The following is a 69,640-nucleotide window of genomic DNA, read 5'->3' on the forward strand; positions in this document are numbered from 1 at the left end:
TTAACCTCAGAACTCGGGTGACCGTCGCCAACACCGGAAACTGGGAATTTCTTTAAACCTTGATATCTCACTCGTTTTTCAACCAAAATTCATGAAACCAGTACCAAATTGAAGCTCTTAACTTGTAGAACATTTCCTTACTTGTTTAAAGCCCCAAAGATCACGGAATCTCGCCGGAGAAATTTGAGGAAAACCGGCCAAACTTGAAACTGACGATCCCGACGTCCAAGTCGCTTGGTTTTTCTTCTTCGAGCTTCGTGAGGGCCTTCTAAAGCTCTATGTGAGCTTAAAATCCACTGAAACCTTCACATTTACGTGTGCATGAACAGTGCACCAAATCGGAGGTTAAAGTTCTCGGGGTTTTTGAGGTTTTCAGGTCTTAAAAATGGTACAAATGGACTCAGGAGCTTGTAGGGAACAAGAACCTTACCTTTTTAACATTGATCCGTGCGTGAATGGTGAACTTGACGTTCGTTCGTACAAGGTTGACGGAAACAGGAGAAAATCGAGAGGGAGGAGAGAGAGAGTGCACGGGAAGGAGAGAGAGAGAGGGAGTGAAAGTGTGTATGTGTGTTCTACGTGGGTCACCAACCAACCAAAGAAAATAACATCTAAGTCCCAAAGCATAACACACACACTACAATTTCAACGTCCAAGGATACAACCGTCATTTTCCATCGTCGATAGTAATAATTCGGGACGGGCTGTGACAAATCTCATTTTTGGAATTTGGCTCTTTATTATTAGAAAGGTTTCACTACTCCCTGTGGAGAAGTTTCTCCTTAATTTAGGACTCATTTGGATGTGCTTTTAAAATGACTAAAAAAGTTTTTAGAGAAAATGTTTTTTGGTTCCAAAAGCACTTAAAGTGCTTTTTGCAAGAAGTACTAGTTATGTGCTACTTCTAGGAAGCATTTTAAGTGATTTTCCAGACTTTACTTGCATTTTTACTAAAGATTGGTTCCAAAAACATTTTCACCAATAATGTTTTTAGTCATTTTAAAAGCATATCCAAACGAGCACTTAGTTAGCAACCAATTCACATAAGTTCATGCTTATGATTTAAATCGTTCATATTATAACTACTATGCAAATATTACATCTACAAACAATTAATTAAAACTAAGGTTGTTTAGTCAATCAATTGTAATAAATACATAAATGGTTCACTGTTCATTTATCGAATCCGTTCATATGTTTTTGTACAATTTAATGACCAAACGATCTCATATTTAATCGATTTTTTGTTTTGCACAAATTATCTTTACATATTGAGTTATATTATAAACTGTTTTAATTATAAGCATAAAATTCTTTAAATCGGTTAATTTTTTTTCCTAGAAGTTGGCACTGGCCGATCACCATGATTATGAGAGAGGATCCTCGCTAAATATTCTTTGTGAAATCACATGGGTTCACGTACATCGGACGTAATATGTCTCCCACGTCAACTTCAAGCGTGGCACAACAAAACAAAATTCCGGAAGACAAAAACATTTTAATCTTCTTCTTCTTCTTGTTTAAATGGCATGTCGTCATTTCCAAGCCCCATGACAAAGGAGCAGGATTAATTAAACATCCTTAACTCCGTTTCCCGCTGTTTGATTCCATCTCCATCTCCTGAATCCCGGCCTGGTCTGATCGGAATCGAATTTCCAGGACTGGAGTTAAAGCTTCAGCCTTTACTTTAGCCATGAATGTCTCCTTGTTCCTCTTCAGCTTTCTCTGCTTCTTACTCGGTCTCTTCAGCCAGAGGTAAAAAAACCACTCTTACTTTTTACCATTTCATCATCTTCAATTCTTCACTTGCTCTGTGTTTTGCTGTTGATCACTAACTCGACAACCCAGAATTTGTTTCAGTGTTTCTGTGAGATTCCACTTCTGAATTGTTAATTGCAACTTGCCCATTTGTTTGTTCATATTTTGCATTTGTTCACCCCAAAAGATTGTTCTTTTGGGTTTTTGAGCTCAAATAATTGCTCCCAATTAAAAGAACATCAATCTGTAAACTTCAAGTAACCAATTGGATGCATACATGTTATCACTATTTTGTTTTAGTTATTTATTAGGATTTGTTTTGGGTACAAATCGGTGATTTTCTGTTACTGATTTGTTTTAGTTTGATCATCTCAATGTTTCTGGTTTTGTGATGCAAATCGTGTTTCCAAATGTGTACTGATTTCAGGGTATCATCACAATATCGCGCTAGGACCCCGCCCAGAGGTTGGAACTCGTATGACTCGTTTATCTGGACTATTTCAGAGGAAGAGTTCTCCACAAATGCCGAAATCATGGCAAAGCAGCTCCTTCCTCATGGATATGAGGTGTTTGCTGGAATACAATAAGAATTCGATTTCCTTTTTTCTTTTTTCGCATTCATTTGTATGTGTGTGTGTTTTTATGTATCTTTGTTTTTTCACTTCAATGCAGTATGCTGTGGTGGATTACCTGTGGTATAGGAGAAAAGTTCCAGGCGCTTATGTTGACTCTCTTGGGTTTGATGTGATCGATGAGTGGGGGAGGCCTATACCTGATCCAGTTAGGTGGCCCTCGTCGAGAGGTGGGAAGGGGTTCACTAAAGTGGCAGCAAAAGTACATAGCCTCGGTTTGAAATTCGGGATTCATGTCATGAGAGGAATAAGTACACAGGCAGTAAATGCGAATACCTTTATCTTGGACCCCAACACGGTAATACTACTTAATCCCACCAACAAAGATTCAGAAAATGTACAGAGACTCTCATTTTTGTAGTGATCATACATAAGTTTGGAGGATGAATCGAATATTGTAGTAGTTTATCATTAACAAAGATTCAGAAAGCACACACTTACGTAATTCATTTTTAACTTCAAAAACATAAGTGGTGTACTGGGGGAAAATTAAAGACTTGGTAATGGCAATTGATCTCAGTGCTTGAGTTTTTATTCTCGTTCCTTATCAGGGGACTGCTTACAAAGAGGCTGGAAGAAAATGGACTGCAAAAGATATAGGGATTAAGGAGAGGACATGCGCATGGATGCACAACGGTTTCATGAGTGTGAATACCGAGTTGGGTGCTGGAAAGGCCTTCTTGAGGTCACTCTATAAACAGTATGCTGAATGGGGTGTTGATTTTGGTAATTAACAAAAATTACCATGTTTGGTTCAATGTTAAGATTGCATCAGTCGTGTCATCAGGATACTTCCCCTGATATTATTAGCCAAGTCCATGCTTTATCTCTTGCTAACTCTATCATTGGTTGCTTCTCTTACCCACCCCCTTGCAGTGAAAAATGACTGCGTGTTTGGTGAAGACTTAGATGTACCCGAAATAACCTATATTTCAGAGGTAAGACTGGCTTCCCATCCCTCTCCCCCCCCCCCCCCCCCTCTCTCTCTCTCTCTCTCTCTCTCACACACACACACACACACACACGTACACACATGTATCCTTCAGCGATATTGTGGTGTAGAGTGGGTGCTTAACAAATAATGCATACTTTACCAGATTCTGAAGCAACTTGAGCGTCCTATATTGTATTCTCTATCTCCTGGAACCAGAGTAACACCTGCTATGGCCAAGGCTATAAGTGGGATGGTCAACATGTACCGTATAACTGGGGATGATTGGGATTCATGGGGAGATGTTCTAGCCCATTTTGATATAACCAGGTGATGACTTGTTTTTCAGTTCAAGGTTTCGTTCAGATTGAATTCACATATTCTTTGTTTTTTGTGTGTGCTGAACACAATACATTTCGTATCAGGGATTTTTCTGCTGCCAATATGATAGGAGCCAAAGGCTTGCTGGGGAAGTCATGGCCTGACTTAGATATGCTCCCGTTGGGATGGCTTAGCGATCCAGGTCATCTTTATTTCCTTTATATGGCAATGAATATTTTCCTATTAATATTCTTAGATAGATGAATGAGCTCTATTGATGCTTGCCTGATGTGCTTGCTTTCATGCTGATGGGTTGTCATCGCGATGCATTTGAGTGCCAAAACAATCAAGTTCAATATCTAGGACCAACTTTATCCATGCCAATTCGGCTGAGCAACTTCAACCAGATAGTTCTAGAATTAATCATCATTATAAGGCATTGCAGGGTTATTTATCTCCTGGAAATCTAGAAAATCTGAAATGCACCTTATTAGTTTGAAATGTTTAAATTTGAGTTCTATATTTGATGCGTGGTTCTCATAGTTTCTGTTTTATGTTTTGAAAATTTTAGGTTCAAATCACGGTCCTCACAGATGGACTAATCTCGGTTTAGGGGAGCAAAGAACACAGGTACTTGCATGAGGACAAGTGGGTCTTTTAAGTCCTTTCCGATTAGCTGAGCAATCAATTTGACCTTGTGCATTTATTTTCACAGATGACTTTGTGGTCTATTGCCAGGTCTCCTCTCATGTTTGGAGGAGATTTGAGAAAACTTCCAGATGAATTAATGAGAATCATCACAAATGACGTCGTGCTGGAGATAGATTCTTTTAGCTCAAATAATAGGGAGGTATGTTGAATAAATAACTCATATAATCCTAAGAATAAAAATTGTTCGTGGTAGCAACGTAAAATCTTGTTTTGTTGCATTTACAGTTTTCATACATTACCAGTAATGTGAATGCAAGGGCCGTTAAGAATGATGATCAGTTTCACACCTGGCAATCGAGAAGACATCTGACAAATGCAAAAACTTCAAATACACATGCTTTTGGTCTCACTACCTGTGCAGATGCGAAAGCAATTGGTTGGTCCACTCAATTTCTTGACCGAGATCTTGAACACATCTGCTGGACGGAAAACTCAAGGAGCAAACATCAGGCACCTTTTTGCTTAAACAAGAGAGATTCGCTCTTGGCAATGTAATAGTTCTTTAGCTTTGCTGATCATTTTTCTCAGTTTTATTATGTTTACTTGCGCTGTTAGGAATTTGATAAATTTGGCTCCACTGCTGATGTAGAGATGATGACATAACGGACAAACATCAATATCAGGGGAAGGTCAATTTATTAGCAAGTGATGGAACAGATCGCTGCTTGCATGCTTCTCCTAAACGAAAGGTTACTTCGAAGGACGTTAAGAGAGGTTTCTTTTCACCTTGTAGATGGGATGCGAACCAGGTATCCTCAGTCCCAATTCATATATTTAATGTATACAGAATTGATATCTTGCACACACCATTGAGTGTCCAATCTAAACAAGGTCTACGAAATGCATTGTCCCGTGGTTGAGTGACTTTTTGAAATGACATATTTGATCTTAACAGATGTGGGAGTTAAACCCCAACGGAACCTTGGTGAATAGTTATTCTGGCCTCTGTGCAAGAATTGATCCTTTTGAAGGCAATAAGATAAAACGTGAGTGCCTTTTCGTGCATTGATTCTGCCAGTGAGTTTTGAAATTATGTATGAATCATGATTTTAGCTTACAAGTTGATCACCTGTTCAGCTAAGGCCATTAACGATGTTGCCCGCTCTTGGATTGCAACTGGAAGAAAAGGTTTTGCATATTTCTCAACTGTCGATGCAAGACTATTGCATATTTCTCAATTGTCAAATTGTAATTCTGTCTGCATTTCTGCAATTGCAGGAGAAATATACATAGCGTTTTTCAATTTGCTCGGCAAATGGGCTACTATAACTGCAGAAAGAGCAGACTTAGCCAGAGAACTTCCAATGACAAAACTGGTCAGAGGTTCCTGCGAAGGATCGGAAGTATGGACGGGACGGTACTTAGGGGTAGTAGGCGACGCAATTTCATTTTCGGTTGTACCACACGGGGTTGCACTGATTGTCCTGCACTGTAGTTAGGTGCATTTTTGGGGCGTAGTTTTGCTTCTTGTCCTTCCTTTTCTTTCTTTTTCTACAAGCAATTGAAGCAAAAGGGGAAGAAACAAGCAAAAGAGGAAAGGGAGTGGCACATGCTGTAATATCTGTGGTATGCAGGCCCCATCATGGAAGGCAAAAGCCGGGCAATAATATAAGTCCGATTTTGCGAGTCATTATTGGGTTTAGTCCACTTAGTTGGATTAGGTCCCTTTCGATTATTCACATCAAGTTTTTTTATTATCTTTTTATTAAATTGTGATTAATATCATCCATTATTTGTATGCTTATCTTTACACCAATTTTAACAGTAAATATAAGAATTATATATTGTTTGCCCTTTTTTCTGCTCCTAATTCGTATCTCAATTTTTTCTTCAACCTCCATCAAAGGTAACTTGTTAACTAATCTATGTTGTAGGTGCTATGTATATCAACATATGTACCAGTATGGATTTATACATGTATGAAGATAAATTTCTTTGAACTATTTTCATGGATATAGGTGGATTAAATTTTAATTTTTATGGTCTAGGTCTCATATATGATTGCATATAAAAAAAATTTAACAATTTTTCATGAAAGTGAAAATTTTTCATATATAAATATTTCAATCAAGAAATTTAATTAAAGTTAAAAATAGGAAAACTGGAGTAAATTCAACAACTCCTCAAAATTTTTTTACCTGGATCAAGGTACCCCAACTAAATATATAAACAAGGGTTCTAGCCAAAATTATCTGTGAGATTGACATAATTGGTCTATGACAATAAAAATTGATAGAAGTGTATGTCCCGTAAATCATTTTAGTCATTCTGTAAAAAATTTGTCAATATCTTAATTAAATTGTCACGCGAACGACAACATAACCACCTCTGTAAGATTAATTTTGTCAAACCAACTCTTCCATTTAACGAGAATACTGATAGATTATTCAAGAAATGACTAAAATGATATACTAAAATTATAGTAATCTCTATGATCATTTTGTCTAAAAAGCTTAGTTATACAAGAAGAATTTGAAAATAAACGGGCGCGTGAAATATTTGTCTGTTGGCACTTGACGCCACTGACCAAGAACAACGTAAGCAAAACATTCTTTATTTACTTATGAAATCTCCTAAAACAATAAAAGATGGAATCGAATGATCGTCTTTGCACGAAAGATTAATTTAGAAATAAGAAATCTTAATATTCTTCTTTAAATCACCAGATTTTTTTCTAAATGACATTACGTGATTTCCATATGTGACCAAATCAAAAGAATGTATTTTTACTTATCATCATTTAGTGTGATGTATGCTCACCACGTGATGGCGAGCAAAAATGCACTCAAACCAAAAAGTGGTTATAAAATGTCAGCGTCAAGACAAAGGTTAACATGTCACTGCCATCCTTAACTCCATTTCCGGCTGTCTGATTCCGTCGTCTGAATTCTGGTCCGGTCGGAGTCGGATTTCCAGGACTTCAGCTGCAACCTCAGCATTTAGCAATGAACACCTCCTTGTTTCTTTTCAGCTCTCTCTGTTTCTTCCTCGGTCTTCTCGGCCAGAGGTGAAAAAAAACCACTTGTACTTTTTACCATTTCATCTCCAGTTCTTCACTTTTTACTGTTGATTATAAGCATGATCATTTACTCGACAACCCAGAATTTTTTTCACTGTTTCCGTGAGATTCCACTTCTGAATTGTTAATTGCAACTTGCCCATTTGTTTATTCATATATATTATCAAATTCCCTCGTACTGACGAGGTTCGTTGTAAAAAAAAAAAATCATGTATATGCATTTGTGAAATTCTTCAACTCAAAAGATTGTGTCTTTTGGTTTTTTCAGCTCAAGTAATTGTCTTTTGGGTTTCTGCAAATTTCATGTAACTGGGAACATCTGCATTGGATAAATGCTATCAGTCTGTTCTTTTTTTTTTTTGGTAGTAATTATTTTGTGATTTGCAGTTACTTCTTGGTTTTTGACATTTCTAGATAAACTCTGTGTGCAAATGTTTACTGATTTCAGGGTTTCATCACAAGAACTTGCTAGCACCCCGCCGAGGGGTTGGAACTCGTATGACTCGTTTATCTGGGTTATTACGGAGGATGAGTTCCTGGAAAGTGCCCAAATTATGAAAGAGAAGCTCCTTCCTAAGGGATATGAGGTGTTTGGTGGAATTTGATTTTTTTTTCTTTTTTTTTTTTTCGCAATCATTCGTAGGATTCATGCAGCCGACGCCACAAGGCTTGGTTGTTGGTTGTTGGTTGTTGGACTTGTATGTGTGAGAGTGTTTTAATGTAGTTCTTTGTTTTTTTCTCTCCAATGCAGTATGCTGTGGTGGATTACCTGTGGTACAGGAAGAAAGTTCCTGGCGCTGATGTCAAATCTTATGGATTTGATGTAATCGATGAATGGGGGAGGCCGGTGCCTGATCCAGATAGGTGGCCTTCGTCGAAAGATGGGACAGGGTTCACTGAAGTGGCAGCATTTGTACATAGCTTCGGTCTGAAATTCGGGATCCATGTCATGAGAGGAATAAGTACACAGGCATTTGATGCGAATACCAAGATCTTGGACGTCAGAACGGTACTGCTACTTAATCCCCCGATGACTCTCATTTTCCTTGTCATTATATTTTACATAAGTTTGGAGGATGAATCGTATAACGTAGTTATATCTTTAACAAAGAATCAGAAAGCACACACCTGCATGATTTTGTTTTATCTTCAAAAGCATAAGTGGCTTAATGGGCGAAATGAAAGATTCGTTGTTGGCATTGATCTTAGTACTTGAGCTTTTTATATCAGGGGTCTCCTTATGAAGAGGGTGGAAGACAATGGACTGCAAAAGATATAGGGATCCCGGACAGGAGGTGCGCATGGATGGACAAGGGATTCATGAGTGTGAATGCCGAGTTGGATGCCGGAAAGGCCTTCTTGCGGTCACTCTACTACCAGTATGCTGACTGGGGTGTTGATTTTGGTAAGCCGACTGTTATTTATAGAAATTACCGTGCTTGGTTCGGTATTAAGATTGCATCAGTTTTGGATGACGGCCTACGTATGATTGGAATGCTTTAACCCTTTCTAACTCTGTTTCGTTGCTTCTCTACTTACCCCCTTGCAGTAAAAAATGACTGCGTGTTTGGTGATGACTTAGATGTACCTGAAATAACCTATATTTCAGAGGTACAATTCTTCTCCCTCCCCATTGTCCCCAAACTCTCTCTCTCTCTCTCTCTCTCTCTCTCTCTCTCTCTCTCTCGCACACATACACACGCATCTTCATTAATATTGTGGTGGAGAGTTGGTGCTTGTAGCCTTATACTTAAGAAACGATGTATATTTTCCAGTATCTGCAGCAACTGCATGCACTTGGGCAACATCCTATATTGTATTCTCTATCTCCCGGAACCAGTGCAACGCCTGATATGGCCAAGCCTATAAATGGGATGGTCAACATGTACCGTATAACCGGGGATGATTGGGATTCATGGGGAGATATTCTAGCCCATTTTGATGTAGCCAGGTGAATAACTTGTCTTTCGGTAAAAGGTTTTCGTTCAGATTGAATTCACATACTCGTTGTTTCTCGTGTGCGCTGAACACAATACATTCCGTATCAGGGATTTTGCTGCTGCTAATATGATAGGAGCCAAAGGCATGCTGGGGAAGTCATGGCCTGACTTAGATATGCTACCGTTGGGATGGCTTAGTGCACCAGGTTATTGGACTCAGGATTCCCCTTTCATTCATATGGCAAATTGGCAATGAATATTTTCCTTTCGATATTCTTAGATATACAACGTTTTCAAGTGCCAAAACAATTGGTTTAATATCTAGGACCAACATTGTCCATGCTAATAACGCTGAGCAACTTCAACCGGATGGTTCTAGATTTAATCTTTTTAACGCGGTTCAGGGTTATCTTCTGGCAATTTCAGATTTCTTAAATGCACCTTATTAGCTCCAACTGTTGAAATTTGAGTTCTATATTTGATGAATGGTTCTCGTTGAAACATTAGAAACAAATGACGGTCCACACAGATGGTCGAATCTCAATTTAGATGAGCAAAGAACACAGGTGTGTACATAGACAAGTTCGTTTTTAAGTCCTTGATTTTCCCTGAGCAATCCTTTTGACCTTGTGCTTTTGTTTTCACAGATGACTTTGTGGTCTATGGCCAAGTCTCCTATCATGTTTGGAGGAGATTTGAGAAAACTTACAGATGAATTAATGAGAATGCTCACAGATGATGCCTTGCTGGACATAAATTCTTTTAGCTCAAATAATAGGGAGGTATGATGAAAAACGTAATTTCGTAAAATCCTGAGACTTGCTCATGATATCAACATAAAATCTTGATTTCTTGCATTTGCAGTTTACACTCTTTACAAGTAATGTGAGCACAGCCGTTAAGCAAGATGATCGAGTTCGCACCAAGCAATCAAGAAGACATCTGACAAACTCAAAAACTTCAAATACACATTCTCTCGGCCTCACTACCTGTGCAGATGCGAAAGCAATTGGTTGGTCTGCTCAAGCTCTTGACCGAGATCTTGAACACATCTGCTGGAGAGATAACTCAAGGAGCAAACACCGGGCACCTTTTTGCTTAAACAAAAGAGATTCTCTCTTGGCAATGTAATATTTCTTTATCTTTTGCAGATCCATTATTCTCAATTTTATTATGTTTACTTGCACAGTTACGATTTTTGATTAATCTGGTTTCAATGCTGATATAGAGATGAAGACATAACGGACAAACAGCGATATCAGGGGAAGGTCAATTTATTAGCAAGTGATAGAAAGGACCTTTGCTTGCATGCTTCTCCTACACAAAAGGTTACTTCAAAGGACGTTAAGAGAGGTTTCTTTTCACCTTGTAGATGGGATGCGAACCAGGTATCTTAAGTCCCGATTCATAGATCTTTTGAATTCTATACAGAAGTGATATCATACATAGATACACCACTGAGAGTTCAATCTGAACTAGCTGCACGCAATGCATGATCCCGCGGATGAGCGACTTTTTGAAGTGACGTATCTGATCTTAACAGATGTGGGAGTTGAACCCCAATGGAACCTTGGTGAATAGTTATTCCGGCCTCTGCGCAAGAATTGATTCTTTTGAAGGTAATAAACTAAAACGCGAGTGCCTCTTCATACATTGATGCTGTCAGCGAGTCTTGAAATTATGTTTGCATCACGGTCTTAAGTCTCAACTTACAAGTTGATCACATGTTCAGATAACAAAGCCGTCACTGATGTTGCTCGCTCTTGGATTGCAACTGGAACACCAGGTCATGCCGCGATTTCCTCAACTCTTTTTTCTCTATCGATGTCAATACAATGCAACTAATTCTGTTTGCGATTCTGCAATTACAGATGAAGTATACGTAGCGTTTTTCAATCTGGTTGGCGACTGGGCTACTATAACCGCGCAAAAAGCAGACATAGCCAAAGAACTTCCAATGACGAAATTGGCCAGCGGTTCGTGCAGGGGAATAGAAGAATGGACCGGACAAGACTTGGGGATTGTAGGCGACACAATTTCAGTTTCGGTTCCGTCGCACGGGGCTGCTCTGATTATCCTGACCTGCAGTTAGTGCAGTATAATCCAGAGCCTTTTTGGGTCTAGTTTTGCTTGTTTCTCCTTCCCCTTCTTTCTTTATCTGCAAGTAAAAGGGAAAAGGGGAGTGGCACATGCTGTAATATATGTGATATGCAGGCCCCATCATGGAAGGAAAAATATTCACCTTTGAGAATGAAGGAATAAGATTGTCTTCACTTTATATACGACATGTGTTCTTATTTTGGTTGGTGGAGGCTAAAATCTATCTTTTTCGTTATTTTTATGTTATGAGGTCATGCCTAGTGTCATCTGATTGTCACTGTCACAGCATCCTCTTCGGATTCTTTTGATAAGAATCTTAGTGATATGTGAATCGTGTATGTTTATCATATATTGTACGGTTAGTTTTTATTAAGTACAGTTAGTGTTTAATTTTAAATAAAAATATTTAAAATAATTTCTGATCGCACGATATTCGATAAACGGAATGAATTAACAGATCCTTGAAATTCTCACAAAGAGTGTCCAGCGAGGATCGAGATTTGTCAAACATAATTCAATGATTTTGTAAATCACCGCATGATATGTACAAATTTAAAGAAAAGAAACACAAATGCTTCCAAGAATGTTACATCACTAGCTGCACATTATGTACATTTTTGGATAATTTTGCGATTACAAAGGTGAATACGACATATCAAACGCGATCTAAAATAAGGACAAAAATAAGATTTTGAACGAGAATAAAGTGTAACACTAATTGTAGGGTTGCTTATAATCATGAGTTGCAAGAAATAATTAGTGGATTTGGCTACGTAAGCACACAAGTCATAACATTGTAAAAAGAATTTATAAATAATTAGTCATTTAAGTATGGGAGCATGATTATGTTATATTATTATTGTCCTAGTTAGACTAAGTTTACTTAATTATATGAGTATATTCTCTGAATCTATGTTTTGGTTATTGGTTTGGTGTGTAGAACAGTATTCAGGGGAGGAGACCATCGTCTATAGAGATCACATGTCATCCAGTAGCAGATTTAAAATTTAAATTTTGGGGTTTTAGTGTTAAATATAAAAAAATTTAAATGGAAACAAAGCATAAAGCGCGCAAAAGAATTCATTTTATTCACTGTGGTATTTCGTTTAACACTTGGTGGATTTGTTGTTGTCAGTTAAACCATATTACACACATGTCAACCGTTATCAATGTATGACAAAGTAATATGATGAATAATATAGAGAGAATTTGTTAAGTGATGTTGACACAAAGTGCTGAGATATTAGTGGATTTGGCTGCGTAAGCACACAAGTCATAACATTGTGAAAAGAATTTATAAATAATTAGTCATTGAAGTATGGGAGTATGATTATGTTATATTATTATTGTCCTAGTTAGATTAAGTTTACTTAATTGTATGAGTATATTCTCTGAATCTATGTTTTGGTTATTGGTTTGGTGTGTAGAACAGTATTCAGGGGAGGAGACCATCTTCTATAGAGATCACATGGCATCCAGTAGTGGATTTAAAATTTGAATTTTGGGGTTTTAGTGTTAAATATAAAAAATTATAAATAGAAACAAAGTATAAAGCGCGCAAAAGAATTCAGTTTATTAATTGCGGTATTTCGTTTAACACTTGGTAAACTTATTATTGTCAGTCAAACCATATTGCGCACAAGTCAACAGTTTTCAACATATGGCAAAGCAATATGATGAATAATATAGAGAATTTGTTAAGTGATGTTGACACTAAATGTTGGGATATGCCCTAACATGTATTACATCAAACATTTAGTAGGCATAAAAGAAAACCATACCAAACATTCAGAGGTCTTCGAAAGATCATCACATTTATACATTCCACTTGGATCTCTATTTCCATCGCCCCTGATGGCATCTACAAGATATTTTGTTTCCTGTCTTAGGGTGAGTGAGACTGAACTCTAACTACACAAACTTACTAAAAAAATAATTGGACAATTTCGATCATCAAATCACATTGCAACATTGAGATGAAATAAAGTATCACGTAATTAGTATTAATTGTTTTCTATATACCCATAAAAAATATAAATATATTTCTCGCAAATGACATTCGATTATGTGTATGCATTCTAGCACATGTTTAATTTTCACTGATTCTCTTCTCTTAACAACTAACTATTTAAATCAATAACACCGTTACTCTATCAAAAGTCAATTTAATCCCAAAAAAATGAAGTCCAAAATACGTACGACTTCAATTTTGTAATGCTTGGCGGCTCGTATCGACTCTTCCTCGTGGCGACCTATTGAACCAATCCCTCCTGTATAAATATCGTCATTTTTCACTCTGCTCTATCCTCTCATTGAAACTTTCGCGGCAAACAACGAGGGAAGACGGTGCGCATCTCCAATTTTCTTGCTCTCCATAACTTCCAGTTTCCCACTTTCCATCACTTTCTCTCCATCCAAACATGAACGCCACCGCATTTACAACAACAACACTCCCTCATTTCTCCTCCGCCCGCTCCGCCGCCGCCGAGTCATCGTCAAACCGCCAATTCCACAACCCTGTACCCGCCAAATTGAAACTCGACACCCAAGACAACAACATAAATTTCTTGTCCATCAAATGCATCCCCAGTCGAGGAATTCGAATCCCGAACGCGTTGGCTCTGACGGCGACGCAGGCTCGGCCGTCGAAGCCCACGGAGCAGGTGGCCGACAAGCTGAAACGCCTCGTTTTGGAATTCAAGTCTCTGTCGGAGCCAATTGACCGCGTGAAGCGGCTACTACACTACGCGGCGAGGCTCCCGCCGCACAGTGAGTGTGCGCGGAAGCCGGAGAGCCGGGTCCAGGGGTGCTCGACGCAGGTGTGGGTGGAGGCAGAGATGGACGAGGTGGGGAGGATGAGGTTCCGGGCGGACAGCGACTCGGAGATCGCAAAGGGGTTCTGCTCGTGCCTGATGTGGTTGCTGGACGGCGCGGAGGCGCGTGAGGTTCTGGCGGTGGAGGCGCGGGATTTGGACGACGTGAATGTGGGGGTGTACGGGAAGGTCAATTCGAGAGTGAACACGTGGCACAGCGTGCTGCTGGCGATGCAGAGGAAGACTCAGGCTTTGGTGGCGGAGCGAGAGCAGGGGATGCGGGGTGCTAATTCTTTCCTTGACGAGGTCAATGGTTAAGCCATCACTATTTTGTTTTTGGTAAGCGATATTGGCGCGAAAGGGTAAATCGACTTGGTGAGACGATAGTTGAATTCTGGACTTTGGATGCAAAGTAATTGAGATACAAGTCCCTCAATAGTTTTGGTGACTTGTGAATTAAGTTAGCTGAATTTGAAGCATATTATTATGTGTTAGTGAAATATGGTGCGTCGAAACAAATTTAGGCTTCTCACACATCCCTTGATAATTTATGTCTGTTGATCTTCTTCAATTCATTCGATCTGACAGTCGAAAATTAAAAATATATGTGAGAAGTAAAATGAGATGTGTGGATATCACACCCCATATATTGTGTAGTATTGGAATATGGGCGCGGAGTTGCTGATGTCGGGAAGTACGGTTTTTTGAAAAATAGGGGAATATATGTGAAGTTGGAAGGTGTTTAGTGGAATAATGTTTGTTGTTTTCAAAAAAGAAGCAATGAAAATAATTTGGTTTGTAGAGTATAGATGTTTTTTTTATTTTTTTATTTTTTTGAACAAAGGAAAACTTCATTACCAACAAAACAAATTTTTATAAACAAAAACCCAAATTCAAACAATGGGCAAGACTAAAACCAACAGAATCCTCTCCGGATCTTTTTGGTAAGGATCTTGGGGATCAATAAATCGTGTCCGTTTATCGTATATCGTGTGATCAATTTTTGTCAGATACTGTTTGTATTTAATTTTAAATAAAAATATTTATAATAATTTATAACCGCATGATGGAGGATGAACATATATGATTCACAGATCCCCTGAATCCTCACAAAGAGGATCCGGATTTAGACTAAAAGATGGACCTCAAAGCCAAAAAAACCCAACCCAAAGGTTAAGCCCACAACAAGCACAAAGAAACACACAAAAAACAAACTATACATAGAAGGGAAAAACGCTCGCTGCACTGTTGCTGCCACAACAAACACACAATCGCTGCCCCAGAAGCACCATAGACCAAGCAGCAAGAAACTCAGAAGTGAAAAAGAAAAGCAGCCGCATCATTCTCTAAGGACCACCACAGCAACCTCCGCCATAAAACAAAGGAAGCACGCAGGAAGAGAGATCCCACGAGCAACATTGCTGACAAAAGCAACGACTGGGAAGGACCAACAAAGGTGGTGGCGCGACCACCCAAGTTAAAGCTTTACACACCCTCTCATAGATCCGCGGTAAAACGCCGGAAACACTGACAATACCCAAAAGGAATTAAGTATGATTCGAGAGATGATGGAGCCAAAACATGAAATTAATGAAGGGAAAATTAGTGAGGAAAAAAGACAACACGGAGGTTTGGGAAAAGGGGGAGGATGGAACCAAAGGATGCAATTGATGGAGGGAAAAGGATGGAGGAGAAAGGGGACATTGAGGCTTGGGTTAAAGTGCTCAAAGGGATGGGAGCACGGACAAGGAGAGAAAAAGGAGAAGGAGAACAAGAAGGGCAGGCAACGGGACTGCCATCGACCCTAGACAAAATTTGGGACCTATGGCGACGCTAATCTATGAAACGAAAGAACACTCACACAATAGTGAGAAAAACTCTCACCGGAGGAGAGAAGAAGCTCTCACATGTGTTATGATCCCACATCGGCTACACCAGAAATGGTGTAGTGGTACTTAAGTCCTTGGGGTCCTCCCAGCTATTAGACTAGTCTTTTGGGTTGAGCTTTTTCCTTGGGCTTAAGTACCTAACAACATGAGGAGAGAGTAAATTTGAGTATGGTCCTTTTCATGCAACACACACGTATCTATTTATATGTGGTGGTATTTAGGATCTAAATGATATGAACTTTTCATGAACCATGATTAAAACGGTAAACTTTGCTGCAATTATAGTCATTACACTAACTAAACATTGATGAATGACTACTCCCAATACTCTACGCTGAAAACCGAAGGTTTATCTGCAACTATCCTTGAGTTGTGCCTCAACAGGGAGGTGGGCTGGTCTTAGTAGCGATGGTGGCACGTTAAGGAAGGAAATTGGATGGAGAAATTTGAGTGAAGTTGTTGAATTTGCGTGAAATAGGTTTGAAATGGAGGAAAAATCCTATCTTTCTCAAGCGTTGAGTGAGCAAAATCTGGTATGTTACAAATCTCATTGCTTGTATGTAAGAAAGATGTGTACAACATGTTGTCAAATTATCAGAAAGACGAGTAAAAAGTCCATCTCCAATAACACTATATGGTTTCCAGCATGTTAATTAGTACATACACAATCTGACAGGTGTGATGTTTAATCACAAAAAGCTCGTATTAGTTAGTGTGAAATTAAAATATTTAAACAATTTTTCTGCTCTATCTCTAGTTGACGTGGAATATTTCAACACAGATTTCAACAAAACTGAATTTTTAACCAATCATGTGATGAGTGAGGATGTAGAGAGAGCGCATCCAATTAGAAAGTACAAAGCTTTTAGTTTTGGTTACAAAAAGTAGAGTTTCCGCACAACCTTTGCCTCCTCCTATCATATAGCTTTAGAGGGAGCATTTGATCAAGTTGAGTATCGAGGGTACGTTCCATTTATTCCAAAATTGTGTGGCGCTGGGATGTTTGTCCTCGCCTATATTTATTCATTCCCCTTTTACCTCCACAACAAGAAAGCTTTCCACCCCCACACTCCCCACTTTTAAAGCAATCAGATTCAATTTGCAAAAACGATAAATTTACGAAAAATTATTAATTTTTCCTTCATTAATATTAATATTATTACATGACATACTGACTTATGTGTATTTTTTTTAAGGAAGACAACTGGTGGCAAACCATGGTTATCCACCCATTTCGGGGGCCAATAAGACTTACAAAGGCATTTCAGCCTTCCCATGGTCACAAGTCTGGCTATCACACTAGCAACGGATTTCAAAACCGAGACGACTTATGTTTTAGATAAATAAAAAAATACGGAATAGGATTCTCTCTCATACGAATCCCCTTCCATTCCCTCCTATTCTTTTTTCACCTTTCATTTTTTGTTTATAAAAAATATTAACATAAAATGTTGACGTAGCTTAATTGTGGCCGAGAACAGAGAGCTGAGAAGGTGAGTCCAAAAACATTATTCACAATCAAAATGCAATGTGCTTTCACATGGCAGATTGGTGAAACGGGCCAAACCTATAAATTAAAAGTATAAAAAAAATCGAAAAACTCTCATTGAATTTTCGATAATAGAGGTTATTTTTTTAATGGTTATACTGTGAATACTAACTATTTAAATTATATTTTAAAACCATATAATGTGATTGTTAATAATTAAATTCTTACTTAATTATTAATTAATTTACTTATTTTCTATTTGAAAAACATTACATAATTTACAAATTTAATATTTAATTTCTTTAACTTTCAAAAAGAAAAAAGCGCAATATAAAGAGCATCACAACTGTTAACTACAAAGAAGTCAAAAAGCAGCGGACAGCAAACCCACACCACAAAAACAAGCAAGTAAAGTATTTTTCTTCATCATTATATAACTATGATGTAATGGACATTATATATTTTATTATATAGTCACATGTTCTTTTACTTAATTTTAGTTAATTTCAAATAAAAGATTATTTTTTTAATTAAAAAAATTAAAATTAAATGAAATAACAAGTAACGCATGATTAGATATATAATAGGCATACACTATGATTTACGATAATGAGCAAAAATTCTCCCATGAACCTCCCCAGCTCTCCAAACTTGATGAGTCCCACGACTCACTCGGGGCCCGCAAAACCAACGGTTCCAGTTCGACCTCGCGGCCCCATTTTCCCTACCAGACCGCCCTAAGAAAACGCCACGTAGTTGATTAGCTGGTGAGTTGTGTGTCTAGCTTGTGTTTCTGGCTCAGTACAACTGTACATCATCATCCAACACACACACAAACGCTCACGCGCCCACTATCGCACTCGCCAACTGTTGCCTTTCCCTCTACGTCGCACGTTCTCGGAACTCCACTTTCTATTTTCTTTTTATTAATGGGTATTTATCACAAATAATCTTTTAAATTGATCCATCCCATCTGTTCTTGAAATTGAAAATCGATGTCGCAAATCAATGTAGTCTTTCCTTCATAATTCCGTTAAAAATTCTTTTATGTGCTGATGTGGCAGGTGATGTGGCATATTTTATATTAAAAAATTAATAAAATATTATTAAAAACTAAAAAAAATCATTTAATAATTTTTAAATGTTAAAATAATAATTAATTATTAAAAAAAAAAAAAAACCCATGTTTGTCAACCCGCCGTCCCCTTCTCCCCCACCCCCAGCAACAACCCGAAGACCATGTTCGTCATCCCCCTCGTCATCCCCCCCGGCGGACCCCTTCTCCCCCACCCCCTGCACCCAGAAGAAGAAGAAGAAGAAAGGAAAAAAAAAAAACCCCAATTTATTCTTCCCCCCACCCTCTGCAACCCACAAAGAAAGAAAGAAAGAACGAAGAAGAAGAAGAAGGAAAAAAAAAAAAAAACCAAGTTCGCTGCAATCCAGAAAGAAAAAGAGAAGAAGAAGAAGAAACCCAAGTTTGCTGCAATCCAGAAAGAAGAAGAAGAAAAAAAAAAAAAAAAAAACCCAAGTTCGCTGCAATACAGAAAGAAGAAGAAGAAAAATATATATATATATATATTAAATGATTTTTTTTAATTTTTAATAATATTTTTTTAGTTTTTTAATATAAAATATGCCACATCATTTATCACATCAGCATATAACATAATTACGACGGAAGGACTACATTAATTTACGACATTCAATTCTTTGATTGATTTTCAATTTCATAGACCTATGAGTCAATTTAAGGAACAATTTGTAATTAAAATCCTTTATTAATTTCATTTTTTTTTAAATAAAACCACTTTTTATATTAATTTCGCCTTCGTCTCTTACCATTTTTTTTGAAATTTTCTGGTTCCTTTCTCCCTTTCATTTCGAACTGCGATTTCAGATCTCGCAAACCGTCGACGATGGCCAATCCCTGGCGTGGTGCCGGCGCCTGGGCCGCCGAGGCTGAGCGAGCCGAGGCTGAGGAGCTCGCGGAGGCCGCCCAGGTCGAGTCCCAGAGCTTCCCCAGCCTAAAGGAAGCCTCCAGCGCCAAGCCAAAGAAGAAGAAGATGAGCCTCTCCGAATTCTACAACGCTTCCAGCACCCCGGCCTCTAATCGGGTCGGTCTCACTCCCGACGAGATGATGCGCCTCCCTACCGGCCCCAAGGAGCGCTCTGCCGAAGATATGCAGTACGGTCGCCTAGGTGGCGGGTTTTCCTCCTATGGTCGCTCAGGTCCGAATCCGGGTCGGGGCGGGGACGGAGAGGGCGGAGACGGGTCATGGGGTGGTGGTGGAAGAAGATCCTACGGTGGATTCGACGACGACCGGAGGGGCCCGCCTTCTAGGGTTTCTGATTTCGATCAGCCGTCAAGGGCGGACGAGGTTGACAATTGGGCAATGACTAAAAAATCTCTTCCTTCTGAAGATTCGAGTAGGCAGAGCCGGTATAGCTCGCTCGGTAGTGGTGGTGCTGGGGGTGGTGGTGGTGGTATGGGCGCCCCAGCTTGGTCTAGGGCAGACGAGGTTGATAACTGGGCTGTTGGGAAGAAGCCTGCTCCTTCTAGGTCATCCACATTTGGGTCTGGTTTTCGCGATTCGGGTGCAGAGCCGGATCGCTGGGCGAGAGGCGGACGTGAGGTCGACAGAGTTGAGAGAGAGCGACCTAAATTGGTGTTGGATCCTCCGAAAGGCGAGAATGAGCCACTGCAGGTTGTGAAGACCAATAAGCCAAACCCATTCGGAGCAGCTCGACCTAGGGAGGAGATTTTGGCTGAGAAAGGGACGGATTGGAAGAAGCTGGAGTTGGAAATTGAAGCCAAGAAGACGAGCAGGCCGACTAGTGCCCACTCAAGTAGGCCTTCGAGTGCTCAGTCAAGCCGGTCTGAAGGGCCCGGGCTGCATGGGAGTGATAACGCAGTGAAGCCGCGGCCGAAAGTAAACCCCTTTGGTGATGCCAAGCCAAGGGAGGTTTTGCTGGAGGAGCGGGGTAAGGATTGGCGGAAGATTGATCTCGAGCTGGAGCATCAGGGTATTGACAGGTTGGTCTCGACTTCTTTTATGTCAATTTTGTAGGTAGTGCATTCAGCTAAGTAATGGTTTGAATATGCATGGTAATGGTGGGTTGATTGTTATGGTTTTTTGCTATTAAGAGTTGCCCAAGTGAGTTGGGTTGTTTGTAATGGTGGGTTCATTGTTATGGTTTGAATATGCATGGTAATGGCGGGTTGATTCCATGCAAAGAAGCTAGATGGGTTGGATTATGTGTATTGAGTTCATGCTTCGGTTGGAAAAGTTTGTATCGAAATAAGTAGACTAATGTATAGTTGAAACGATTAGATTATGTTTGGGTTAGTACCTCCTCTTGGGGCACATTCTTGTCCTATTGTTGTGTGTTTATGGTGCGGGGGAGAAAAAAGTTTACACAAACTGTTTTCTTCCCCTCCCCGATGAAGTACATATTCGTTGCAGACAACTATGCAATTAGAGACAATGCAGAAGACCATGTCTTTTGACTTCTTGTGTTTTTGTAATGTGGTAAGTGGGAGTTGTCTGGATGTTATGCTGATACAGCCTGGTGTCTTCTTCTTTGCTGAATGAGTCCGATCTAATCACAAGATACTAATATTTTTTATAATCAAATTTGATTGCACCCACATGCCATAATTATTAGAATTTGCTTTTTAATTGGTCATGTTTATTGTTTACTGGATTACCTTTTCCATCGATAGGCCAGGGTCTGGGGCTGGGAGGCCTGGGTCTGCAGCAGGCAGGGGTGGTAGCTTTCTTGAGAGGACGCCTTCTTATTCCGATTCTAGAAGCATGGAATATGTTGATGGGCCTCCCTCGCAAGGCAAAGGAGATCCGTGGGCAAGGCCTTTTGATGACAGAAGGTCATTCCATGGTGGCAGGGAGAGAAGAGGATTTCTGGGGAACAGAGACATGGGCAGGTGAGAATGAAGTGCTTCTGCGCTTTCCTTTTTACAGTCTTAGGGAGGAAGTTAACCTGTTTACGAAAGAAACTTGATATGTTATGCTTTACGAAAGAACATTTTGGGTCGGTTAATCATGTGCAGTTGTAAAAAACCAATCAGCACATCCCTTTTAGAACAAAAGATATATAACAGTAAAAAATATTTCGCTAGAAGCTTTAAGAATTTTGGAGAAGTTGAAGGATATATTTACTCTGGGAGCTACAGATTGGTTATGAATGCCTCAAAATGCATGTGATGTTTGGTTGTTGTTTATTTGGCAGGGCAAGGTCAAGAGAAGGATGGTGAACCGCGCCGTTTCAATGGATTCGTTGAACTGCCTAGCGCTTCCAACAACCAGAACCCAATAATATTTTGCCCCACTCTTTTTGTTTTCTTCATTTTGCTCTGGGAAAAATGGAGCAAGCATTATTGATTACTGGCACTGGGAAAACACTTGCGGTGATGATGTGTTCTTACATCCCGAAACTATGTAAAATTGCAGTTTTCCGCGTTCTTTTTTGTCTGTTTTTTTTTCATGTGAAGGAGCCTGTATTGTTCTTAGGATCCAATTTTACTGAACGCTACGGGGCTCACTAGTCTATTTTTTGTGACGATCGTCAGGGTAATATACTGATAATTTGGTTCTATAGTGCATGGCCTTGTTGCTGGGTGCCATATTATGTGCAAGAAAAGTCCCGGAACTCAAATTTCTCAATTTTTGTACGGAATGTAGTACATGAAGATAAGCATTGTTAATTTTGATCTATTGATCTTTTTCAATTCATTTTATTCGACGGTTGAAAGTTCAGAAATATCAAACGCTGGATAAGCCGTGGATCCAAATTCCATCTTCAGTTTCTCATTGATGTGTGTTTAAACTCGTTCTCTGTAGTTAGCTTATGGGCCACGGTTAATGCCAAGTCTTTTGGGTTGCCTATACAAGGGTGTCACCGCAGCAGTATCTCTAGCCTATTAAACATCACTCTATGTTTAAACTTTTTTACGTGATAGTATATTGAGAGATTGACATTTCGGAAAAGTTTTTCATTACACTATGCTTAGATGAAGAAATTTAACATTATTAAGGAACTTTAAAATGACAGGATTTATTTTCTAGAATTTGTGAATTTTCTTGTTTGGTTAACATAAAAGAACAATGAAATTGAATACATAATTTGTTATTTTTAAGCGCTGAATCATAGAAATTAAGAAATGACACTTATTTACATGAAATTTAAACTTGAAAAGTGAAGGTTCCAAATTCCAAGTTTTTTTTTCCATGCGGAAATTCTAAAATTCTATGTTTATGAATCCAAACAAAAAAATTAATGTATGTCAATTTATAAATTCTGATTTTTATTTAAATTTTAAATTTAATAAACTCGGTGAGAAGAAAGTTCTGCGGCTGTGCTGTTCTTTATAATATTCATAGAAGCAGTTGAGGTAGGCTTGAACAATTTCAAGATACCGATGTGGCGCAGTCTGAATCGTTGGATCTTTCACCAGCAATATTCCCAATTCAGATGATGAAGATGTTGATGAACTGATGATATCACTAGGCATTTGTTTTAATATTTTAATGTCTACATTTCACGTTCTGGTACCTGCTGCCCGTTGACCTAAACTTGCTAGGTCTCCTCCACCGATCCTATGGATCCCCAAATCAGTTTCTTTTCTTCAACAAATGAGCCACAAAGAGAAGCGCAATCCATGCAGAAGAACACAACCATCTAGCTAGCTTCATCGCCTATTGTTCAAGGTAAAAGTTTCACCCTCATCTTTTTCCCTTGTGTCATAATTGCTTTAGCTAAAAGTGCTTTGGGAAAAATATTTTTGGATTTCAAAAGCACCAATTATGTACGTAGAAAGCACTCAAATGATTTTTCATGATTCACTTGCATTTTTATTGAAGATTGGTCACAAAAATATTATCATCAAAACCGCTTTCAGCCATTCTAAAACTACTACCAAACGAGCCCTTTATTTTTAGTGTCAGAAGCGTTTTTAGTTGTTTGAAAACGTTTTTAACCATTTTAAAAGCAATCCCGAACAATGCCTTTAATTCCGTTAATTGATTTCAATGAGTGTGGAATGACTTAATGGATTGTGTGGTTGACATCACTATCTGTTGTTTGGTGAAAAGGGAGTGAGAGAAAGCAGTAGGAGGAGATTCATATGGACCGTGCAAGTTTTGGTAGTATCAATAGGTGGTGGAGAGGCCCTTGGGGAGTTAAGAAGAGTGTGGAGGCAGTGGCAGTAGGAGTGGTTTTAGTTGGTGCCCTTTCGGTTTTCTTAGGCCTTGCACCACAAAACACATCAAGTAATGGTTGCCAATTCCCAGCAATGTTTAACTTTGGCGATTCTAATTCCGACACGGGTGGCTTATCAGCCACATTTTTTCGACTTCCAGCCCCCTATGGCAATACATTCTTTGGTAAACCTTCAGGCAGGTTTTCAGACGGGCGTCTCATGATCGATTTTATAGGTTAGTACATCAACTGTGTTGTAATGTATCATGCATTATGTTTAAGACAATTAGAACCTGCATTTGGCAATCTTGCAGCTCAGAAGTTGGGGTTTCCATTTGTGAGTGCTTATCTGGATGCTGTTGGAACTAATTTTTATCATGGAGCAAGTTTTGCGACCGGAGGATCTACCATTCAGCCATTAGATGGCAAGATGTTTGAAGCGAGATATAGCCCCATCTCTCTTAACGTGCAGCTTGCCCAATTTGCGCAGTTGAAAGCGCGTGCGAATGAGGTTTTTGCTGAAGGTTGGGATATATTGTTGCTGAGGAAGTCTATTGTTATATAGAGTTGTGGAGAAAATTACTTGAATCATAAGCTTGATTATGTTACACTCAGTTATGGCATTGGTTTTCAGGTAAAAGCTCAAAGGTCAGGGCCAGCCTCCCTAGACCAAGCGACTTCTCCAAGGCTTTGTACACATTAGACATTGGACAAAATGATCTTCATGCTGGATTAAGATTGAAGACGCTGGACGAAGTGCTTGCATCCCTTTCCAATATCACTGCACAGTTTGCTTCGACAATAGAGGTAATAAGTTTCATAAGGAGCTATCCATTTTCATTTTGAAGTCTTATGGTCTCGGATGACTAGCGTTTTGGGCGTACCCTGTGAACTTTTTTGAGTGGAAAATTGTTAACATTGAAGACAGCTACATTTTAAACATATTTGTCACATGAAATGGCAAAACTGTGTAAAAATAGTGTCAACAGAGTGTATATGAACTCGTAAATGTTCTTAAAGAGATTAAAATCTTAAACAAAATAATGATATTGGTAGTTTTGCAGCAACTCTACCAACAAGGAGCAAGAGTTTTTTGGATTCACAACACTGGTCCCCTTGGCTGCTTGCCTGCAAGTCTTGCATATAAACTGCCAAAACCCGGCGACCTGGACCAAAACGGTTGCTTGAAACCTCACAATGAGGTGGCTCAAGAATTTAACCGGAAGCTCAAGGAAAGAGTGCTTAGCCTAAGGACCCAACTTTCTGATGCAGTTCTCACTTATGTCGATATTTACACAGCAAAATACACGCTTATCAATGAGGCAGAGAAGTACGGTAAGTTTTTTTCGCTTCATGCGTCTAGCTAGTTTTCTATGCTTCATTTCTTTCGCATGTCCAAAACCTTATTCCCTGGCGTCTGGAAATTTCAGGTTTTTCTAGTCCTCTAGTTCAATGCTGTGGAAGTTACGGCGATTACCATGTCCATTGTGGGATGAAAGCTATTGTTAATGGCACTGAAGTTGAGGCTCTCTGTAGCAATCCTTCGAAGTACATTAGCTGGGATGGGGTGCACTATTCCGATGCTGCAAATGAATGGATAGCCTACCAAATTATGGACGGCTCATTCTCCGACCCTCCAGTATCAATCACTGAAGCGTGTCACAGTCCTCCACAGTTCTGATTCAACTTCAAGCAGATAACTTGTGCTATAAGTTTGGTACAGATTTAATATTGTACTTAATCATTGAGATGAGAGTCTTCAAATTAAGGATCCAACTTTGTTTTGTTCTTGAATAACAATAAGACAACCGATGTGGACACCAAACAAATGAAATCCAATTATGTTTGTGATGATATCACAACATCATATATACTAAAACTCAGTTTCTGAACATTGTTCATTAACAGTGATTTGACGAATTTGCCCCTCGGTTTCTTCTTGATCTCCCGTTGTGCTGCCTCTTTTACACAGTGAAATGACCACTTTGTCCTGGCTGGCCACGCGTTCTTCATCAATGGCCTTTCCTGTTGGATTTCTCTGCTGTTTCATTCTCTGCCTTCCATTTCCTGCAATCGTTTTATTTTTCTCAGCTCCACGTCTACACGTGTTGGTCATCGTGGAAAGAAAAGTGGTGGAAAGCCGACGAAAGCAGTGGAAAAACCCATTTGCTTTTCCATTCGCTAATCTCAGAAAGGGCATCCCCTCCCATCGCCGTTCTCGAGTTCTTTCGATGAAGTTTTCTCTCTCTTTCTTGCTAAAAACGACAGAACCAGTCAAAATTTGTGCAGATCTTTTTTCTGGAACAATAGAAACGATGCGCTGTTCTTCCCTTATTCTCCAGGTTCCTCCCTCTTTCCTCTTCATCCGTTGGACAACGTCTCCTTCGTTTCGACCTCTCTCTTAGAAACACAGTGGAGATCTCTTTAGTTTTCTCTCCAATCTTCTTTGTCAGGATCTCTGGAGAAAAAAAGTTGATTTTTTTTTTTTTTCAGTTTTTGGTTTGTGGGTTTTTAATTTTTTGACTTTTTGTGCAGGTAAAGGAAGAACCCAGAAGAGATATGTTCACTGAAGGACTTGACAGGAGCGCCCTTCATGGGGTTAGAAAGGTTTGTGAAGAAAAATCATTACCATCTTCCTTTTTTCGAATTGAAAAAATAAATAAAGTAGGGTTTAATTTTACTGTTGTTTGATTTAGTCCTCAGCACCATTCGTGGTATTTTTACTCATTCACTACCCGATAAATAAAACCCATATATTTTTTTTTGAATTTTATGAATTTTGGTGTGATTTTGGTTGTTGATGTTTTCTCAGTGATTGAATTCTGGGTTTTTATCCGTACCCAATTTTAGTCGACCCATGCAGCATAGGGCGTTTTCCCCTGTTTGCTTTCCTTTTCTCACCAGACATCTCTGCCAGCATGATCCGCCAAACTCGCCGATCGCGTCTGCTCTCGCGGACTAGGTATGACTTCTATCACTTTCCGTTTGTTTCCCGGGAAAATTTAGGGCTAGAAAGTGTGTAGAATTTTAATCTTTAAACTTTAAACTGTCCTGTGCACAGAGAAATTGAAATTTAATTCCAGGTTCTGTATTGCTCTATAATTGAAGGTCTTCTACTCCCTAAAATGCTGATTAACACCAGCAACCACAACACCAACAAGGACTACTGCAGCTTAGGTACAATTAAACAACCATAATTCCCAAGTTTTGATTATTATTTTTTACTAATTTGCTATCTTTTAAATATAATCATACCATCCGTGTTGATATGAACAGTCCATAATGTGTTTATTGTGTTGAAAGATGCGGAAAAAAATGAAAAATTTGGTGTGAGTTTGTTGCGTTTTGGTTTAATCGTTTGGGGAATGTGGAGTTGTTACTTCAAAATTGAAATTTAATGGGAATGCCATGATTGAAATTTTATAGCAATGATGAATGAGCCAATCTGAAATACCAAATTACAGCTGATGAACTCACTCCTATATGACTATTACTGCATATACTCATCTTTTATTTCGTTGGGTTTTATTTTTATTTCATTTTTTTTGGTTTCGCAAAGAACTGAATTTTATCTTATCTATAGCTCTATACGCATGTAGTTTTTCTCTTTTTTGGTTTCGAGTATGTGGTTGGTTTTATTTAACAATCTTTTGGAATATAGAGAATCTTTGCATCAATGTCTTATTCTTGGATTTCCTGATGATTTGGCATTGAGATGTTAAGCAAAGGTGTCCCATGGGAACCACAGATTGTTCGAAACTATCTCAAAGAAGTGGAGAGATTTGTTACGTAGCTCCAGACTATGCCAACTATGAAGCTCTAGAAAAATGGTGCGGAAATTGGCTGTTTGTCATTGATGAGGTATAATCCAATAGCTAATAAGTATGCTCCTATATTCGACACTTTAATTATGTCTAGAACTAATGTTGTTATTACTACTTTCATTTTTACAGAAGGAAAGGTTTTTTGTTCTTCATTTCTTGCTATATCATCTAGGGTTGTGCAAACTATTCATTATAGGGGATCCCTTCATGTATATAGTTGTTTCTTGCTAAGATTTCCGCAAACTATTTTTGTTATGTCGAAGTTGAAATCTTTTTTTACGATTGTAAATAGATTTCACATGTATGCAAATAGTATATATACACATTATAACTTTCTACATATTTTGTACAGTTTCAAAACCCGCGGCATCGCGCGGGCACTCTTGCTAGTATTTTCTATTTCATAATTTTTTGCTTTCACATTCTGCTTCCTGCCTGCCCATTGACCTTCAAATCTATGAGGGCTATTCTCTCTATTTCATGAAGTACGAGGTTCTTATGGACCGTGCGAGGTTTTTTACCATCGTCAAGTGGTGGAGAGAACCGTGGGGGCTGTAGAAGAGTGCGGAAGCAGTGGCGGTTGCAGTTGTTTTATTTGTTGTTCTTTCGACTTACTTAGGCCTTGGACCACAGAAGAAATTGAGTAGTGGTTGTCAATTCCCGGCGATGTATAACTTTGGGGATTCAAATTCGGACACAGGTAGTTTCTCAGCTACATTTTATCAGCTCCCTTCTCCCTACGGCTACACGTACTTTGGTAACCTTCAGGCAGGTTCTCAGACGGGCGCAACATTATTGATTTTATAGGTTAGTGCATCAAACTGTTGTCCTTGCTTTTCCTTCAAATTTAAGACAACTTATGAACTTTTTATGGAACAATCTTGCAGCTCAAAGGTTGGATTTTCCATTTTTAAGTGCTTATCTGGATTCTGTTGGAGCAAAGAATTTCGCAATTGGAGCATCTACAATTCAGCCATTAGATGCCAGGATATTTGAAGAGAGATATAGCTCCATCTCTTTTAACGTACAACTTTCACAATTTGCACAGCTCAAAGCACGCATAAATGAGCTTTTCCCTCGAGGTAGGAATTCATGTTTTATGAGACGTTTTACTTTGACTAGTAATTCTTTGTGCAGGGGTTTCACTGAACGATGGATTAGTTTTCAGATAAAAGGTTCCATGTCAAGGCCGGCCTCCCAAGCCCAGAGGACTTCTCCAAGGTCTTGTATACTTTAGACATCAGACAAAACGGTCTTAATGCCGGGTTAAACTGGAAACCGGCAGACCAAGTGCTGGCATCCGTCTCCACCATAGCAGCGCAGTTAGCCTTGACAACTGAGGTAACAAGTTTCATAATTACTAAATCAATTTCTTCATTTCACGAATCACTATTGTATGGCGTAACTTTAATAACACGAAGTCAGAAACAATATCTCTAGATTATTTTCCAACCCAGGCGTCACATGAAATGCCTAAAATCCCGATGGCTCTATAAACAGATTGCAGATTGTTTTGTATGTGCAGCAACTCTACCAACAAGGGGCAAGAGTTTTTTGGATTCACAAATCACAACACAGGTCCGCTCGGGTGCTTGCCTTCAACTCTTGCGTATAAGCTGCCAGAATCCGGCGACCTGGATCAAAACGGTTGCTTGAAGCCTTGCAATGAGGCGGTTCAAGAATTTAACATGCGGCTCAAGGAGAGAGTGCTTGAACTAAGAGCCCAACCTTCAGAAGCAGTTCTTACTTGAGTCAATATCTATGCAGAAAAATACACTCTGACAAGTGAAGGGGGAGAAGGATGGTAAGTTAACATTATTCGGGATAGGAAAAACCTTACATCCACTGACCAAGTTCTACACCGTGGGGTACATAAGAAGTGTAAATCGATTCTTTCTAATGAACACATCCGATCACAACTTCCACTTCATGCCTTTAGCTAGTGTTTCACTACTCCATTTCCTTGGCCTAACCAAAACCCTAAACTCTTTTTCTCTGTTGGGTGGAATTTGCAGGTTTTACGAGTCCTTAACTCAATGTTGTGGAAGCTACGGTGATTTCCCCGTCCATTGTGGGGTGAAAGCTATTGTTAATGGCACTGCAGCTGGAGCACCTTGTAGCAATCCTTCTCAGTACATTAGCTGGGATGGAGGGCACTATTCTGATGCTGCAAACCAGTGGATAGCCAACGGAATTATGGACCGCGCATTCTCTGATCATCCGGTTTCAATCGCTTAAGCATGTCACAATACTCCACACTAAATCAACTTTCAAGTATCCCAGTTGAGGTTGTATCGCACACCAACAGAAAAAGAAAAAACAAAATGAATCTGTTCTTGATTGAAAGTTAGTTATTCAAATTTGACGACTCCTTTTTTTTTTTATTTACTGCTTATATCGAACTTTAAATGTAGCTATCCATTTCTTTCTGTTCGATGATAGTCTATTTTCTAGGCCACCTTTAAAGATCAACTCTTTTAAAATCAACCCAAAATATCGTTGTATGAACGTGATTATAATTTTTGTATTTAACTGAACATATCTGGCTACCTGAAAGAGGGAAGAGAAAAAAAATTAAACTTTGACAAAAAAATAAAAAGGGTTCATCTACAATTTGAAACAAAGGACGACTTCACTGGGGATCGAACCCAGAATCTCTGGTTTCGTAGACCAGCGCCTTATCCATTGGGCCATGAAGTCCGAATGCTTGTTTTGCTAGGTTTTTATTAATTTATACGCAGTAAAAAGAAACCGATCGCTCGTGGAAAAAGCCAGAGCGCTTCCTGTCAAAACTGACAAAGTGAGCCTAAAGAGTTGAAGGGAAACTCAACGGATACAAATTCTGTTCCAAAAGCTATAAGCCTATTTCTGAAACAAAGTGCTTACCTTTTCTTTTTCTTTTTTTTCAACTTTTTTGTCTCTGAAAGTGGAATCACATTTCTCAAAACTACTACTTGTGAGTTGTGACTGCTATCTTGGTGTCACTCTCAGTGAGCTTGGCAGCCTCGTCATCTCCTTGCAAATATCCGGCCATATTCAACTTCGGCGACTCAAACTCTGACACCGGCGGCTTGTCTGCAGTTTTCGGTCAGGTGCGTTTGCCCCCCGGAGAGTCCTACTTCCACCGCCCTGCCGCCTGCCGGCTGTTACTGCAAATGACAGGCTCGCTTTACTGTATCTTAGCGCATATCTTGATTATGTGGGAAGCAACTTCACACACGGAGCCAACTTTGCCACGGCGGGCTCAACCATCCAGAGCGGGTATAGTCCCGTCACCTTGGACGTTCAGTACAATGAGTTCTACGATTTTCAACCAAGATCCCAAACCGCTCGTAGTCGAGGTTGGAATTTGACATGTGTACATATACGTTTTCTTTTTGTATTAAAATGAGTTATGTTTGCATTTGGCATGTGTGGCAAACTATAATTTACACGTAAGGAACCAAGAATAAGTGTTTCTACGTACATCTACATGTTTTATTAGTTGAAGAAACTTGCATTAATGCAATGCAGGTGGAATTTTAAGCAGCTAATGCCAAAAGCAGACGATTTCTCTCGTGCTTTATACACATTTGATATTGGCAGAATGATTTAACAGCCGGTTTATTCTTGAACATGTCCACTACCCAAGGCAAGGCATATGTTCCTGATGTGCTAAATCAGTTTAACAGTATTGTTAAGGTAATTAGCAATACAAACTCTGACTAATAACAACATTTAATTTGGTTGTGATGTGTGTTTTAATTCTACACGTAGTATATATATGATCAAGGAGGTAGATACTTTTGGATACACAATACAGGTTCCATTGGTTGTCTTCCATATGTATTGGACCACGTACCAATCGCAGACGCGTAGCTGGACAAGCCTGGTTGTGACATGCCTTACCAATTTTACAACCGCAGATTGAAGCAAGTTGTGGTTCAGTTAAGAAGATAACTACCATTAGCTGCAATCACATATGTTGATGTTTACCCGGCTAAGTACTCCCTCATTAGCCAACCAAAAAAGCATGGTAAGCCCTTACTAGATTGAAATCACTTCCTCTATGGGGTGAATATTAATGTCACTAAGTTTGTGTCAAGATTTCAAAGAAACAGTCCAACAGCCTCACTAGGATGTGATGTTTTATATTCTTCAACAGTTTGCTGACTGTGATACAAAATGTCGCAGGATTCAAGCAGCCGGTGGGAAGTACAATTTCAACAAGCACATTGGATGTGCAGGGAAGATTAGGGTTCATGGAAAAGATGCTTTAGTGGGAAGGGGATGCCAAGACCCATCACTTTGGGTGAATTGGGTTGGTGTGCATTTCACTCAAGCAGCTAACAAAAGAGTCTTTGATCAGATGGTAGTGTTAGACGCACAGTTAGAACTTGAATGTGGGAACCAAGAAGTATGGGCTGTCAGTTTTATATATCAGTTTTCTATCTCCACATGTGGTCTTCGACAAGTCAGGCACGGGCAGCATGGAGATGATCATGGACTTGTTAATTTTATATTTGTCCTCAGCATGTGCAGCATGGACTGCTTGTTAGTTTATAGGTCCTCAAACACATGCACCACGTGCAGCATATTCCTGATGTATTTATATTTACGTACTTAATACATCAGGAATATGCTGCACGTGGTGCATGTGTTTGAGGACCTATAAACTAACAAGCAGTCCATGCTGCACATGCTGAGGACAAATATAAAATTAACAAGTCCATGATCATCTCCATGCTGCCCGTGCCTGACTTGTCGAAGACCACATGTGGAGATAGAAAACTGATATATAAAACTGACAGCCCATACTTCTTGGTTCCCATTCTCACACCTCCCTTGGAAAATCGTCCTCTTGGTCTTGAGGTCCTTAACAACAAAATAATATGGAAAAATTAGAATGTAGCATTTGTTATTTAGGGTAAATCTATGGGCAGAGATAATATTGGTAGAGGCTGACGGACAATGTAAAACATTCTTAAGGTTAAATGAGCAAGAATTAGCATTAATTTGATTTGAACCAGAGTGAGCAATAGCGAGTCCAGTATCATTACCTACACCACCAATGTTTTCATTACCGTTGTACTCTTTAGGATTAACCAAATTCTGGAGATCAGGTGTGATATGTGCATTAGCGCCTGTATCAATTAACCACGAACCATTTTTCTGACGGTTCAAGGGGATGGATGAGGAGGCCATTGCACTGAGACGCTGGGCTGGAATGCGTCCTTCGTATGCAGCATTCATGCGCTGGTAACAGTCAAGGGCAGGATGCCCTTCTTTTCCACAAATCTGGCAGGTTATTCGTCCTCCTCCACAACGTTCCCCATTACTGGCAGGAACACGTTGGTAATTATTGTTGTTGTTGCGAGGACCAAAGCCTCGTTGGTTGACACCACCACGGTTAGACGGAAAGCCAGCTCGTCCACCACCACGAGAACGTCCACCACGTCCTCTTGCAGCTACAAAGGCATTCACAGGGGCTGATTCAACTAGTGAAACAATTTGTTCAGCCATTCTCCTCTCTGTAGTCAGGAGAAGAGATTCAAGAGTAGGGTACGTGATCGGAGTATCACGTGCCTGTGCTGCATTAACCGTCATTTCGAACGCGGAACCTAGATTATTCAAAATGATTTGGACGAGTTCATCATCGTCCACATGCTTACCAACTAGAGCCAAATTGTCAGCAATGGCATTCATCTTATCAAGAAAGTCAGCAATAGATAAATCACCCTTCTTACATTGGAGTAGTTCATTTCGCAGGAAAAGAATTCGATTCTGCGAAGAAGAAGCATACCTTTGCTCCAGTGCTTCCCATGTTGCACGAGCTGATCGTTTGCTTGCCACAGTAGCAAGGACAGAGGCTGTAAGGGAGCCATTGATCCAACTCAGGATCATTTGGTCTTGCTGCATCCAAGTGTTGTAGGCGGGATTGACAGTGGTGCTTCCAGCGAGATACTTGGATGGACAGACAACGGAACCATCCACATACCCCATAAGATCACGGCTCTTAAGGATTGGAAGAATCTGGGCTAACCATAACAGATAGTTAGTCCTATCGAGCTTGATGTTGACAATGGTAGTCATGGACGAAGACATGTTGATTAGAGCAGTTGCAGGTGGTGGGGTTTGCTGGGAATCAAGGAAGGTGTTGTTGTTGTTGGAAGACATGCTGGAAAAAAAAAAATTATGGATCGTTTGTCGTTGGACTTAAGAGGCTCTGTATACCATAAAAGTTCTAGGATTGTAGATTGTAGGGAAAACAAAACACTCAGGAAAGATATAACTCTACACAAGGTTTTCACTGTGATTCACACTCTACAAAGAGAGGCTGCATGTATTTATATTTACGTACTTAATACATCAGGAATATGCTGCACGTGGTGCATGTGTTTGAGGACCTATAAACTAACAAGCAGTCCATGCTGCACATGCTGAGGACAAATATAAAATTAACAAGTCCATGATCATCTCCATGCTGCCCGTGCCTGACTTGTCGAAGACCACATGTGGAGATAGAAAATTGATATATAAAACTGACAGCCCATACTTCTTGGTTCCCACATTCAAGTTCTAACTGTGCGTCTAACAGGTAGACGGTTCACTTTCAGATCCACCACTTCCATAGCTCATTAAAATACTTAATGTCAGCAGAATCTTTTGTTTTTAATCTTTCTTTTTGCTTGAATTCAGGATCATCAATAGTGGACGACTTGTGTTAGTCTTTTACAAACACAAGTGGTGACCCTCCAAAGTCTTTACATTCAATATTTCATCTTCTATATTAAGACTAAAAATTGCATGCTCCCTCCCTTGATCTTTTTGTGCAACATATGATTCTCTATGGAACCACATTCCTCAAGAATAATAGTTGTGACTGTTTTGGTGTCGCTCTCGTTGAGCTTGGCACTGATATCCTTGGTTTTGGCCTCGACTTCATGCAAGTTCCCGGCTGTTTTCAACTTCGGTGACTCAAACTCCGACACCGGTGGCTTCTCTGCAGTTTTTTAGTCAGGCGGGTCCGCCTCATGGCCAGTCTTATTTCCACCGCCCGGCCGGTAGTTATTGCGATGGCCGCCTGGTCATTGATTTCATAGGTAACACTCCATCCATCTGCCATCTTCCCATCCGTACAGTTTGTGAAATATGGTAGACTGGTAGTTGAAGAAGCTAGGACAGAAGGGTAGAGTTCAAGAGAGCAAAATGCGTTTAGGAAAGTGGAATATAGGAACCTTAACGGGAAAATCTATGGAAGTAGTGGAAGTTATGGTGAGGAGAAGGATAAATATTATGTGCCTACAAGAAACTAAGTGGGTTGGTAGTAAGGCAAAGGATCTAGAAAACTCAGGGTTTAAACTTTGGTATTCGGGCACAAATAGAACGAGAAACGGTGTTGGCATCATCGTGGACAAGACCTTGGTACAAGATGTTGTAGATGTCAAGAGGGTAGGAGATAGAATCATGGCAATCAAGATTGTAATAGGACAAGAACTTATCAATGTGATTAGTGCGTACGCACCTCAAGTAGGGTTGGATACGAGTTCGAAGGAGAAATTTTGGGAAGATCTTGGAGACTTGGTGCAAGGAATTGCTCAGACGGAGAAGTTATTTATAGGAGGAGATTTAAATGGACACGTGGGCAGGGAGACAGGCAACTATGGAGGTTTTCATGGTGGCCATGGTTTTGGGGAGAGAAACGAGGATGGGGAAGCTATCTTGGATTTTGCAATGACATATGATCTCTTCTTAGCCAACACCTTCTTTAAGAAGAGAGAAGAACATGTGATCACCTACAAGAGTGGGTCGTCAAAAACACAAATAGATTTTCTTCTAATGAGGAAAGGGGATCGTATAACTTGTAAGGATTGCAAAGTTATACCAGGAGAGAGCGTGGCTAATCAACATCGCTTGTTGGTGATGGATGTACATATCAAAAGAGTAAGACAAAAGAACAAGACTTGGAAGTGCCCAAGGACTAGATGGTGGAATCTAAAAGAAGAAAAACAAGCCATTTTCAAAGAGAAGGTAATCACCCAATGTGTGTGGGATAGAGAGGGGGAAGCTAGCCAAATGTGGGATTCCATGGCTAGTTGTATCCGAAAAGTAGCAAAAGAGGTATTAGGAGAGTCCAAGGGCTTTGCCCCACACCAAAAGGAATCTTGGTGGTGGAATGAGGAGGTACAAACGAAGGTGAAGGCTAAGAAGGAATGTTGTAAAGCCTTATACAAGGAGAGGACCGATGAAAATGGTGAAAGGTATAGAAAAGCGAAGCAAGAGGCGAAGAAAGCTGTCAGAGAAGCTAAGTTAGCGGCTTACGACGATATGTATAAACGACTAGATACCAAAGAAGGAGAGTTGGATATCTATAAACTATCTAGAGCAAGGGAAAAGAAGACAAGGGACCTAAACCAAGTGAGGTGCATCAAGGATGAGGATGGAAAGGTTCTTGCTACAGAGAACGCGGTTAAAGACAGATGGAGAGGTTATTTTCATAATCTTTTCAATAAAGGACATGAAATGAGTGCTTCTTTAGGGGAGTTGAGTAACTCAGAAGAGTGTAGAAACTACTCTTTTTATCGTCGAATCCGGAAGGAAGAAGTGGTTGTAGCTTTGAAGAAGATGAAGCATAAAAAAGCAATAGGCCCAGACGATATACCAATCGAAGTGTGGAAACTTTTGGGAGAGACAGGTATAACATGGCTCACTGACCTTTTCAATAGGATTTTGAAAACGAAGAAGATGCCAAATGAGTGGCGAACGAGCACTTTGGTGCCTATCTACAAGAATAAGGGCGACGTACAAAATTGCATGAACTATAGGGGTATTAAGCTAATGAGTCATACAATGAAGCTCTGGGAGAGAGTCATTGAGCATAGATTGAGGCAAGAGACACGGGTTTCGGACAACCAATTCGGGTTCATGCCAGGGCGCTCAACCATGGAGGCAATCTATCTCTTACGAAGATTGATGGAAAGATATAGAGATGGGAAAAAGGATTTACACATGGTCTTTATAGATTTGGAAAAAGCGTATGATAGGGTCCCAAGAGACATTCTTTGGAGGATTTTAGAGAAGAAAGGAGTACGAGTAGCATATATCCAAGCTATAAAGGATATGTATGAAGGAGCAAAGACTGCCGTAAGAACTCATGAAGGACAAACCGAAAGCTTTCCCATAACTGTAGGATTACATCAAGGCTCATCCTTAAGTCCTTACCTTTTTGCGTTGGTAATGGATGAGTTAACAGGACATATTCAAGATGATATTCCTTGGTGTATGCTTTTCGCAGACGATATAGTGTTGATAGATGAAACTCAGGAAGGGGTAAATGCAAAGCTTAACCTTTGGAGAGAAGTGTTGGAATCTAAAGGTCTTCGCCTAAGCCGATCAAAGACAGAATATATGGAGTGCAAGTTCAGTGCAAATGGAGGCCAAAACGAGTTAGGGGTGAGGATCGGAGATCAAGAAATACCAAAGAGCGACCGTTTTCGTTACCTAGGATCTATCTTGCAAAAGAACGGAGAATTAGATGGAGATCTCAACCATAGAATACAAGCTGGATGGATGAAGTGGAAGAGTGCATCCGGCGTGTTGTGTGACCGCCGTATGCCACTGAAGCTCAAGGGAAAATTTTATAGGACGGCAATAAGGCCGGCGATGCTGTATGGCACAGAATGTTGGGCGGTGAAACATCAACACGTACACAAAATGGGTGTAGCGGAGATGAGGATGCTTCGTTGGATGTGTGGGCACACGAGAAAGGATAAGATTAGGAATGAGGATATCCGGGGTAAAGTAGGAGTAGCCGAAATTGAAGGAAAGATGAGAGAAAATCGGTTACGGTGGTTTGGACATGTGCAAAGAAGGCCTACTGACGCTCCGATTAGAAGATGCGACTATGGGACAGAGGTTCAGGGCCGAAGGGGTAGAGGAAGACCTAGGAAAACTTTGGAAGAGACTCTAAGAAAAGACTTAGAGTACTTGGATCTAACGAAGGACATGACACAGGATCGAGCACAATGGCGTTCTAAGATTCATATAGCCGATCCCACTCAGTGACTTGGATTTTCCAAGTCTCCAACTGAGAAGTTTTCCTCACTCGGGAAATTAAGGGAACACTACCCCAACCTACATGCTCCACTCAGAAAGCTTCAACATACAAGCTTCAACAAAAGAAAATTCAAAGAACTTAGCGAAGAAGGCTTTTTGGTGTATTTAACACAATACGTTGAAATGAAGGAAAGCTTATTTATTGATATCCCCGATAAGCTACAAATATGTACATATACATGAGTCAAAATAAACACACAAGAGGGAGCCTTCACAAAGGTTGCTTAGGAGAAGTCTCAGCAGTCGGTAGAGCCCCAGAAAGAGAAGGCACCGGAGGGGGATCATTTGGAGCCTCAGTACTGGACAGAACCCTAGAAGGAGGAGGCATCAGAGGTTGATCATTTGGAGCTTCATTACGCGGTACAGCCCCAGAAGACGAAGGCAATAAATGCCTTTGGAACAAACCCACAAATCTCTGATGATCAAGTAAAACCTGACCATCAGTTTCCTTCATCTGGTCAAGCTTCCTCTTCATGTTGGTAGCATAGTCATGTGCGAGCCGGTGCAACTGTTTATTCTCATGCTTGAGCCCTCTAATCTCCTGTTTGAGACTCATCACTTCAGCCGCCAATGATTCAACTTGGCGGGTTCGAGCAAATAGGCGTTGGGCCATATTAGACACAGAACCTGCACACTGAACACTGAGAGCCAGCGAATCCTTAACAGCTAACTCATCTGACCGTTTGGAAAGTAGTCTGTTATCTTTGGGAGTGAGAAGGTTCCTGGCCACCACCGCAGCGGTCATATCATTCTTCATCACGGAATCCCCAACGGTAAGAGGACCAGTAGGGGAGACGAAGGATGGGCGCCATATGTTGTCTGGAGAAGGCGGGGCTGCCTCTTCAACAAGGTTCAAGTCAAAACGACGGTCGGAGGGGCCAGACATTTTCAAAGGTGTTGAAGAGAGAAGAGGTCAGACAAATCAAGATCTTAGAAGTGCAAGAATGAAGCTTCTACTGGTGGAGATTCAAGTGTGCTTTGGAACTTAATGCCAGCCCCTATAAAAATCTGCACTCGACGGAGCTTCAGAAATCGAAGAGACGCCTGCTCAGAAATCGAAGAGGCGTTTGCTTTCTCAAAAGCTGAGCTGCTTAGAGATCACGAGGGTTGATCTCAGAAATCGAAGAGGCGTTTGCTTTCTCAAAAGTTGGGCTGCTCAAAGACCACGAAGGCCGATCTCAGAAATCGAAGAGGCGCTCGCTTTCTCAAAAGCTGGGCTCCCCAGAGATCACGAGGGCCGATCTCAAAAATCGAAGAGGCACCTACTTTTCCAGCCTTGTCAGCACCTGTCACACGCACACTCAGCTTTGCGGAAATTATGGGCATTCTGTCGAAGACTTCTGGGGAAGTAGAAAACACATGAATCTTACTGTTCAATCACCCACTTCCCACACGCAACAATAGCTCATGGGTACCACAGATAACTTTGCCAAAGTTCTCTGCCAAGGTTGAGCACGTGAAGCTTGCAGCTCCCACTACATCGCTCTGACCAAGAAGGGTAAAAGAATAGCAAAGAAACAGCACTAACAAAGTTTAGACCCATAAATTTTGAAGGTCTAGCTACCATATTATTACCCACAAGGGTAAAGGAACAGTACCACTGCTGGATAATTGGAAAGTCCCTGTGTGTCAACCTCTGTGCTTCGTGGCAAGGTAGACTAGCAAACATGCCCAACCTTTACTCACATTCGAGAAAACACTCCCAATAAGATTGCTTGCTCCAAAATCGAAGAGGCACCGTCCTCCGAATCTCGAGAGCCAGACTCCCAACATGACTACTTTATTAAAAATCGAAGAGAGGGTAAAGGAACAGTACCATTGCTGGATAATTGGAAAGTCCCTGTGTGTCAACCTCTGTGCTTCGTGGCAAGGTAGACTAGCAAACATGCCCAACCTTTACTCACATTCGAGAAAACACTCCCAACAAGATTGCTTGCTCCAAAATCGAAGAGGCACCGCCTTCCGAATCTCGAGAGCCAGACTCCCAACATGATTACTTTCTCAAAAATCGAAGAGACACTGCTCCCCGAATCTTCGAGAGCCAGACCCCCAGCCTGATTGCTTTCTCAAAAATCGATGAGGCATCGTTCTCCGAATCAATCGAAGAGGCGCTCGCTTTCTCAAAAGCTGGGCTGCTCAGAGACCACGAGGGCCGATCTCAGAAATCGAAGAGGCACCTACTTTTCTAGCCTTGTCAGCACCTGTCACACGCACACTCAGCTTTGCAGAAATTATGGGCATTCTGTCGAAGATTTCTGGTGAAGTAGAAAGCACATGAATCTTACTGTTCAATTACCCACTTCCCACACGCAACAATAGCTCATGGGTACCACAGATAACTTTGCCAAAGTTCTCTGCCAAAGTTGAGCACGTGAAGCTTGCAGCTCCCACTAAATCGCTCTGACCAAGAAAGGTAAAAGAATAGCAAAGAAACAGCACTAACAAAGTTTAGACACATAAATTTTGAAGGTCTAGCTACCATATTATTACCCACAAGGGTAAAGGAACAGTACCACTGCTGGATAATTGGAAAGTCCCTGTGTGTCAACCTCTCTGCTTCGTGGCAAGGTAGACTAGCAAACATGCCCAACCTTTACTCACATTCGAGAAAACACTCCCAACAAGATTGCTTGCTCCAAAATCGAAGAGGCACCGTCCTCCGAATCTCGAGAGCCAGACTCCCAACATGACTACTTTCTCAAAATCGAAGAGAGGGTAAAGGAACAGTACCATTGCTGGATAATGGGAAAGTCCCTGTGTGTCAACCTTTGTGCTTCGTGGCAAGGTAGACTAGCAAACATGCCCAACCTTTACTCACATTCGAGACAACACTCCCAACAAGATTGCTTGCTCCAAAATCGAAGAGGCACCGCCCTCCGAATCTCGAGAGCCAGACTCCCAACATGATTACTTCCTCAAAAATCGAAGAGACACTGCTCTCCGAATCTCGAGAGCCAGACCCCCAGCATGATTGCTTTCTCAAAAATCGAAGAGGCATCGTTCTCCGAATCTCGAGAGCCAGATACCACAGACCACTTTTTCAAAGTGCTCTGACAGAGTTAAAACATGTGAAACTGACAGCTCCCACTACCGTGCTATGACCAAGCAGGGTAAAGGAATAGCATTACTACTTGTTGTTAGGGAGACTCCTATATATGTCGACCTCCATCCCCAACGGACAGGCAGACCTGCAAAAATGCTCAACCCTTCATCATATCTGAAAGGGCACTCCCAACGAAGCATTTCAAAATATTCAGCTTTCTTTCCCCCCGATAATACCTCTGCAAACAAGCTATACTAGAGCAAGAATATCTCATATCATCAGGGTTAAAAGCAAGAGTATCCCATATCATGCTTTTTCCCTGTCTTTTCCTTTGGCCTTGTTTTTACCTGTAAGACAAGGAGAAAGAGAGCAATCAGTCAGCACTTGGAATCAAGCTTCCAGCCAGGAACTGACTTCCTGGAACCCCTTACCTGATTACTTACCTGGCATTGCTCTCGAGTACTCATCTTCAACATCTTATGTTTCCAGGGAAGATTCCGCATCTGCTTGAGGAACAGATAGGGCAAGTACGAAGGATACAAGGAAGCATGTGGAGACAAGCGTAACAGCACACGTGCCGATACATCCATTACTCTGTCAAAAGCAAAAGTATCCCATATCAGCAGGGTGGAACGTACTCTAGATTTGATGGACTTGTTTTGACCCTCAAATTCTTCAGTCGGCCTTATACTCTGGAGGAAACCAGAAAACCCTCCAGCTCAGTTCAAGAATAAGCCTGTGGAAAGTTACTTCTTCAAAAGCAAAAGTATCTCATATCATCTCTCCTCATTTTTCTTCTCTTTATCCTTCATGCTGTTGCAAGACGGGGAGAAGGTGAACAATCAGTCGGAGCTCTGATTGCTTACCTTGTCTGTCACCTCTTTCAGCAGACCCCCTAGCTCGGCGACTTGGGGGACTCCTACTACATGATTTGTATCGCGCTTGACCAAGCCTGAAACTACAAGTAAGCTTCAAGTGAAATTGATACATTACCTTGTGCATCTCCACCAGTTAAAGATACCACCCCTGGATGGAGGAAAAGTACTTCCAGAAAAGATGCCACATCTACCTATGAGACTATTAAGGCAAGTCAAGACGACACCACACTCCGATACTTAGAAGTTTCGTGATTACGAGATCATTCTCCCACAATATTTCCTAATGTCATTTGTACTAAATCATTCACTTGTACTCACTAAAGGAGAGCTTGAACCTATGTACTTGTGTAAACCCTTCACAATTAATGAGAACTCTTCTATTCCGTGGACGTAGCCAATCTGGGTGAACCACGTACATCTTGTGTTTGCTTTCCTATCTCTATCCATTTATATACTTATCCACACTAATGACCGGAGCAATCTAGCGAAGATCACAAAAAGCGACCGTTTTCGCTACCTAGGATCTATCTTGTAAGAGAACGGAGAATTAGATGGAGATCTCAACCATAGAATACGAGCTGGATGGATGAAGTGTAAGAGCGCATCCGGCGTGTTGTGTGACCGTCGTAGGCCACTGAAGCTCAAGGGAAAATTTTATAGGACGGCAATAAGGCCAGCGATGTTGTATGGCACAGAATGTTGGGCGGTGAAGCATCAACACGTACACAAAATGGGTGTAGCGGAGATGAGGATGCTTCGTGGGATGTGTGGGCACACGAGAAAGGATAAGATTGGGAATGAGGATATCCGAGGTAAAGTAGGAGTAGCCAAAATTGTAGGAAAGATGAGAGAAAATCGGCTCCGGTGATTTGGACATGTGCAAAGAAGGCCGACTGACGCTCCGGTTCGAAGATGTGACTACGGGACAGAGGTTCAGGGCCGAAGGGGTAGAGGAAGACCTAGGAAAACTTTGGAAGAGACTCTAAGAAAAGACTTAGAGTACTTGGATCTAACGGAGGACATGACACAAAACCGAGCGCAATGGCGTTCTAGGATTCATATAGCCGACCCCACTTAGTGGGAAAAGGCTTTGTTGTTGTTGTTGTTGTTGTTGTGCTCATGTGATTGAAAACGATTCATATTATAACAAGTGGATTAGTAACACTTCTAAATAATTGCTCGAGAAAAATTATCTAATAATCATAGCTCGATTGAATGCATTGTTTTCAGCTAAAAGCCTCGGATTTTCATTTCTTAGCGCATATCTGATTCAATGGGTAGCAACCTAACTCATGGAGCCAACTTCGCAACGTTGTCCTCGACCATAAGACCCCCCAACACAACTCTTCGTCAGAGTGGGATTAGTCCGATCTCCTTGACCGTTCAACACAACGAGTTCTACATTTTTCCTTCGAGATCCCAAATCGTTCGAGTCAAGGTTCGTAATACTACTTATACGCGTATAGTTTTCTCTAGTGCAGCTAATTGTACTCTTTTAAAATCCGAATGTGGTGAGTTAATATCGCTAATACTTCAACAGTATAATATGATTTTCAACGTGTCATCTATAAACTTCAATGTAGGCGTGGGGTATTTGAACAACTAATGCCTAAAGCAGAAGATATTGTCTCTCGTGCTTTATACACATTTGATATTGGTCAGAACGATTTAACTGCCCTTATTCTTCAACATGTCTACTACCCAAGTCAAAGCATATGTTCCTGATGTACTAAATCAGTTCAAAAACACTGTCGAGGTAATTAGTGTGATCATAGCCACATTTTATTAAAGGTCAAGTACCAAAATAATCCATGTGTTTTACCGAATTCGCCACATTTAATTTGTTTGTGACGTACTTGCTATATACAGAATATATACGAATCTAGGAGGTAGATACTTTTGGATACACAATACAGGTCCCGTAGGTTGCCTCACATACGTATTGTCCCGCCTACCTATCTTAGCCGGACAGGTGGACAAGGCCGGATGTGCCGCACCTTACAAGGAAGTTGCTCAGTTTTTCAACCTTGGATTAAAAGAAGCTATGGTCCAATTAAGAAAAGAACTTCCATTGGCTGCAGTCAGTCACATACGTTGATGTCTACTCAGGCAAGTACTCGCTCATTAGCCATCCCAAGAAGCATGGTAAGCTTAAATTTTAAACATACACATCTGATTTTGCGCGTTGGAAAGTTAAGAAACCTTCCAACAGTTTACATCGAATTTGTTGATGTGAATGTAAAAAAAGTTGCAGGATTCGAGCAGCCGATAAGAGCATGTTGTGGTCAGGGTGGGGAGTACAATAACCAGATCCATGGAGGGAAGGTTATGGTGGATGGGAAAGGCATGCAAAGACCCGTCACTGTGGGTGAATTGGGATGGATTTCACTACACTCAAGCAGCTAACAAAAGGGTCTTTGATCTAATTGCAGATGGTTCACTACAGCAAGCTCATTAGATCACATGTGACTCTTTTTCTGTTCATATAAAAAATAGGAGAAAGGTCTCAAGTAGCATTATTATAATATCGCTAATAACGACAACATATTGATACTTTATTTTCGGACCAAAATTATTTGGAACTATTTGCTATAATAATTGATTATTCATGGCCAACATGATAATTTATTATTGAGAATGTTCATAGTCGAAACTGTCCATACATGCGTCTACCCAATGCATGCACTTCATTATCCATCAAGTTATAGTTTGCGTATAACCAAAAGGGTACATTTTCTTAACCCATATTTAAGGATCACCTAAATGGCTAAACGGTCTTCAATGAAATTGACAATCATATTTGTATCAAACAAAATGGTCGCACGGTTAATCGTGAGAATATGAAGTGCTACCAAACCCGTTTTACATTCTATATACATAAATAATTAAACGATATGCAATTATAATTAAACGATATGCAATTTGATTAAACTTTGCATAAAGCTTTAAACCATGTTAATGAATATTCCAACAAATTGCAAAATCGTGCGACATTTTTTATTACAATCGTGCGATATTCAATTTGATTAATACAAGAAGATGATTGTGGAGCCAAAAATATTCACAAGGCGACACGTGGGTTTTTTGGACAAAAAGGACAAAAATACCCTCGAGGCATACCGGGTCTCCTACACGCGAGCAGTGGAGAATCATCCATCAACCAAGTCAGAAGTACCCAAAATGGGTAACAATTCAAAACCTATTTCATATATGTTTTTACCTCATTTTTTCCTTATTCAATTAGCCATTTATTTCAAACATTCCATAACATCCTCAACCAATTAATATAATCAATATATTAAAGGCTAATTACATCACCAAATCACCCCAAAATCACACCAAGGGCCGGCCATTCCCATCCAAAAAGAGCCTATCATATTCTCTACCTTTTCCACCATTTTCCCTTTTTAATTACACTAATTAGCTAGCCAATTAAACCCATAACCATCAAAACATTCCTTTATGTTTAAATTAGCCAATTAATCATAATAAATTGGCTAATTAAACCTAAATTAAACCTAAAAACCCTAGCCACCTCCTAACTCTATAAATAGGCACCTTTTCTCACCAAAAAATCAATTCCAATACTTTGGCAAAAATCCCAAAATTCTCTAAACACTCTTTCTCTCTAAATTCTAACTTTGGCATCGGAGGTTCTTCGGCCAAAGCCCCCCCATTCATCGTGGGCGCGTGAGGCTCTTGGCCTTAACCTAAGGTGTTAATTGTTTTGTAGGTGCAAAATCGTCCAAGATCGAGGAGGAAGAAATTTGCATCCACAATGATCAACATCACAGAGACGTTAATTGCAACATTGTGCGATAATCCAACGGTTCAAATCAACTGGGACGGAGCCACTTCACGTAAGCAGCCAACAGGTGGATATTCCAACAAATTGTGAATGGCTCCTTTTCGGACCCACCAAACCCCTTGTAAACGGGAATTGGATCTTGTCCGAGGCAAATCCTCAGGATCCTTCTAGCCCAATAACACGAGCTATAAAAAATTCAACGGCTACAATTATTATAATTTTTAGAAGGACCTCCTGTTTGTAGCCGTTGCATCAAAATCCAACAGCCCGTGTTAGTAGATCAAGAGGATCCCGAGGGGTTTGCCTCGGAGAGGATCCAATTCCTTGAAAACGGCATGTCGTTACAAGTAGAAAGGACCACTGAAATACTAAATCACTAAAATCACTTTGGTGTTTGTTGGTGTTTTTTCCTTTTGTTTTGCATATGCCTTTTCGCTCTTGTTTTGATGTGCTTTTAAAATGACTGAAAACTCTTTTGATGAAAAAACTTTTAAGACCTTAACAAAATACAAGTTGTTGATGCACAAAACCGGATGGTCTTGGAACAACGTAAATCCGACCGTGAATCTGCAAGTAATGTAAATAACACAAGATGTATCGTGGTTCACCCCAATGTTTGGGCTACGTCCACACTGATTGTATTGTATTTCTCTGAGAAGTGAGGGAGAGAGTGTGAGAGCTTTGCTCTAGCCAGGAGTCACCTTTTGGTTTGTGAGGGTGAGGAGGCCCTTTTATAGAATAAGGGCTCCTCCCCTAATTACATATTTGCCCCTTCATTTATTACATAATTACATTTAAGTCCCCCGAGTATTTATACGAGGTCTAAATACGAGGCCCTAAATATGGTATAAACAGTAGTCCCCCAAGTCTTCAGTCAAGAGAGTCTTTTGGCTGGAAACTTGAAATTCAGTCCATGTGTGGGCCGAAGTAACTAGACGTTGTCTTGAACTGATGCCCGATATGAGGCGGTGCTCAAAGTGAAATGATGCTCATCCAGAAGTAGCACACGCTGCTCGGCTGCTCGTCTCGTGGCTTATGTTGCCTTGGTTGGCTCAGCTTGCTGCGTTTGAATGTGAGGGAGTCCCTTTTATAAAATAAGGGCTCACTCCTCAATACATGAATGATGGGCTAGAGTTGATGCTCGTGGCGAGTCGGTTGCTCAGTAGGCGGCGATGCCCTCTAATGGTGGTGAGGGAGTCCCTTTTATAAAATTAGGGCTCGTTCCTCAGTACATGAATAATGGGTGTTCTCTAATGAAAGTGAGGAAGTCCCTTTTATAGAATAAGAGCTCGCTCCTCAATACATAAATAATGGGCTAGAGTTGATGCTGGCGGCGAGGCGGTTGCTCAGCTGGCGGCGAGGCGGTTGCTCAGCTGGCGGCGTTGCTCTCTAATAATGGTGAGGGAGTCCCTTTTATAAAATAAGGGCTCGCTCCTCAGTACATGAATAATGGGCTAGAGTCCCCCAAGTATTTTTCATAAGGCCCAGTTGAGGCCCAATATATGGTATATAATGTAGTCCCCCAAGTCTTCGGTCAATAGACGCTGTTGGCTGGAGACTTCAAATTCAATCCATGTATGGGCTGAAATGGCGGTTGTTCGGAGGCGGTCTTTGTAGACCATGCACTGAAGCTTTGTAGGTGAAGCTTTGCAAGTGAAGCTTTGAAGCTGGAGCTCTGTAAATGAAGCTTTTGAAGCTAAGACTTTGTAAATGAAACTTTTGAAGCTGATTGTCATGAGTGATGCTCATGAATGTTTAATTGACATGAGTGATGCTCATGAATGTTTAATTGACATGAGTGATGCTCATGGATGTTAACATGAGTGATGCTCATGAATGTTAACATGAGTGATGCTCATGAATGTTTATGTATGATTGATATGAGTGATGCTCATGAATGTCTATGTACGAATGACACGAGTAGTGCTCATGTATAATTTTGAAGTACTGGGTGTACTTTTGATCACCTGGTTGGTGGCATAAATGGCTAATTGCCAAATTATTTTAGAGTACGGTTTGTACATTTCATCACCTGGTTGGTGGTATGAATGGCTGGTTGCCAAATGATATTGGAGTACGGGTTGTACATTTCATCACCTGGTTGGTGGTAATAGCGGCAGGTTGCCGAATAATTTTGGAGTACTGGGCGTACTTTTGGTCACCTGGTTAGTGATAATAGACGCAAGTTGCCGAATAATTTTTGGAGTACTGGGCATACTTTTGGTCACCTAGTTGGTGCTATTTTGGGCTTATGGGCCTTCGCCCTCCACGACATGCCAGCCCATTAATTTTGGGCTTTGCCGTTTTTGTTTTTGTTTTTTTTTTTTTTTGTATTATTACCCTCTGATGGGGTTTATACAGATGTCTTTGAGAGATAAAAAAATAATAAATTACATCATTCAAAAAATCAATAAAGCAGTCTGTGTTACTTTTGCTTTTGCTTTTATTTTCTGCTTCGCTTTTGCTTTCCCATGTGCTATCGCAGAGCAAAGCTTCCCTTTTTTCTTTGTTTTTGCATGTGGGTGGTCGACAGTGCGGTCTCCTCCTCATCAGTACCTCCAACACCAACTTAGCATCTTAAATACTTTGGAGAGCCACCAGAGTATTTAGTGGTGGTGGTGGGGTTCTGTCTTCAAGATCCATAGCTCCATCCCCCTTCCTATCAACCCCTTTAATCATTTTCCCATACTTTTTCAGTCTACACTTTTGGCATCCCAGGCTCACCAAAACCTTCTACAACTGTTCGTTGTTTGGGTCAACGTCATCGTCGCCATCACTTGCGAACTTGCCACCGATTCGACGAGCTTGAAAAGCAAAAGCTTGGGATCCGAAGTGTCGATCTCGTTGTGGATGATGCCGAGGGAGAAGAGCTTGTAGAAGCAGTCGATGGCAGGGTAGACGACCTTGGGGTAAGCTGAATCTACGGCGAGGAGGACGGGGCCGAGGGCAAACTCGGCGTCGGAAAGAAAAATTCCAGAAATGGGTGACTTTGGATCGAAGATAGAGGAGTTGGTGACGGAATCGAGCTTGTCGAGGGCGGATTTGCAGGCGGAGACCAACTAGAGTGCTTGCGCCAGGCGACGTTCTTGATGATTTTATCGAGGTTGACCCCGGTGACGCACGATGTATTCATTCAGTTTCTTCATGCCCTTGAAAGCCGCCTGGAACCGGGGCTCCATTTTGGAAATGAAATTTCATGCGGACCCGACCCGACTAGCGTCCAGGAATATACCGAGTTCCTTCCGCTATGAACTCGCCAGTTTTAGGTGGTGCGTGATCGTCGGAGAAGCATAATACATGCCGGACATTGACACCGTTGGAATCGCTGACCAAGGAACCTTTTAGGATTTGGGTGTTCCCACACCCAGTCACCATGGATGTGTGCTCGAGAGTTGCTTCTTCTCTTCGTTGACTTCGACCTCCACCATTGTTGTTTGGTTTCGAGTCCGTCGTCCTTGGAAGTTGTCTTCTTCTTCATCACTGTTTCAAGTCAAGCCTCTCTAAGTTTCAAGCTCTGGAGATCCATCACAGGAATCGGATCCTCCGACTCATGAACCGAGTTGACTCGGTCATCCAAATCAACGACCTGGGTTGAATCTGGAAGTGAACGAAACGGTGGATGGGTAGGATTCAAAAGCCTTTTTTTTTTCTCAGAACAATGGAGGTCATCGTCTTCTCCTTCTGGGCGGCGAAGACTGTCCACTTGATGTGGAGGCCGGTGGGGAGTGGGACAAAGACGGCGTCGAGTTGGGATTGTCCAGAACGGCGTCATAAGAGCCGTAGATCTTAGCGGTCGGAGCGAAATGGTTAGCCTTGGCGACACATGTAGAATTGTCAATAAAGCGGCTTCTGCCAGTGTAAAGTGTTGCTTTTGGGGCTCGAGCTATGGCCTACAAATCACGTGGACTTTCAGGAAAGAGGACGCAAATCGCGACCACCAAAGATACCTGCCAACAATTACGTTATCTCCCTTCTTTTCTTTTGCCGTGTCTTCCACTTCTTTGTGGAATTGTTTACAATTCCACTAACATTTTTTTCTTTCTTTATTCCTTTCCTCCATTTTCTTTTTCTAACATCAATGATTGTGTTCAAACCAGATTAGGTTTAGCCGACCGTGAGGATGAGGATGGCATCGAGAGGGATCCAAAGTAATGTTGTCTCTGCCTTCCCTCAAGTACTTGGATCTCCGCTTCACCAGGTCCTGGTGCTATTTTCCGTATCAGAGATGTTTAACAAGTCAACAAGTCCACCTACAATTAAACCAATTAAAAGAGAACAGCAGCTAAATCAGACACAAAGCTTGAAGAGGAAGAAGTGGCAGAGAGAGCAGCGGCAGAAGCGGCAGCGACTGAGGTAGCTAGAAAGCCCGGCTTCTTCATCAGCGGAGAAGATGGGTATTCGCTAGCTGGATACTTGGATGGTTGGACCTGGAGAGCCTGATCCAAGCTTTTGCTTTCTGCTGCTGCTGCTCAATCGAAGGAGCCACCCTCTTGGACTTCGAACGACTATTGAAGTTTTAGCACCATGGTTTGCCAAGTTTAGAGAGCTGGTGGTGTTTACGGATCAGATTTGAAAAAATTTCGAAGAAGCAGAGTTGGATGTCGGAGTCGGGTGAGGTCGGCTGGGTCAAAAGGTCCGAGTGGGTCTCATTTGTTGAAGAGGCGGAGCTCCACACTTACCTCTCTGCCCTCGTTGCGGTTCTCTTAGCTTATTGCATCCACCTTGATTGGTGAAAGCTTGAGCCTGAGCTCCTCCTTTGCTCTGAGCTTCTCGAGCCGCTCTAACTCGTGCTTCTCCACGACGGGGCCGCAGCAGCCGCTTGATCTGATCCAGCCCCAAAATCACCAGCTTCCTGGAGGGGGTCTTGAACAGAAACGCCAGTATCATAAGCATTTCTGATAAAATCACTACGAACAGCAGCTGAATCATCTTTCTGGTGTTTTTGTTTTGGTGGGTTGTGGGGAAAGGCGTGAGTTCAGAGGCAGAGAGAGAGAGGGCTCTGTGTCTGTTTGAGATTTTGATCTTTTCTGTTTCTTTCTCTCACTAAAAAATGGAAAACGAAATGGGTTTTTTCTGGGTTCTTTTTGCAGATACACGGGGAAGATTGTGAAGGTTTCACGGTGGTGTGATAAAAGATTGAAAGAGAACCGATGTAACTTTTCGTGTCGATTCCCACAGACGACGCCAAATGTTGATGCACAAAATCGAATGGTCTTGGAACAACGTAAATCCGACCGTGAATCTGCAAGTAATGTAAATAACACAAGATGTATCGTGGTTCACCCCAATATTTGGGCTACGTCCACACTGATTGTATTGTATTTCTCTGAGAAGTGAGGGAGAGAGTGTGAGAGCTTTGCTCTAGCCAGGAGTCACCTTTTGGTTTGTGAGGGTGAGGAGGCCCTTTTATAGAATAAGGGCTCCTCCCCTAATTACATATTTGCCCCTTCATTTATTACATAATTACATTTAAGTTCCCCGAGTATTTATACGAGGTCTAAATACGAGGCACTAAATATGGTATAAACACAAGTGAAACTTGAAAAAGTACTTGAAGCAATTGATACTTCTTGAAGAAAACACTTCAAATTCTTTTAAAACCCAAATATACTTCAAATTCTTTTGAAACCCAAATATTTTTTTTCTTCTAAAAGCACTTTTAGTTAATTTAAAAGCTCTTACATACGAGTTTTAAAACAACTTTTCAAAATTTTCTAGTGAGGGCTCCACTAATACTTTCATTCCATAGTAAAGAGTTTATATTGATGATATTGTATGGGCTCCTCTAATACTTTCATTCCATAGTAAACACCCTGGTAATCTGCAATTAGAATCAAATTTCTTATTTTGATTTCCATTACAGACTAATAAACATGATAAAAATTATTATATTACTTATGTTATTCATAACCGATTGTTTTGTAACATGTACTTCAAGTGATACAAACACACTTATCTCGTACTCACAAGAAAAATTCGACTATTGCACAACCTATCATGGACAATTCTACTAAATACCTAATAAAAAAAAACAAATATATGATCCAAATATATAGATAAATGATAAACTCAAAGTAGGCAGTTGGATAATTAGGATTTGGAGGATTATAGGACATGTTAATGTGATTCAATCTGTTCTTGTCTAATGATGTTCCTAATTCACATCATATGTGGAAAATCTCATCTTGATCTGCATCAACGTTGGACCCTAATCACCTCCATCTATCCTTAATCACTTTGCTTTAACTTAATCCAATCATGCCGCTAATCGCCTCATTCCACCTTCCAAGCATAAACGAACAAGGAAAACAGAGAGGATGTCCCACCTGCGTTATCCTGCTCCACTGTCACAGCAGAACATTGTTGTGCGGAAGCGTCAAATATGAAACCAATAAGCTAATACAGTAAAATATGACAAGACAAATAATCCAAAGAACACAAGGATTTATACTGGTTCGGCGTAAGCCTACGTCCAGTTCCGAGACGGCGAGGAAATTCCACTAATATCAAAAGGAGATTACAAATAGAGTTTTAACTCTCAAACCCAAATCCCACATACACCTAATAGCTCTCACTAAAACAAAGAACAAATGGAGAAAATGGAAACATATACCAAATTCCTTCTCTCACTAAAGCCACAATATGTAGCACAAATATCTTTAATTGAGTGATCACTCACAAAGGGGGAAGGCATCAACTCTATTTAATATGGGAGAGCCGAATGCTCTCTCCTCTGCTCACTGATTAGAGCTGTCAACAAACAACTCCCTTTTTTCTCCTCTACTGCCGCTCCCACTTCACCAAAGGCATAACAAAAAACATATAATAAACAAAAGGAACAAAACCATAATTGCCACATATTCTTTGCCTTTGTAAAAGCCACAAATCAAGGGCTAGACATCATAATGATGTCCCCCTTTTCCTTATTCTATTTTATTAGCCGAAAGGTATTTTGGCTTGTTGTCCACTTGGTCACAAATCCAACAATCTCCACCTTGACCAAGCTGTACCAAAGCCAACGAAAGTGAACATTTCTCTACCGTCTTCTCCAAATTTGCAAACCATAAGTGCCTTGATTAAAAAACAAAAGTGATTCAAACGAAGAACTGAAATTCTTCAATATCACCGACAAAAGATCAAGCACACCATACCAAAGTTGGACACACAACGAACTCCACCTGCTCACAAACACCATGGTCTTAAACTGCACCAATAGACTCATTCACATAGCATGGCACATTCTCCAAGTCAAAACTGATTACAAATTTGGCAACAAGGTCTCACATACCACATACAAAAATATGCCCTTCACTCAAGTTTACCATCATCACATGAGCACCAACAGGACAACCAAATTTTAAATTCAAATAATCAGCAGGAGATCCAAAACCATACCTCAACTGGAGTCTTCAAGAAAACTAATTGCAGATGATGGAGACCAACAGACCAAATAGCAGTGGCAAACAAATCCAAACAAATCCAACCAAATGTCCATAGACCAAAGTTAGAAAGCATATGACTTGCCTTCTACAAGAGGGTTCCACACAAATGTTCCGCATTAGGTGTCTCACTATCAAAACCTTGCAGAACTCAACAAATTGGTCCTCACTGAATACAATTTTACAAAAGGCAAAACCATACCAATATCCAAAACAAACAAAAAACAATGAAGAGGCAACTGACAAAACACAAGCACAACATAACAGAAGAATCCTTACAAACTCTTAAATCTCCATATGTAGCGAAGAGATTCAAGAGTACCCACAACACCAGATTCCTTTTTTTTTTTTTTTTTTTAATATTTCAGATCTGGTGTAGCCAACTGTCATCATAGAACAAAGTCGAAGTCGTCATCGACGACATTCGCACTCGCACCAGCATTATCTTTCAGTTTTGGGCAATCAACTTTCCAATGCCCTTCCTTGCGACAATAGTTGCATGTGTTGTTTCTGGTCTTAGACTTCGATCTCAAATTTCCTTTATTACTACCTGAACCATATTCCCTATCTCTGCCTCTTGCTATCAAAGCCTCAGAATGAGAATCATTCAAATTTCCAAATACTTTGTTCTTTAACTCTCTTGAATTCAAAGCGGCTTTTACATTCTCCATACAAATAGAATCCCTCCCATATAACAAAGTTTCAACAAAATTCGCATACGAAGGAGGTAAAGAACACAACAAAATCAAAGATTGATCCTCATCATCAATTTTATTATCCATACTTTTCAAATCCATAATAACCTTATTAAACTCATCAAGATGGTTTTGAATAGGTGTACCTTCAGTCATATGGAGAGTGTACAAACGTTGCTTCAAATACAAACGATTGGTGAGGGATTTGGTCATGTATATACTCTCCAACTTAAGCCACAAACCAGCTGCAGTAGTTTCATTTTCCATCTCACGAAGAACTTCATCAGATAGTGATAACATAATTGCACTATGTGCTCGATTCAAAGCGTCTTCTTTTTCTTCAGCAGACCAATCTTGTGGCAAGGCTTCCACACCCTGTAGCGCCTTAAGCAACCCTTGTTGAACTAGCACAGCTCGCATCTTAACCCGCCACAGGCTAAAATCATTCCTCCCATTGAATTTTTCAATATCATATTTCACCGACATATTTGAAGGTTTCATAGACATATTAGTACAAAGCCCCAAGTCGAAACTCAGAGCTCTGATACCACTTGTTGTGCGGAAGCGTCAAATATGAAACCAATAAGCTAATACAGTAAAATATGACAAGACAAATAATCCAAATAACACAAGGATTTATACTGGTTCGGCGTAAGCCTACGTCCAGTTCCGAGACGGCGAGGAAATTCCACTAATATCAAAAGGAGATTACAAATAGAGTTTTAACTCTCAAACCCAAATCCCACATACACCTAATAGCTCTCACTAAAACAAAGAACAAATGGAGAAAATGGAAACATATACCAAATTCCTTCTCTCACTAAAGCCACAATATGTAGCACAAATATCTTTAATTGAGTGATCACTCACAAAGGGGGAAGGCATCAACTCTATTTAATATGGGAGAGCCGAATGCTCTCTCCTCTGCTCACTGATTAGAGCTGTCAACAAACAACTCCCTTTTTTCTCCTCTACTGCCGCTCCCACTTCACCAAAGGCATAACAAAAAACATATAATAAACAAAAGGAACAAAACCATAATTGCCACATATTCTTTGCCTTTGTAAAAGCCACAAATCAAGGGCTAGACATCATAATGATGTCCCCCTTTTCCTTATTCTATTTTATTAGCCGAAAGGTATTTTGGCTTGTTGTCCACTTGGTCACAAATCCAACAAACATACCTTTTCAGTCAAAGATTGGTCAACGGTCGAAAGCGACGGTTTCTCCGCCGTAGGCTCCGCCGAAACCAGCGTAAATATGAACAGTCCGTGCCTCGGACCAGAGCAAAACAGCCAGTCATGAACATCCCAAAAAACTTCAACTCTGTTTCTGTTCACATCAACGCAATCATTCCCTCTGAACTTCCAATGAAGACGCTTCACACGAACGGCCTGGATCCCATCAATCTTTATCTCCAACTCCGGATCAGACCCATCTGAGCCGTTGCTGCACTCGATCAAAATCTCATGGAAATTCTCCTTCTCGTGAAACTTGATTCGTGTCGAAAACTTCCTCTTCCCGAACAAATGCTCCCTCATCGAAACCAAGATCGGTTCGATGAGCGACGGCCGGCAGGCAGTTTTTCTGAATGCGGCTTTCTTCTGATCACCAACGAGCAAAACCACCTCGTCTTCGCAGACAATGGCGACGTAGTAGTCCGATTGTGGCTCCGTTTCGCCGTTGAATTTCGCGGCTTTGAGGTCCCAGACGACATCCACGGCGCTGCCGTCCACCGTGAATTGCTTGGAGCCTTGCTTGCGCCAGAAGTACCACGGCTTGAGCTCGATTTTGCATCGACACTCTTCGTCTCTGTTTTGGCCTTGCACCGAAACAGAGAGGCCGTGGAGTAACAGATTCTTGCACCAGTTGACGGTGATCAGCCGACACTGGCCGGCTATCTTCGTGCTGTACACTGACATGAACATGCTCTGCCCCGACCTGATCTCGCCGGCTGGGGTGGGATGAGTGCCGGCTGAGAAGCAGGGCGGAATTCCAATTGAATCATGCATGGTTACTCAACGAAATGTATGAAAACCAATTGATTTAACTAATGAAAGAGGAATGCGTTCGATTAGCTAAGATCCTGCACGAAAGATTTGAAAGAGAGGTTTTCTTGCAGCATGGCATCCAAATGATTAAATTCCCAAACTGGCAGACTTAGAGGGAGAGAGAAGCGAGGACGAGAGTAAACAGTTTATATTATGATAGTACAAGCGATAGTCTGCGCTAAACTTAAATCTATAAGTGTAACGCGTTTACGTTTAATGTAAACTGTGCGAGCCCTTTTCCAATCTGTTATTGGGATTATGTTTATAACAACACCTACTTTATTTCGTCTTGGAAGTGGTTTGGGTTGGGAGAATAAGTTTGATCCCAATAAAATCTACCGTTTTCATGCATGGAAAAAAGCAAACGAGCTCCTTTTCCATCACATATGGAGTTCATGTGACAGTGTACCAGAAATTAAACAACCCAAAAAGGGTAATGTTAGGGAGGGTAAAGGGGATTAATTTGGATTAAATATTAAATAATTTGGATTTACGATGTGGATAAATTATGATTCCACGTGGTTTACGTGCTTTAAGCAGATTTGTCTTTGTTACCAGGTATTTTTAACTCCTGGATTGAACTGTATGGAGTGAGTCGTGTGTGGGGAAGTGAGCAGATAGCAGGAATCCTGGGTGGCAGGTGCAGAAAGATGGGAGGAATCTGCTGTGCTCCAACTCAGAGTCTCCACAGCTCTCTTAGATGCTTTGGTGACAATGAAATGGTTACTGAACGAGCAGGCTACTGAATCGACCTTTACCTGTCTCAAGAATTAAAACTTCATTTAGACATACCAACATAAAGAAATTCATGAGCAGGCTACTGAAGCTTCATTTATCACAACATATAGTCAGTAGGGCAATTACAATCGCGCACTCGCGCGCACAACATATAGATACATCAGAGGTGCTCACTACGTGAGGAAGAAGCACTAAGGAAAGAATGGTGGTCCACGAGCACTATCCTTGAGCTTTTGAAAAGAGAGAAAGCGACTTCCTGTTACTTGCAGTTAAAGAATCTAACATATCGCTTTGGTACCTGCACAGCTTTCTCTATAGCTTTCTGGAAGGTTACCCTAAACTACAGGAGGAGGCATACAGCAAGAGTACAAATGCGAATCAAGTGAGCTGGGCGAATCCACTGTTGCATCTGAAGTGATTGAGATCAATTATCATCACAGTGATGTCATCCAAACTACCCCTACTCGTGGCAAGTCTCACAAGCTCCTTACAAGCAGCCACCAGTCCACCCGAAGAGGTAGGTTGAATCTTCGTGCTTACTCGCTTTACCACTGATATTCTTCTCGACTTTGATGGAGGCCTTTCATTTTCATTCGGAAATTCATTCTCGCTATCTTTCCAGCTATCTGGAGATTGAGTCTCTTTTTTGGGTGATTCCATCTTTGTGTTTAATCGCTTTACTAAGGATATTCTTCTTGCCTTTGATGGAGGGCTTTCATTTTCACTTGCAAGGTCATTCTCACTACCTTGCCAGCTATTGACCGCCTTCTTAAAGCCTGGGGATTGCATCCCTTTTACTTGCTTAACCAGCGAAATCCTTCGCAACTTTGATGAAGGGCTCACACTGACACAGCCATAGTCATCGTCATTCAGAAGATCTCCTGAGGGTGCCGATTTCTTCTGAATTGAACATAATCGTTTCACAGTATCGATGGCTTCTTGGTTGTCAACCTAGGTAAAACGGTTCAACATCAGAGTTAGAAAGAACAGACTTTCATTATTCTCAGCAGGGATGTAGACTCAGATATCCATTCATGCACCAAGAAAGACTTTAACAATTAGCAGAAAAAGAAAATGGTAGATTTATCTATGCAAAATGCAAGTCAATACAAGCAATGAGATATCAGCAAAAGCATTAATGACTGCATTTCCAGTTTTTACAATACTTCCAAATAATAAGATAGATATTTCATGCATGAAGGGTTCCGTTCTTACCTCTCCCCATAGTCCATCCGAAGCCAATACAAGAAATTCCATATCTGGAGTCAGCTGCAGGATCTTTGTTTCAGGCTCGGCCACCACCCAGTTTTTCAGATGAGCATCTCCAATGCTTCTAGAAACAGAAAGAACCCCGTGAACTCTCCATGCTCCTCGGTGGAACTCTACATAACCTCCCTAATCACAATACCAACAATTACCATCAAAATATTTCCAATATATGTCAGTACTATGTACTTGTGACAATGATTATGTTAAATACCTCATGCTCTATTCTGTTGCGTTCGTCCTCCTGTTCTGCCTTATGATCCTTTGTAAGAGCTTCCGCCACTCCACCTCTACAAAGAACTGCCCGGCAATCTCCCAAGTTTGAAATAACAACCTCCTGCCCTTCGATTAAGGCTGTGACACAGCAGGTTCCGCTGCCTAAGCCCTGCATTCACCCGAAATCATCAATAAACCTTTACTAATACAGACCATGTTCTCAGTCATAACTAACAATATTAATCTCCACAATTCAGTTGAGCCGAACAACATTTTCATGTATCGAGGGAGGCTAATAATCAATGAAGTTTTCTAAGCAAATTGGATGGAATTCATCATTTTTTTTGCTTCCAAATGTCACGTTTACACCTCACGCCTCTAACATGTAATCAGTCAAGAGAATTAAGGATGCAGAGAAACCAGAATTGCAATTACCTGTTCCAAGAACTCCTGGTCTGTCTTCAGATACCCAGCTTTAACTGCCTCTTCAGTTTCCGTATGCATTTCCATCATTTCGACAATATTATTGTGCAAATTCTCAGCAACAAAGTCTGCGGCCCTCTTCCCACCATGCCCGTCATACACCCCAAAAAACGCCTACAAATTGAAGAAAAAGAAATTAAATTAGAAAAGCCAACAAAGAAAGTACTAAAAAAAAAGGGATTCCAGCAAACCCCATAAATGATTAGAGCCAATTTGCTTACTTTCTTTGACTTCTGTCCCTGTAAGCAAGAAACAATCTTGTGGGTATCTTCCATAAACTTCTTCTTGCCTTTGGAGGCGGAGACCCCAACTCCAATCCCGTTGAAGCAGACGGCGCCGTTCTGAGGGGTGAAATCCCGGAGCTTCTCGGTTTTAATTTCTTGCAGGACGTTCGGGATTGCAATCATCGGGGGTCTCTTCCGCTTCAGAGAAGAAGATGAAGCGGCAACCGCATCGAGCACGGCGGCGGTAGCGCATAACGAATCGGAATGCGAAACGGGGAGTTCTGAGCTCGCCATTGTTGTAGAAAACGTAGAGAGAGAGAGAGAGAGAGAGAGAGAGAGGCGCCAACGGCTAGAAATAAAATGTGAGAGAAAGTGATGGGCGAGGACTGAAGTAGTAATAAAGCAGAGGATTGGAAGGGGCAGAGAGAAGTTAGGGTTCTGGTGGGGTCAAAACTAGGAGCCGTTAGGAATGCGGTCAAAACTTTGAAATAAATTTGGTTCCAGAAACTTTCCCGGATAAATTTAACTGAAAAAATAACAGAAATTTCAAGATTTCAGTTAACGACTATCTACAGTTGTAATAACAATTTTGACTTTTTCAAGCCAAAAAGTTGGATTTGACCAGTTGGGTTAGGATTGATCAATTCGTCTGTGCTAATCGACAGAATTAAATCGATTAATCTATCAGACCGTTTTGTGTTACAATGTAACGTCAATTGGAGCGAATTCGATGATAACGAACTTATATATGGGATGTTTTTGTATTAAAAATGATTCTTGATGCGACATGTAATACTTTTACGGTCACTTATTATAACCATTAAACTCTTGCTCTATAATATTAGCTAAATTATTCGGTCAAGTATCTTCAAGTTACGTTAGGCCCTTTTGAATTAGTGAAAATGGATTGGATTAGAGGTTTTAATAGTATCGGAAAATTAAACCAAAAAATATTTGTAGATGTTGGGCAACTTGCCTACGTCCTCTTTGGCGGACTAGGATCCTCGTCCATCCATTATATCTGGATCACCCAATCTCAACCATCCGTAATAGAATCGTGTGGCTTAAAATGAACTATCTTTTCCATTCATCTTCCCCCACTCTCCTTTACAATTACCGAAGCACATCGACATCAACCCAAGCCCCTTCCTTAGCGCTATGAGAAAATTCTACAAGCGTCCATCCTCAAATCAACAGTTGCAGACAACACAACGAAAGCCCTTGCATCCTTCATGTAGTTCTCGTGTTGCACGCTCACCTCCACTGAGTTTGCAGTCGCGCATTTAGGTTTGTTTGCAGCAGTGATGGTGATTGCTGTAGAAGAGAGGGGAAGGAGAATATGGGTGATCTGGAAGATCCGGATGTAATGGATCCGGTGGGAATCCAAATCCCTATTTGGCGATCCCATGAGAAATTTCACTACAAGACAATACAAATTTTGTTCAAGAAAAGAACCCCTCCTTTCTCAGTCTAAGGTCATAAGCTACTTCTCACCCCTTAAATTAACTCTTTTGGTGCCTCACGTATGCTTTCTCACAGAGTAATGCTAGGTAGACTAAATGATGTGTCACAAAAAACAAATAAACATGTTAATCAACATTTAAGTAATATCCAATTGTCAACTTTCATGTCATTTGATTTACAAAATTTGGTCTCCGGGTGATGAAGTGAGCTAAGCTCATGGTCTAAAATATCCATAATATCCCGAAATTTCCATGTTTTTGGACTACCGATATTTCCGATATCATCGATATTTTAGATCTTGCTAAGTCACTCATGTATCTTACCATGCAATATATAAAGTGTAAAATATTATACTAATTCATTATATATAAATGATTATGGTGTTTTTAAACTTCTTTCATTAATTACTACATATTTTCTACACTCACAATGTTTGCCAGCTTGCTATATAATCAATTTAAATCAGTTATATCTATCATGCAATGCATTTCCTTCCAATTTTTTGTGATAAACTAATAGATAATTGACTAAATAAACATCCTACAAAGTTTCAATAAAAATTTTCAAGTTTTTCTTACAATTTTCGTGGTTTTTATACAATTTTTATCGATATCGATAATATTCCGATATTTCCATCGAAATTTCCGTGTTTTTGAACTACCGATATTTCCGATATCATCGATATTTAATACCTAAGCTTCATAATGGACTAGCAATAATGTGGTTCAAATTTGCCTCTGGTGAGAATCGAACCTAAGACTTCTCACTTGCAAGTGAAAAGGAATATCACTAAACCGTAATACTAAGTGTAAGTAAAAATAAATATCACTAGACTGTAGTACTAAGTAACACCTGTAAAATAAACTTTAGATTACAATAGAAATTCAAAAAGAAAAACAAACATGTCGCAGTCCGCTTGAGCGTCAGTAGTCCGCATGAGCGCCTTTCGTGTCTAATACCGATTGCCTCCCGACTGTTTTTGTTCTCAAACCCTTTTTAATCTTCGATCCCAATTCCATCCCAACATGATCAGTGTAAGTGGTATCATCAAATTCTAAGCCAGTGTCATGGAAGCAATTACCAAAAAGGTTTACTAACATAATTGCTGATGAGACTGCATGACTACTATCCATCGCCATGTTCAAGGTGGAAGACCAATGGTCAAGAAAATTCTGGTATTCGGTGGCAAGCTCGGTGGATTAGGGGTCGTAGCAAGGCTTGAGAAAAACCCTAAAAAACCATCCACCCTAGCCAGTGAAACAAAGAAGGAAGAAATGAGTGCAATAACGACTGTTTTGTTGATAAAATGATTTGGGCTAATCTGAAGGATGTGCATGCATGCATGCATGATAGTATATTCAGGTCGGTCAAGAGAATTCAAGGGCCCTGTGCGAAAGAAAGTCGAAAACCTTGAGTAAAGCTAAAATCGTAATTGGATTTCAATTGTAGATCTATAAATTGTAATAGGACAAGGAATTTTATAAAAACTACTAGTGGAGCCATGTATTAGTTTTTTCCATTGATTTTAAAAGATACATGTAGACCTGGCATTTTGGACCCGATCCGTTAACCCGACCCGACTCGACCCAACCATTTAATATTAGTATTTGGGTAGATGCTTAACGGGTCAGGTCACTAACGGATGAACCCGTTAACAACCCATTAAATAACGGGTCGCTTTAGGTCAACCCGCTAAACCCGCTAGCATCCATTAGTTGAGGATGTTTGAGTAATTTCAGTAAAACCTTAACAATAAAAAATAAACTCTTAGCTTTTTCTGATGAGCACATTTATCACCACACTGCACAGAAAAGCTTCTGCAGCAGCAACAGCAAGGTAGCTTCAATGGCGGCTCCGTTGACCACCCTGGTAAAAACACATCTCCAAACCTGCTGAGCAAACACCTTTATTTGCATTATACTGTGCTCATTAGAAAAAACTCATTCTCTGCGTTTGTTCGTGTTTATTGCCAATGTGGCTCGCCATTGTTGACTCTCTCTTGTAAATTCTTATGAAGGCTGGTGTTCCTGACGGAGTGTTCAATGTCATAACCAGATTTGGAAAGATTGTTGGTGCTGCCATCAAGTGAAGTTCATAATTTCCGTAGTTAATATGTGTCAATGTATTGGAATGCAAAAAAAAAACAAATGTTAACGGGTGAAAAAGGTAACCTATTAGATTAACGGATTGGGTTCGGGTGACCCGTTAGCTTAACGGGTTGGGATCAGATTGAACCCGACCCAAACCCGATAAACCCGACTCGTTTACAAGTCAGGTTCAAACCTTTGTATCATTTTTTTTGTGAAAATTGATGCATTTAACATATAGAAAATTGAAAAAAAAAATGAAAAGAAATCAGATATAAAGTAGCCAAAGACCACCAGCACTAACAAATCATGTTTGTTAACTACCTACACATTTAGGTATATATATAGATAGGAAGCTTTTAAGGGCAACTCCATTGTTGTGGATAGCCCAATGAATCGGGGAGGTTTTCAATCCAATTGCCTTCCCTCCTTGCTTCAGCCCATGCGAGAGATTAGGTTAGGGGGGAGAGTGAGAGGGTGGGGTCGAATCGCAGGCCCGAGTGCCTTAGGGCAAGCTAATGCAAGGCTGACGTCAGGATAACGTCACCATATTATAAAATTAATAAAAAATGTAAAAATTTAATAAAAAATGTAAACAATTAATAAAAAAATCCGGAAAAAAAAAGATTTAATTTTTCTATAAATATCTTATCATTATCTTCCACCTTACACCATAATTGTATATTTTCTCAAATACTTTGGGTTGTAATTTCTTATTTAATGAAACGTGTTACAACGAGACCGATTAAAAATCATATCCGAAATTTGAAATAAAATTATTTTTATTATTTTATAAAATAAAAAATGCTAATATTTTATTGCATATTGCCATGACTATTCAGCTTAGGAGTGGAGATGCAAAAGACAATTACTGTTCATTAAAGGCAGTTACTGTTCACTGGAGATGATTCAATAGGCAGTTGCCCTGGGGGGCCTTTCCTACACTGGAGCTGCTCTAAGGGAAGAGATTTCCATTTTTTTTTATAAAAATGAGAATTAGTTGTGGGGTCCATACCACATCGAATTTTAACAATCCGAACCGTCTATTTTTCAAGTTCCATCTCATAAATCATCATTTCAAAATATTAGCCAAATTGGAAATATTTAAGACATCTAATTGGGTTAAAAAAAATTGACGAATACTTTGTTATATAAGAAACAATAAAATTTTATCTTGATAATTAAATAGACAAATGGTTTCGGATTTAATTGAATTTTTGTAAAGATAATCTATGAATCGAGACTTACAAAATAGACAGTTCAAATCGTTGAAGTTCGACGTGGAGTGGGCCCACACATAATCCTCATTTTTTGAAAAAAAATAATAATCTCTTTGCATAAAGAGCCTGTATATAGATATATATACATGCAAAAATGAAAAATCAGGCCCTCGCAATTTGGGGCCTTGTGTCGTGGCACCTCTTACACCCCCTTAGTGGCAATTCTAAGTATATTATATATACATAAGCTCTATCTCCTTTGAAGACTAACATTTTTGGCATGTTCCCGATCTATTTTTTCTTGTATCCTCAGTAAGTAAACATGACCAATGTACAGTACATCACAGTGAGGTTGATCCTTGACTCTGCATAACTCCAGGTAATTCTTCCTATTACTCCTTCATCTGATACTCATACCACTATTCCAAGTACAAATACTGGTATTCAAACTCGGTTGAAGACATGAGCCATTACAAGACAAAACTACTCATCATTTATGGCTGCTTTACCTCACTGTGGTGTGTCGCACTACTGGACTAAATGTCTCTGAGTAGTCTAAGCCTTGTTCTTGACTATAACCTTGTGCCACCAACCGTGCCTTATACCTTGCAACTGTCCCATCAAGATTTCTTTTGATCTTATATACCCATTTACTCCCAATAATAGTTCTATTATCTAGAGGAGGAACTAGTCTCCAAGTTCCTTGAAATATCAATGCATCAAACTCTTCTTGCATGGCATTTGTGGTATCAGATCTTTCCAGTTTGGTGATGGCTGCAATGAAGGGCAAGGGGGAGGATTGTTCTCTATTGGGGAATATAATAAATGACTTGCGTTTTTTGCTCCAATTTTTTGTTTGATTCAGAGGTGAGTTGGGTGCAGCGAGGATGTAACTTGGCTGCACATAGGCTTGCACGTATGGGGCTGGGCAGTACCCATAAGCTTGGGTGGTTTGAAGACCCCCTCATTTGCTCAGGGATATTTTATTTGAAGAAAGTTTGTAGGGTTATGATTTTATGTATTATCATTTGAGTATAGTTCTCTTTGTTCTGCGGGACGCTCTTTTCCCTTCGACCAGATTGAAAGTCCAGGCAAGGTTTTATCGAGGCACATTATGCATGCTATCCTTAATTTGTACATGTTTTATTTTCAGTGCAATGAATAACGTACTTTTCCCTCAAAAAAAAAAAAAAAAGTAAACATGAATAATGATATAAATCTGGTAAATTATGTTGTCCCAAAAATACGTACAATATATAGGTATATAAATACTTTTCCCACCGACAACAAATATTTTTCCCACATAATAGGGAAATTTTGGGGTACCCTCCAAGCAACCTAATTCTATATATAAGGGGTGTGGTTCAATAAGACGGAAATATACCTACACCAATCTCTCTCTCTCTCTCGCTCTCCATCTCTTTGTTTTGGAACACAATCGACCTAGGGTTATCACAATCTCATCCTCTTCCTGTCGATCCCCAACTGGTAAATTCGTAATTATATACAATTATATGTCATGAGTCGTCCGCAGGAAGAAAAGCCTTGTTGTCCGCTCTGCGCGGAGGAGATGGATTTGACAGATAAGCAATTGCACCCGTGCGAGTGCGGTTACGAGATATGCCTTTGGTGTTGGCACCAAATAGTGGACATGGCCGAGAAGGACGAGAGGGAAGGGCGATGCCCTGCGTGCCGTGCACCTTACGACAAGGAGAATATCGTAGGGTCGACGGGCCCAAGGTTTGAGAGACTGGCGGCTGAACTGAAAAAGATGAAGATTGAACTGAATAAGATGAAGATTGACACGGAAGCGCGTCGCCGGAAGCAGCAGCTCAGTGGCGTGCGAGTGGTTCAACGGAACCTTGTTCACATAGTAGGGTTGCCGCTTGATCTGGCGGACGAACACCTTTTGCGGCGGAGAAAATATTTCGGGCAGTATGGGAAGGTTGTGAAAGTTTTCATCCGGCGATTTACGGACAATACGAGTAGTAATGTATATATTACTTACTCGAAAGAGGTGGAAGCGATTCGTTGTATTCAAAGAGTCGATGGCCGGACGTTCCTCTGGTCGGATGGTAGAGCTTTGAGGGCATGCTTTGGTAACGAGAAGGTATTGTCACGCATGCCTAGAAAGTGTGCCTTGCAACAATCCTCGTTGTATGTTTCTGCACGAGGAGGCCAAGTCTCGGATTCTCAAGACAGTAATAGTTTAGGGTTTAATTCTTCCCTAAAGATGTAATTATCAATTTGTCATGATTCCTAAATTTTATATTCATATGTATACGATACTTTACGTTGGAAAAATTACAAGTAAATTATAATGTTCTTTTAAAAAGCACTTAGACAATTAGACTGAGGCGTGTGTATCTCGTTCTCTTTAAAGAGATTCAAGCCCACTGCGGTAATAAAGTCCACAAACCGATTGACTTGTCCTCTCCATGATACATGCACCAACACTTGATACTTAGCATCACAAAAATATAAGGTCTTGTTTGATTATGTTTTACAAATTAAACTGTTTTGTGAAACCCCCCCCCCCCCCCCCCAAAAAAAGAAATAAAAACATGCTTTACATTTTGAATATGAGATGGTAGCCAATATTTAAAAATTAACAAATTTCGATGGTAGCAAATATCATGGTGGTGAGCGTGGTGATAGTGACAATGGCGTTAGGAGGTTAGATTCAATCTTTTGAAAAGAGAAATTCAAACTCAAGTGTTGATGAGTGAACACCAAGTCAACTTTGTTAAGTCCAAATTTGCTATTTTAATCTATATACCTTTAAGCAATGTTTGATTCTTAAACAATAATGTTTCAAGAAAATCTTGTTCATGATAAATTTTGCTTAACTATAATTTCATTCATCGTCATTGTTGATTAACCAATTCGAAACGTATTTGTGATTGATATTATACTTTAACAATGTATCATGTCAATTAATTGATCAAAACACAAGAAAAATAAGTAGAAAGATTTTATCAATCAAACAAATTAAATCTCGTTTTGTCTCCAAATTAAATTCAAAAAACAATTGTTGTTGTTATTTCGACTTAAAAAAAAAAAAAAAGTCATTCACACTTACAACAACAACAACAACAAAGCCTTTTCCCACTAAGTGGGGTCGGCTATATGAATCCTAGAACGCCATTGCGCTCGGTTTTGTGTCATGTCCTCCGTTAGATTCAAGTACTCTAAGCCTTTTCTTAGAGTCTCTTCCAAAGTTTTCCTAGGTCTTCCTCTACCCCTTCGGCCCTGAACCTCTGTCCCGTAGTCACATCTTCGAACCGGAGCGTCAGTCGGCCTTCTTTGCACATGTCCAAATCACCGGAACCGATTTTCTCTCATCTTTCCTTCAATTTCGGCTACTCCTACTTTACCTCGGATATCCTCATTCTCAATCTTATCCTTTCTCATGTGCCCACACATCCCACGAAGCATCCTCATCTCTGCTACACCCATTTTGTGTACGTGTTGATGTTTCACCGCCCAACATTCTGTGCCATACAACATCGCTGGCCTTATTGCCGTCTTATAAAATTTTCCCTTGAGCTTCAGTGGCCTACGACGGTCACACAACATGTTGGATGCACTCTTACACTTCATCCATCCAGCTCGTATTCTATGGTTGAGATCTCCATCTAATTCTCCGTTCTCTTGTAAGATAGATCCTAGGTAGCGAAAACGGTCGCTTTTTGTGATCTTCGCTAAATTGCTCCGGTCATTAGTGTGGATAAGTATATAAATGGATAGAGATAGGAAAGCAAACACAAGATGTACGTGGTTCACCCAGATTGGCTACGTCCACGGAATAGAAGAGTTCTCATTAATTGTGAAGGGTTTACACAAGTACATAGGTTCAAGCTCTCCTTTAGTGAGTACAAGTGAATGATTTAGTACAAATGACATTAGAGTACAAATGACATTAGGAAATATTGTGGGAGAATGATCTCGTAATCACGAAACTTCTAAGTATCGGAGTGTGGTATCATCTTGACTTGCCTTATCTGTCTCATAGGTAGATGTGGCAGCTTCTCTGGAAGTACTCTTCCTCCATCCAGGGGTGGTATCTTTAACTGGTGGAGATGCACAAGGTAATGTATCAATTTCACTTGAAGCTTACTTGTAGTTTCAGGCTTGGTCAAGCGCGATACAAACCATGTAGTAGGAGTCCCCCAAGTCGCCGAGCTAGGGGATTTGCTGAAAGAGGTGACAGACAAGGTAAGCAATCAGAGCTCCGGCTGATTGTTCACCTTCTCCCCATCTTGCAGCAGCATGAAGGATAAAGAGAAGAAAAATGAGAAGAGATGATATGGGATACTTTTGCTTTTGAAGAACTAACTTTCCACAGGCTTATTCTTGAACTGAGCTGGAGGGTTTTCTGGTTTCCTCCAGAGTATAAGGCCGACTGAAGAATTTGAGGGTCAAAACAAGTCCATCAAATCTAGAGTACGTTCGACCCTGCTGATATGGGATACTTTTGCTTTTGGCAGAGTAATGGATGGATCGGCACGTGTGCTGTTACGCTTGTCTCCACATGCTTCCTTGTATCCTTCGCACTTGCCCTATCTGTTCCTCAAGCAGATGCGGTATCTTCCCTGGCAACATAAGATGTTGAAGATGAGTACTCGAGAGCAATGCCAGGTAAGTAATCAGGTAAGGGGTTCCAGGCTGTCAGTTCCTGGCTGGGAGCTTGATTTCAAGTGCTGACTGATTGCTCTCTTTCTCCTTGTCTTGCAGGTAAAAACAAGGCCAAAGGAAAAGACAGGGAAAAAGCATGATATGGGATACTCTTGCTTTTAACCCTGATGATATGAGATATTCTTGCTCTAGTATAGCTTGTTTGCAGAGGTATTATCGGGGGGAAAGAAAGCTGAATATTTCGAAAGGCTTCGTTGGGAGTGCCCTCTCAGATATGAGGAAGGGTTGAGCATTTTTGCAGGTCTGCCTGTCCGTTGGGGATGGAGGTCGACATATATAGGAGTCTCCCTAACAACAAGTAGTAATGCTATTCCTTTACCCTGCTTGGTCATAGCACGGTAGTGGGAGCTGCCAGCTTCACATGTTTTAACTCTGTCAGAGCACTTTGAAAAAGTGGTATGTGGTATCTGGCTCTCGAGATTCGGAGAACGATGCTTCTTCGATTTTTGAGAAAGCAATCATGGTGGGGGTCTGGCTCTCGAGATTCGGGGAGCAGTGTCTCTTCGATTTTTGAGAAAGTAATCATGTTGGGAGTCTGGCTCTCGAGATTCGGAAGGCGGTGCCTCTTCGATTTTGGAGTAAGCAATCTTGTTGGGAGTGTTTTCTCGGATGTGAGTAAATGTTGGGCATGTTTGCTAGTCTACCTTGCCACGAAGCACGGAGGTTGACACACAGGGACTTTCCAATTATCCAGCAGTGGTACTGTTCCTTTACCCTTGTGGGTAATAATATGGTAGCTAGACCTTCAAAATTTATGTGTCTAAACTTTGTTAGTGCTGTTTCTTTGCTATTCTTTTACCTTTCTTGGTCAGAGCAATGTAGTGGGAGCTGCAAGCTTCACGTGCTCAACTTTGGCAGAGACTTTGACAAAGTTATCTGTGGTACCCATGAGCTATTGTTGCGTGTGGGAAGTGGGTGATTGAACAGTAAGATTCATGTGCTTTCTACTTCACCAGAAGTCTTCGACAGAATGCCCATAATTTCCGCAAAGCTGAGTGTGCGTGTGACAGGTGCTGACAAGGCTAGAAAAGAAGGTGCCTCTTCGATTTCTAAGATCGGCCCTCGTGGTCTCTGAGCAGCCCAGCTTTTGAGAAAGCGAGCGCCTCTTCGATTGATTCGGAGAACGATGCCTCTTCGATTTTTGAGAAAGCAATCATGCTGGGGGTCTGGCTCTCGAGATTCGGGGAGCAGTGTCTCTTCGATTTTTGAGAAAGTAATCATGTTGGGAGTCTGGCTCTCGAGATTCGGAGGGCGGTGCCTCTTCGATTTTGGAGCAAGCAATCTTGTTGGGAGTGTTTTCTCGAATGTGAGTAAAGGTTGGGCATGTTTGCTAGTCTACCTTGCCACGAAGCACAGAGGTTGACACACAGGGACTTTCCAATTATCCAGCAATGGTACTGTTCCTTTACCCTCTCTTCGATTTTTGAGAAAGTAGTCATGTTGGGAGTCTGGCTCTCGAGATTCGGAGGACGGTGCCTCTTCGATTTTGGAGCAAGCAATCTTATTGGGAGTGTTTTCTCGAATGTGAGTAAAGGTTGGACATGTTTGCTAGTCTACCTTGCCACGAGGCACAGAGGTTGACACACAGGGAC

The 69,640-nt window shown here is 40.6% G+C and overlaps 7 protein-coding genes, 1 long non-coding RNA gene, 1 other non-coding gene and 1 pseudogene across 26 annotated transcripts; 8 read left to right on the forward strand and 2 right to left on the reverse strand.

The window, feature by feature from the left end:
- Positions 1-1,332: 1,332 nt before the first annotated feature.
- On the forward strand, positions 1,333-6,147 carry LOC103452019 (uncharacterized). The gene is made up of 14 exons (XM_008391491.4): positions 1,333-1,755; positions 2,186-2,324; positions 2,431-2,688; positions 2,942-3,116; positions 3,267-3,328; positions 3,488-3,651; positions 3,747-3,844; positions 4,214-4,272; positions 4,358-4,492; positions 4,579-4,844; positions 4,943-5,102; positions 5,249-5,339; positions 5,431-5,481; positions 5,572-6,147. The coding sequence occupies exons 1-14, from the start codon at positions 1,694-1,696 to the stop codon at positions 5,790-5,792; spliced, it is 1,941 nt and encodes a 646-aa protein (XP_008389713.2). The 5' UTR covers positions 1,333-1,693; the 3' UTR covers positions 5,793-6,147.
- Positions 6,148-7,121: 974 nt separating this feature from the next.
- Positions 7,122-11,590, forward strand: LOC103452020 (uncharacterized). 4 transcript variants are annotated; one of them, XM_008391492.4, is made up of 14 exons: positions 7,122-7,360; positions 7,821-7,959; positions 8,124-8,381; positions 8,603-8,777; positions 8,922-8,983; positions 9,148-9,323; positions 9,421-9,518; positions 9,820-9,878; positions 9,960-10,094; positions 10,177-10,439; positions 10,541-10,700; positions 10,856-10,931; positions 11,045-11,098; positions 11,184-11,590. In XM_008391492.4, exons 1-14 carry the CDS (start codon positions 7,299-7,301, stop codon positions 11,402-11,404), a joined length of 1,938 nt encoding a protein of 645 aa, XP_008389714.1. In that variant the 5' UTR covers positions 7,122-7,298; the 3' UTR covers positions 11,405-11,590. The 4 variants fall into 4 exon arrangements, 3 of the variants coding, with proteins under 3 accessions (XP_008389714.1, XP_070667276.1, XP_070667275.1); XR_003767854.2 differs by having other exon boundaries at positions 7,170-7,360; positions 10,792-10,931; XM_070811175.1 differs by lacking the exon at positions 7,122-7,360 and adding an exon at positions 7,485-7,558.
- A 2,139-nt stretch (positions 11,591-13,729) lies between these two features.
- On the forward strand, positions 13,730-14,922 carry LOC103452018 (sufE-like protein 2, chloroplastic). Its single transcript, XM_008391490.4, has one exon. It carries the CDS (start codon positions 13,833-13,835, stop codon positions 14,541-14,543), a length of 711 nt encoding a protein of 236 aa, XP_008389712.1. The 5' UTR covers positions 13,730-13,832; the 3' UTR covers positions 14,544-14,922.
- A 3,992-nt stretch (positions 14,923-18,914) lies between these two features.
- LOC103452022 (eukaryotic translation initiation factor 4B2-like) lies at positions 18,915-22,219 on the forward strand. The gene is made up of 3 exons (XM_008391494.4): positions 18,915-20,637; positions 21,328-21,546; positions 21,852-22,219. Exons 1-3 carry the CDS (start codon positions 19,520-19,522, stop codon positions 21,874-21,876), a joined length of 1,362 nt encoding a protein of 453 aa, XP_008389716.2. The 5' UTR covers positions 18,915-19,519; the 3' UTR covers positions 21,877-22,219.
- Positions 22,220-22,959: 740 nt separating this feature from the next.
- On the forward strand, positions 22,960-25,711 carry LOC103452378 (GDSL esterase/lipase At5g14450-like). The gene is made up of 6 exons (XM_029091725.2): positions 22,960-23,329; positions 23,714-24,055; positions 24,134-24,343; positions 24,454-24,626; positions 24,884-25,154; positions 25,250-25,711. The coding sequence occupies exons 2-6, from the start codon at positions 23,746-23,748 to the stop codon at positions 25,498-25,500; spliced, it is 1,215 nt and encodes a 404-aa protein (XP_028947558.1). The 5' UTR covers positions 22,960-23,329; positions 23,714-23,745; the 3' UTR covers positions 25,501-25,711.
- Positions 25,712-25,855: 144 nt separating this feature from the next.
- LOC103414317 (uncharacterized) lies at positions 25,856-30,011 on the forward strand. Of its 15 annotated transcripts, none has more exons than XR_011574631.1 (10): positions 25,856-26,161; positions 26,355-26,426; positions 26,632-26,781; positions 26,881-26,996; positions 27,535-27,680; positions 28,263-28,450; positions 28,531-28,725; positions 28,812-28,984; positions 29,169-29,447; positions 29,659-30,011. It is a non-coding gene; the product is annotated as an uncharacterized lncRNA (long non-coding RNA). The 15 variants fall into 15 exon arrangements; XR_011574625.1 differs by having other exon boundaries at positions 27,543-27,680; positions 27,996-28,450; XR_011574628.1 differs by having other exon boundaries at positions 27,568-27,680; positions 28,130-28,450.
- A 259-nt stretch (positions 30,012-30,270) lies between these two features.
- TRNAR-ACG (transfer RNA arginine (anticodon ACG)) lies at positions 30,271-30,343 on the reverse strand. The gene has a single exon. It is a non-coding gene; the product is annotated as a tRNA-Arg (tRNA).
- A 12,442-nt stretch (positions 30,344-42,785) lies between these two features.
- On the forward strand, positions 42,786-44,290 carry LOC114820347 (alpha-L-fucosidase 3-like; annotated as a pseudogene).
- A 10,387-nt stretch (positions 44,291-54,677) lies between these two features.
- LOC103435955 (probable protein phosphatase 2C 14) lies at positions 54,678-58,962 on the reverse strand. Its single transcript, XM_029091846.2, has 7 exons — positions 58,577-58,962; positions 58,308-58,469; positions 57,871-58,041; positions 57,606-57,785; positions 57,038-57,341; positions 56,792-56,938; positions 54,678-55,618 (listed from the first exon to the last, which is right to left on the reverse strand). The coding sequence occupies exons 1-7, from the start codon at positions 58,871-58,873 to the stop codon at positions 54,765-54,767; spliced, it is 2,115 nt and encodes a 704-aa protein (XP_028947679.1). The 5' UTR covers positions 58,874-58,962; the 3' UTR covers positions 54,678-54,764.
- Positions 58,963-64,869: 5,907 nt separating this feature from the next.
- Positions 64,870-65,589, forward strand: LOC139190765 (putative general negative regulator of transcription C16C9.04c). The gene has a single exon (XM_070811235.1). The coding sequence runs from the start codon at positions 64,870-64,872 to the stop codon at positions 65,587-65,589; it is 720 nt and encodes a 239-aa protein (XP_070667336.1).
- The last annotated feature ends 4,051 nt before the right edge of the window (positions 65,590-69,640 follow it).

Source organism: Malus domestica, chromosome 13 (genome assembly GCF_042453785.1).
Source record: "Malus domestica chromosome 13, GDT2T_hap1".
Classification (NCBI taxonomy): domain Eukaryota; kingdom Viridiplantae; phylum Streptophyta; class Magnoliopsida; order Rosales; family Rosaceae; genus Malus; species Malus domestica.

Coding starts and splice junctions, on each gene's coding strand:
- LOC103452018 (XM_008391490.4), top strand. CDS start 13,833: ATGAACGCCACCGCATTTACAACAACAACACTCCCTCATTTCTCCTCC.
- LOC103435955 (XM_029091846.2), bottom strand. CDS start 58,873: ATGGCGAGCTCAGAACTCCCCGTTTCGCATTCCGATTCGTTATGCGCT. Junction 58,470..58,576: donor AGGGACAGAAGTCAAAGAAA/GTAAGCAAATTG, acceptor TTCAATTTGTAG/GCGTTTTTTGGGGTGTATGA. Junction 57,342..57,605: donor CGGATGGACTATGGGGAGAG/GTAAGAACGGAA, acceptor CGTTTTACCTAG/GTTGACAACCAAGAAGCCAT.
- LOC103452378 (XM_029091725.2), top strand. CDS start 23,746: ATGGACCGTGCAAGTTTTGGTAGTATCAATAGGTGGTGGAGAGGCCCT. Junction 24,344..24,453: donor GAATGAGGTTTTTGCTGAAG/GTTGGGATATAT, acceptor ATTGGTTTTCAG/GTAAAAGCTCAAAGGTCAGG. Junction 25,155..25,249: donor CAATGAGGCAGAGAAGTACG/GTAAGTTTTTTT, acceptor TGGAAATTTCAG/GTTTTTCTAGTCCTCTAGTT.
- LOC103452022 (XM_008391494.4), top strand. CDS start 19,520: ATGGCCAATCCCTGGCGTGGTGCCGGCGCCTGGGCCGCCGAGGCTGAG. Junction 20,638..21,327: donor GAGCATCAGGGTATTGACAG/GTTGGTCTCGAC, acceptor TTCCATCGATAG/GCCAGGGTCTGGGGCTGGGA. Junction 21,547..21,851: donor GGGAACAGAGACATGGGCAG/GTGAGAATGAAG, acceptor TTTATTTGGCAG/GGCAAGGTCAAGAGAAGGAT.
- LOC103452020 (XM_008391492.4), top strand. CDS start 7,299: ATGAACACCTCCTTGTTTCTTTTCAGCTCTCTCTGTTTCTTCCTCGGT. Junction 8,984..9,147: donor AAATAACCTATATTTCAGAG/GTACAATTCTTC, acceptor TATATTTTCCAG/TATCTGCAGCAACTGCATGC. Junction 9,324..9,420: donor GCCCATTTTGATGTAGCCAG/GTGAATAACTTG, acceptor ATTCCGTATCAG/GGATTTTGCTGCTGCTAATA.
- LOC103452019 (XM_008391491.4), top strand. CDS start 1,694: ATGAATGTCTCCTTGTTCCTCTTCAGCTTTCTCTGCTTCTTACTCGGT. Junction 3,652..3,746: donor GCCCATTTTGATATAACCAG/GTGATGACTTGT, acceptor ATTTCGTATCAG/GGATTTTTCTGCTGCCAATA. Junction 5,340..5,430: donor TGAAGGCAATAAGATAAAAC/GTGAGTGCCTTT, acceptor TCACCTGTTCAG/CTAAGGCCATTAACGATGTT.
- LOC139190765 (XM_070811235.1), top strand. CDS start 64,870: ATGAGTCGTCCGCAGGAAGAAAAGCCTTGTTGTCCGCTCTGCGCGGAG.